Consider the following 72,089-nt stretch of genomic DNA (forward strand, 5'->3'; position numbering starts at 1 on the left):
CAGAGAACAGATGGGAAAGAGGCAATGGTAGCTAGCTGACCATAATGGACAGACAGGAGAGAAAGCTGCAGCATAACAGACCATAAAGGGCAAGAGGGACGGATCAGGGGCATTACAATGGAACAGACAAGCCAGGAGGGAGGGAATAGGGGGTCTGCACATGGAAACAGAGGGCTGGGTGCAAGGTGGCAGGGCAGGAGCAGCAAGATGACCATGGAGGTCAGGCAGGATGGGCACTAGAAACAAGATACACCATGGAGAGCAACAATGAGACTATGGTGGCATACACACAGACCATGGAGGAAAGGTGGGAGGGGGTCAGGGGCAGCTAGCTGACCACACAGGGAAGGTGGGAGGGGCCATGGCAGCACAGAAGGCCATGCATGGCAAGCGGGAGGGTTAGTTGCAGCACAATGGCTATGATGGGCAAGAAGGCGGATGAAGGGGCATGCACAAAGGACCATGGAGGATAGAAGGGAGGGTCAGGACCTGGGCACAGACAAGAGAGTTCAGGGGAAGGGGCCTCACAACAGACCGTGCAGGGCAGGCAGGAGGAGCAGTTGCAGCACAACAGATCAGGGAGGGCAGAAGGGTGTGGCAGTAAAATGGACCATGGAGGACAGGAGGAAGGGGATAGGGGCATGGCATGTGGACAGGCAGGGTGGAGGTGGCAAGGACAGGTTACAGTCATCTGACAGGTGGGAGGGGAGTGGCAGCTCAACAGAACACTCAGAGTAGATAGGAGTGGCAGGTCCATGGAACATAGTGGGCAAAAAGGATGGAGCAGGGGCATGCACAAAGACATCGGAGGGCAGGGGGAAGGAGACAAGGGGCAGCAAGCTAAGCAAAGAGGCTAAGCAGGAGGTCAATGATGGGCCATAGAATTGGGCAATGGAGGGCAGGAGGAGTGGACTGGTACATCATACTAAATTGAGGGCAGTGGCAGCACATCAGACCATGCATGGCAGGAGGGAGGAGGCTAGTCCATGGATTCAGACAACAGAGGATAGGGAGGATGTGGATGGGACAGCAAGCTAACTGTTCAGAGATGGTGGGTATTAGGAACATTATTATTTTTTAAAATGTGTGTCTGTGTGAACTACTTTAAATATGAACAAGTATGCAGCATAATGCAGCATAATCTCACTTTTATTCAGGAAGAAGAGGACGTTTGTGACTGTGACTCCGGGCTCACTGGGCAGAAACACCCCCTGACCCTCCACCCCATCGCAAAATGTAATGCCCGTGAAAAGGGTAGGTGGACGCAGTGTTATGTAGAACATATTCCTGAGAGCACGATTGAAAATGAAAACTAGATGTAGTATATGGTATAAACTATGCACCAAAAAGTGTGATATAAGATGAACCAGGGCGTGAAATATAATATGCAATACATTGTGCGCAATGACAGATTCATTGGAGAGCGCGAGATAGCACAGGCACTAGCGCGTGCTATGCGATATGCGCCTTGGAGTGTAATACGCACAGGGCAGTGTTGTGTAACCTAACTAGTCTCTAAAGTTGTAATATAAAATATGTGCTGGGGAGTGTAACATTGCACATGCACTGTGACAAAGATATGGATCCCAGATTGTAATATGTATGGCATAGCGCTGTGCGTTATAACATACACATCGAGGAAGGCACGTTAGATGGGGCAATATAACCCGAGCGAAGGCAAGTGTGGCATGACATATTCACGGGGTGGTGTTACAGTGCACATGGGCTAGAGAGTGTCATAGCATACGCACTAGCTGGTGGAATTCAACACAGAGGTGTGAGGCAATCGGTGGGCACTGGTGGGTGTAACACAGCATTGGGCTGAGCCAGGAGCACGCTGTGACTCTCAAGTGAGGTTTGTCTACTTTCCAGAGAGTAAAATAAAAAATATTACACATCCGGCGGTGGATGTGTTCTTTATAAACCGTGAGGGGGGTTTCTTGCATAATTTGGTCGAATTTTTGTCGAATCCCCTTTGAATGGCTTGGTGTACGTGTATATTAAATGTGCTCGTCAATAGCTACCCATGTTTGTATAAATAAACAACAAGGGTGTCTACTTGGAGAGTACCCACCGGGGGGGCGCCGGGATTAGGCACGGTAGGGCGTCAGACACGTCAGAGCTTCACTAGTGGTGTAAATACATTCCATGTGGATTCATTCTATGCATAGTCGCCTTTTAATGAATATCACGCAAATCGTCATGGTGATAGGTACATACGGTTTGTCCAGCATGTCCTAGGTGTTTCTATAAATATATATATTTTAAAAAAAATAAAAAACAAAGGCCGGCCCCGGGGATGGGGTCCCCGGACCCATAAGTGGCCTGAGGAGGGGGGCAACGCAGCCCCCTCCTAAAGAATTTAAGTAAAAAAAAGGCCATGACCCGGGTGTTGGGGTCCCCGGGGCCGATTAAGGCCTTGGGAGGGCCAAATTTATTTTTTTCAACAAACAAAATTAGGGTGCAGGCCCTGGGGGATGGGGTCCCCAGGGCCAGTAAATTAGAAAAAGAAGGGGGCCTCACAGCCCTCCTTCTTAAAAAAATAAAATAAATAAAAGACCGGCGTCACGCTGGAGGCCATGCCCCCTTCTTGCAGCACTCTGCAAACGCGCCCCCTGGACAGTTGAAGGTTGGGGAATTAATTCCCTTTCAATACTGAGGGTCCCTGAGGGCCAACTAGCCCAACAGGTATCTCAAATGTGCGCCAGGGAGCTGCGTTGCAGACAGGTGTTCTGAGGCCACGCCCCTTTTTACACCTCTATGCAACACAGCTCTGTGGCGCTTACTGGAGGTACCTAGTGGGCTAATTTGACCATAGGGACCCTTAGGATTCAAGGAGACTTAATCTCTCAACTTAGAATGGCCACAGGGCGCGTTTACACAGTGGTGAAGGGAGGGGATGGGGCCTGAGGTGACGTGTGCAAACACGCCCTGTGGCGCGTTTTAAGTTGGGGAAATAATTCCCTTTCAATCCTGAGGGACCCTGGGGGCCAACTAGCCCACCAGGTGCTTCCAGTAAGTGCCACTGCTCTGCGTTGCAGAGAGGTGGTGCAGGCCGTGCCCCTTTTTACGCCTCTCTGCAATGGCGCTTACTGGACGTACCTAGTGGGCTATTTTGCCCCTAGGGATCGTCAGGATTCAAGGGGACTTAATCTCCCAACTTAAAAAACGGCCACAGGGCATGTTTACACAGTGCGGAAGGAAGGGGACGGGGCCTGAGGTAACGTCTGCAAACACGCCCTATGGCGTGTGTTAAGTTGGGGAAATAATTCCCCTTCAATCCTGAGGGCCCCTGGGGGCTTACTAGCCCACCAGGTGCTTCCAGTAAGCGCCACTGAGCTCTGTTGCAGAGAGGTGGTCCAGGCCGTGCCACTCTTTACACCTCTCTGCAACGCAGCTCTGTGGCGCATACTGGAGGTACCTAGTGGGCTAGTTGGACCCTAGGGACCCTCAGGATTCAAATTAACTTAATCTCCTAACTAAAAATGGCCACAAGGCTTGTTTACACAGTGGTGAAGGGAGGGGACGGGGCCTGAGTTAACGTGTGCAAACAAGCCCTGTGGCGCGTTTTAAGTTGGGGAAATAATTCCCCTTCAATCCTGAGGGCCCCTGGGGGCTAACTAGCCCACCAGGTGCTTCCAGTAAGCGCCACTGAGCTGCGTTGCAGAGAGGTGGTCTAGGCCGTGCCCCTCTTTACATCTCTCTGCAACGCAGCTCTGTGGTGCTTACTGGAGGTACCTAGTGGTCTAGTTGGACCCCAGGGACCCTCAGGATTCAAGGGGACTTAATCTCCCAACTTAAAACGGCCACAGGGCGTGTTTACACAGTGGGGAAGTGAGGGGACGGGGCCTGAGGTGACGTGTGCAAACACGCCCTTACAGAGGAGGTCATGCTGATCACAGGGGGACCCCAACGCATAGTGTTCCCTAGCGTATGTAGGTGTGTTCACTGTATTCTGAGTGTCTTTTAACATAGCACTGGCTGTAGGACTGGTTAGTCAGACTCAGTTACCACCAGTATCCGTCTGAAAAAGTTTAGGGTACAGGATGATTTTGCAACAAGGCTTCTTTCTGCTCTTCTGTTTGTTATTTCTGCACGTTATCCTTCTTCCTGCACCTTTCTTCGTCTTTGAGGACTTCTGTTGCTTCTTTCTGCATTTCTTTTTTTTCTTTCTGTGCGTTTTTTCTTCTTTCTTCACATGTCCTATCTCTGTAGGCATAGTTAGGAATTAGCATTTAAAAAACCTAAGAAATTCACTGAAAAACCATAGGTTTCAGGGGCGTTATAGTTAGCTGGACTTTTCACTCGTACAAAACCATTGAAATTCCCCCGTAATAGTTAGTTCAGCTAACTATAACTCGCGCGCCCGCAATGCACTGCTGATGACGTCACATATTACATCACTCATGACATGGTCAGTGACATCACTCATGACATCACTGATGACATCTCAATTGACATCACTAATGACATCACTGATGACATCATCCTTGTGATAGAGTGGCAGACCTCCTCTTCCCCTAATATAACCTTTGATACACACATTCAAAAATAGAAACTACAATGTTCAAAACAATGGGCATACCAATACCAGTTACAACAACCTATTCAGTAATTCTAAGATCCACATACACATCCACTCATTCACCAACAGTCCTATACAGTCACTCATACATGTACTCACTCATCATATGTACTCACACACCTATACATCCTGTTACACAACGCCACTCATCCAGAGTTACTCACACACATAGTCACTCATGCTAATAAAGAATCAAACATCCATTTACTTGCATATTCAGTTATACACACACCACCAAACTTAATTCTACAGAAACTTACACATACTTAGTCTTTTAAACAATCACTTATAGAAACACATACTTATTCACACAGGAACTCTTTCAATATCTCACTCTCACATATACTCACTTATATACACCAATAGTCGCATATACTAGTTTAAAACATATGTAGTTACTCATAAAGACACTATTGAGACAGTCTTTCACTCACTAACACACCCATGCACACACTCATCCACCCATACAGTCCTGCACACATGCTGTCTTCAACACATACAGTGAGTCACTCATTCATGCACCTATGCACTATGTAATACCCCCTACCGAACCATACAGACACTCAGACACTCATACTGATACTCAAAAAACCAACTAATACCTATATAGACACTCATGTAGCTACTCACCAACCCATGCAGCCACTTATACACAAAGTGAGAGACTGATACAGATATTTACACATTTAAACATTACTCACTAAGCCATGTATTCACTAAGATACACTTAATCAGTCAGTTATACAATAAATGTTTCAAAAACAAATCATCCATTTAGACACTTATATACCCATTTATTCTTCCATCGACCTTGAGATATACATATATAAAACATATGTAATTTTCAGAAAAACACACATTCACTGGATGATGTCATCAGTGATGTCATTTGAGATGTCATCAGTGATGTCATGAGTGATGTCACTGACCATGTCATGAGTGATGTAATATATGACGTCATCAGCAGTGCATTGCGGGCGCGCGAGTTACAGTTAGCTGAACTAACTATAATGGGGGAATTTCAATGGTTTTGTACGAGTGAAAAGTCCAGCTAACTATAATGCCCCTGAAACCTATGGTTTTTTCAGTGAATTTCTAAGGTTTTTTAAATGCTTATTCCTAACTATAACGTGGCTGAAACCTATGGTTTTTTCAGTGAATATATATATATACATATGTATATACATATATATATATATATTATATATATTACCTACTGGCGGTCGCCAGTAGGTAGTTATAGTTAGGACCACGTTTCCATAGGAAATCCGCAACATTCTATTTTGAATAACTGTGGCGCCGGTCGACGAATCCTCGCGAATTTTTCAAAATAGGTGGGGCGCTACGCTCCGCTCCTTCCCTGAAAGTCTCGGGGGGATTCGTCAAGCGGGGGCTGAGATAAAAGGGGGGTCCCAAAACGCGTTTTTCCCATGCATTTTTCCATAGGACCTTTAGACAGGGCTACAGCCCGAACGTCTGAACAGAATTACTAGAAATTTGGCAGAGAGGTAGTCCTCAGGTCAAGGAAGTGCCTTTTGTAGGTTTGGTGTAAATCTGTTCAGTAGATTCTGAGAAAATAGCCTTTAAATCAATATATATATCTGAGCCAGCTTACGGTGCGCTTACGGTACACTTACCGTACGCGTACGGTGGCGTGCGCGAGCGCGATTCTGATTGGCTCTTAGATCTTAGTAAACATTCGAATCGGTCGAAACCAGGAAGCGGCGGCCGCCATTTCGTGTGTTTCACTCAGAAAAAAAAGAGTGATATCTTGAAAAGGGGGCAAGGAGGAGAGTTACAGACCCCCTAACATTTGTAAGGGGGTCAAAGAAGGACAGAAAAGTACAAAGAAAACATTTATTGATTTTAAAAAAAATCGCGGGGTACGCGTACGGTAAGCGTACGGTAAAAAAAAAAAAAAAAAAAGAAATGAAAATCAGATTTAAGTGTTTAGATATTAGGGGGCTCTAAAAAGAGCCGTTGTGTTTATGAAGTGATTTTTTAGTGGTACCTACAAGTAAGTACCGATGCAGAGTCTAAGGTTCAAGAGGAAGACTCTGTTCCCTTCATCATTGAAGTGCACACCATCTCCTCTATAAATGTCTTGCATGTCGTAACGCAAGTTGTTGTGGTAAATGGAACCCATACCATAGTCACGGAGGAAAGCAGAAACAGATTTGTTGACGTGCTTTCTTGCTTTGTCAATCTGCGGACAGAAATGATTGGACCAGTTCCATTTTTGCCTTTGGCATATGTTAGAAAACACAAAGGCAGTTTTAGGGAAAAGTGAAAACAGTTGTGCAAAGGTGTCCTTCATAAGCATTTCCAGACCTACCCCAGTCAAAGTGCCTAGGTCATTGCCACCACAGTGCACTATTATGAGGTCAGGGTGTTGGATGTGCATGAAGGATTTCACCAATGGCATCAATTGGTGCCACTTTAACCCTCTCTGACCAATCCATTTAATGTCTACATTTGGCAAAGCAAGGTCTCTCACCATATCTGTTTTCTCTGCATACTTTTCACTCCAGAAGACATAGCTGTGCCCTACAATCCACACTGTGAACATCTTCAAAGGAAAACTGGATGCACTCAGGAGGTGTCTTTCAGTAGAATGGCAATATGAAAAGAAAGACAGTTTGGAAATGGAGGCATACATATTTTTTTCAAAAAAAAAGAACTGACTGGCTGTTTCATACCATTCTAGAATAAAAACTAGGCTGTATGTGTAAATTAATAGAAGCATGTTTTGTATTGGTACAGAAAAATGTGTTACCAAAGAACAGTACTATGGATTTGCTGTTAGGTTTGAAAAGTCAAGCACTCTTGCTCTGTGGAATTGAAACATTGTTCGGTGAACTTCTGACCTAACTCCACACAGCAGTGTTCCATGAACTGTTGCTATGGTAGCAGGCAGAAGTCAAGTTGGGGGAAGGGTACTAGGCAGAAGTCAAGTTGGGGGAAGGGTACTTTTGGAAAAGGGTTGGTTTTCAACCAATAGAAATGTGTGATTACATTTGAAAAAAAGGGGCAAGCACTGAGATTTGAAACTAACATGTATATGTGTGGAAAAAGAGAGGGAAAGTTTGCCATTATCTGGTTCTGCTGAGCGGAGAGAGGCGTAAAGAACAGAGATCCTGGCTCTGATAATCTGCTGTTTGAGTGCCACATTTCTTTCACAACTAACTAATTTTAAAGGTGAGTTTAGAGTTTGAGAGGGGATGTATATGGTAAATTAAGAAATGAATAATAGAAATGCAATTCTTTTTGTTGAAGTTGTGTTTATTATTTTCTGTTTTGGGAGAAATTTAAATGTGAGGAACAAGTAAAATAATATGGACTATGTTTTCACAATAAATTAAGGTGTACTGGTATAATAAAAGAATAGTTTAAGGGTTTGAGGTTGGACTCAGTAATGCAAATACATTCAGCATCACTAAGGCTGGTTGCCCTTGCTGGAGTGTAGGCAGTCACCCAGGTTACAAATGGTGCTGGTCTGAAAAAGCAGTTTGGACATGTGCTTTTTAAAAAATCTGAAAAGTGGATTCATAATGTGTCAGTCTGTAAAAATGTTTATCACTTGCAAAAAAAAAGAGCAGTAAGTGTGCTTTCAAATTGGCAAAGAAATTTCGTTTTGAGACTAATGTGAAAACATGACTCTGTGTGCAAATAGGAATTACAGGCAGAGATTTATTGCGTATTGCTCTGGTGATTTCACAGTTGCATTAGATGGAAAGGGGGAGCCATTTTTTGGTGCAGAAGCAGACTCTTAGCACACACCCAGCTGCTTACCATGTGGAATCATGCACAGTATTCACAAGCGAGTGGGGTTTGAGGTTTCAGTCAGTAATGCAAATACATTCAGCATCACTAAGGCTGGTTGCCCTTGCTGGAGTGTAGGCAGTCAACCAGGTTACACATGGTGCTGGTCTGAAAAAGCAGTTTGGACATGTGCTTTTTAAAAAATCTGAAAAGTGGATTCATAATGTGTCAGTCTGTAAAAGTGTTTATCACTTGCCAAAAAAAAGAGCAGTAAGTGTGCTTTCAAATTGGCAAAGAAATTTCGTTTTGTGACTAATGTGAAAACATGACTCTGTGTGCAAATAGGAATTACAGGCAGAGATTTATTGCGTATTGCTCTGGTGATTTCACAGTTGCATTAGATGGAAAGGGGGAGCCATTTTTTGGTGCAGAAGCAGACTCTTAGCACACACCCAGCTGCTTACCATGTGGAATCATGCACAGTATTCACAAGCGAGTGGGGTTTGAGGTTTCAGTCAGTAATGCAAATACATTCAGCATCACTAAGGCTGGTTGCCCTTGCTGGAGTGTAGGCAGTCAACCAGGTTACACATGGTGCTGGTCTGAAAAAGCAGTTTGGACATGTGCTTTTTAAAAAATCTGAAAAGTGGATTCATAATGTGTCAGTCTGTAAAAGTGTTTATCACTTGCCAAAAAAAAGAGCAGTAAGTGTGCTTTCAAATTGGCAAAGAAATTTCGTTTTGTGACTAATGTGAAAACATGACTCTGTGTGCAAATAGGAATTACAGGCAGAGATTTATTGCGTATTGCTCTGGTGATTTCACAGTTGCATTAGATGGAAAGGGGGAGCCATTTTTTGGTGCAGAAGCAGACTCTTAGCACACACCCAGCTGCTTACCATGTGGAATCATGCACAGTATTCACAAGCGAGTGGGGTTTGAGGTTTCAGTCAGTAATGCAAATACATTCAGCATCACTAAGGCTGGTTGCCCTTGCTGGAGTGTAGGCAGTCACCCAGGTTACAAATGGTGCTGGTCTGAAAAAGCAGTTTGGACATGTGCTTTTTAAAAAATCTGAAAAGTGGATTCATAATGTGTCAGTCTGTAAAAATGTTTATCACTTGCAAAAAAAAAGAGCAGTAAGTGTGCTTTCAAATTGGCAAAGAAATTTCGTTTTGTGACTAATGTGAAAACAAATGTAGTAATATATTTAATTAAAATAAAGGAATTTTTTTTTAGTTTTTTTCAGGTATTGCTGAAGAGCAGTGAACAAAATTTAAGATGCCTACAAAATCCAGAGTAAAAAAAGACCACAAAAAAAACCGATATTTGAAGACAACTGGAGGACCTAAGTTAGTTGAAGATGCTCATGTTGGGAAGAAGAAAAAATCTTCTGGTAAGCAGACAAAACATTTTCTAAGGAACATATTCAAAAAAAGGAAAAATGTACAAAATGTCTGTACTGGAAAGAATGATTTCAATCGAAAAGCACAGGAAAAAATTGAGAATTTAGTTAATGCAAATATACCTTCTGCAACTAAAAAGATAAACTTAAACAGAAAAACAGCGTTTAAAGAGATACGTAGAAAAATGTTTCAGTGAAGAGTTATGTCCAATTTGATAAAGGATGTGAAGAAATATAAAGTTTTATAAGAGAAAAAAAGAAATTGAAGCCATTGCAGCAAAGGCATTAGAATTAAAAAGGAAACTATTCATTTTAATTTTGAATAGGATGCGTACATTAGACAAAATGGTTAATGTACTGAAATCACATAGCAAAAGGAAAAGAGTAGTGAACAGAACAAACTTTTGTAAAGTGTTTTTATGAAAATGGATGCATAGTTCAAGTAGTGAACCTTTTTTTAATGAAGAGAGTTATTTTCAAAGTAATAGTTTGCTGCATGCAGTTGACACCAGAGGTCGTGCTTATGAAGTGAAAAATGGTTGCATAATGGAGAAGGAGATAATGGTTCCAAGAGATGAGGTACAAGTGATGGCGGATGAGGCTATGGGGAGACGTCCTAAAGCCCCAGTGTACACTTGGAATTGTAGTAGTATTTGCACTGTGCGTCAGGAATCTATTGATAAATTTCGTGAGTTTCTAAGAGAATATAGCAAAAAAAGTGTAAAACAGAAGATTAAGGTGCTTCAAAGTTTGGATCCATGCAGAGTGAGAGAGAATACTGGTTTGCAAGGTCATTCTCTGGCTTGTCTATCTAGAAAAGTGTGTAATAGTGTTTTCCATCATTTTAGGATGCTGGCTGTTCATCATACTGAAATGAGAAAGTTTGTGAGACGGTTGTATTTTGCTAAAAGTCCAGCAATAAAGTTAGATGAATTGAATAGGGCTCTGTTCCGTGGAACGGTATCAGATGTAGAGAAGGTTGTTGATGAAATTCAGTTTTGTTACTTTGGTCCTGAACAAAACAGTGCAGAGAAGGACACAGTAAATGAGGAAGAAGTGGAAGAGAATGTAGAACCCTCTGTAAGTAAGACATTTAATGATCACATAACAAAATTTGCAATAATCTCTAATGAAAGACCAAATGTTACTTGTATTTGTTGCCGCAGAACTCATTATAGAAAACAAACCAGGTATGTTGATCTCTACAGAAAGAGTGAAAATGAAGATAATTATAAGTGGAAGGATTTTGCCACATATATATTTCTTGAAAATTGTTTTGAATTGGGTGAAGTTCAGCGTATTTGTAAATACTGTTACAACAAGTTAGCGGAAAATAGAATGCCGACCAGAGCTGTACATAATAATTTAGAATTGGATGCTATTCCTGCTGAACTTTCTGAATTAAATACATATGAGTCTATACTCATTCAATGTGTTCATCCGTTCCAGACCATAGTACGTATGGAGCCCAAAACTGGTAAATTACCTCCTTCAGATTTACTGAGAGGTTTAAAAGGTAGAGTGGTGTATTTGCCCTTGGATTTGAAAAAAAATATGGAAACTATTGATGCGGATACTTTGGAAACTGAACCATTAATTATTCTGGTTAATGGTGTACCTACAAAGAATAAGAAGATTTGGCAGGAGCTGGTAGATGTACGGAAAGTACAAAGAGCAAATTTGTATTTGAAAAGGAATAACAAATGGTATGAATCAATTGATATAGAAGAAGAAGAAGAAGAAGATTTACAAGAAGACACAGAAACACCAACTGGACAAATTGAAAAAGTGGACAAGTCAAAGGAAGAAGAAATTTATGAACATTTTAGTATACATCCTCTTCATTCAAAAGAAGTTATGGGAGACAATATTGATCTGTTTCAGATGAAGAAAGCAAAAGGAACTCCCGTGAGTGTATGGGAGGAGAGCCTGGAAGCTCGATGTTTTCCCCAGCTGTTTCCTAAAGGAAAAGGAGGACGATACGATGAACGTCCGGAACAGATTCCAGCTTCTGAGTATCGGACTACAAGACTATATGCTGAAGATCCCAGATTTCGACAAAGTATTCCTTATTTGTTCCATCTTTTATTTGAAAGCGACTTGTCTGCACTGTCTTATGCAGTAAATCACATTTTAAAAAGTGGAGTACATTTACAAAATGTGTCTGCTAAGGATTTTATGGAGAAAGTGCAGCACCGAGATGATCATTTGGAAACACAACTGATCAATCTGATGGCTTGTCAGCGTGGGACAAATGAATATTGGTACCGACGCCATGGTGAATTAAAATGCATGTTACGGAATTTAGGAACACCAACATGGTTCCTTACCCTAAGCTGTGCGGAGTACGCTTGGGATGATTTACTGGATTTTCTACGAGAGGCAAATTCAAACATTAAAAACATCGAATACAAGACAGCAGGAGAACTGTGCTCATTGGATCCGGTTAATGTTTGCAGATATTTCAATCATAGATTTGAGGCTATGATGTCCTTCATCTGCAATAAAAAAAATCCACCTCTAGGAGAAGTAGTGGATTTCTTTTGGAGAAAAGAGTACCAGGCAAGAGGTGCTCCTCATATTCATATGCTGTTGTGGATTAAGGATGCCCCAAAGTTTGGAACAGATGCTGATGAAGCAGTGTTATCTTACATTGAAGAATATGCAACATGTGCTATACCAAAAAGCACAGAAGAGAAAAAGTTAAAGGAGCAAGTTTTACGTTTCCAAAGTCATCGGTGTGGAAAATACTGTCGACGGAAATACAAGAGCAAAGATAAATACTACACTAAATGTCGATTTGGATTTCCTAGACCTGTTCTTTCAAATGGAAGAGTTAACAGTTTTATGTCATCTGTGAGATATACTATCACAAGAAAATCACCTAAGAATACCTACAACCTTAAAAGAAAAGAAGAATCAAAAAATATAAATGACTACAACCCAGTGATTTTATCCATGTGGAACGCTAACATGGATATACAGTATGTAGCTGACAATTCCATTGCTGTTGCTCGATATGTAACGTCTTACATTACGAAATCAGAAAAAACAGAATTGAAGGAAATGTGGGAAGAGATTTCTCACGAGAAAACTGTCAGTAAGAAGCTGTACAGTTTCAGTTTGAAGATGTTATCGCATCGAGAAATTGGATCCTACGAATGTTCAGATAGGTTATCTTCTGCAAGTCTCTACTCGAAATCAAGAAGAATAATTTGGGCAAGTTTAGGCCTTGCAGCAATGAGAAATCGGGTACTGAAATCTGTTGGAGAAATTTAATATTTGGCCGAGAATGACCCAGAAAGTACAGATATTTTGAAATCAAACATGTTGGACACATATTATCCCAAGAGAAGTCATCATCTGGAGAACATGTGTCTCTATGAAGTGCTGCAGAACTACATTTATTCACGGAAAGCCGCAGAAGACATCAACAATGGAAAATATAAAGTCATTGGTGAGGAAGGATGTTTGGTGAAGCAAACAAAAGGAAGTTTGATAAATCACCGGAAGCTGAGTTGTGACAATACTGACAAAAAGGAATTTTACTACTTGGCTCTTTTACAGCTGTTTAAACCATGGCGTACAGAGGATGAACTACTGGGAGAATTTCAAAGCTATGAAGATTCTTTTAATGCTTGCAAAGACAGCATACAATGCAATACATTCACAACTTATCTGCAAATGTTAAATGAAGAAATTGAACAGGAAACTACAATTGCAGCAGAAATAGCTAGAGACAGTTCTCAGGACAGCCAAAGTTCAGGAACACTCAGTCAAGATCCCCTAGGACAACCAATCGTTGAAAATGAAGCATCAATAGCCATGAATGAAGTGGAAACGGCTATGAATCAAGCTCAAGGAGAATTTATAGACTTACAAAATTTGGAAAGACAACTGAACGAAGAGCAGCAACAAATTTATGAAGAGATCAGAAAAAAAATTGATCACGGATTTCTACATGAAAAAAAAGAGTGCTCATGCACATCATTTCATCCAATCAGTATGTATGTAAGCGGACAAGCTGGAACTGGAAAAAGTTTCCTAATAAAAGTCATCAGAAGCTACCTACAGCAAAAAACGGATTCTACTTTGTCTTGTGTGGTTACTGCTCCAACTGGGTTAGCAGCATATAACATAAAAGGAATCACTTTACATCGTTTGCTAATGTTACCAGTGGAGCATGAGAACAAAATACAATACAACAAGCTAACTGGAGAAGCATGCTTGGAAGTTTCAAGAGTATTGAAGAAGATGCAAGTTCTCATTATTGATGAGGTGAGCATGGTATCAAACTTAATGCTTGCCTTTGTGCATTTAAGAATGCAGCAAATTCTGAAGACAGACTATGACGTGTTATTTGGAGGAAAACACGTCATAGTTTTTGGAGATCTTTTGCAACTTACTCCAGTTAAAGGACAACCAGTGTTTAATACTGTGACACATGAAGACACGAAGAAGTCATTGGGAAGCATCGGTAATACAAATATTTGGTCCTTCTTTGAGTACAAGGAACTTACAACTAATATGAGGCAAGCAAACGATGAAGAATATGGAAGTATTCTGAAAGATATCAGGATTGGACTACTCACAGAAGCTGGCAAAAAAGCATTACAGAGTCGGCTGCTACATAATTTATTTCCAAAGGAAGAAATAGTTGCAGAGAAGATATACAAGAACATTGCAGAAAACAAAAGTGTCATCTGCTTAATGCCAACTCTACGTGAATGCTCAATATTCAATGAGGAGCTTTTGAAATTGGAAAAGGAAGATATCAGGAAATTGGAAGCAGTGGACAAAATTGAGGATGGAAGAATTACTGTCACATTAACAGGCACACTGAAAAACAAATTGGATTCACTAGAGAAGAACATTTCCAAAACAGCTGGATTAGAAAAAAATCTATATGTTTGCATGAACTGTAGAGTATTTTTAAGGAGAAATTTGGATGTTGAAAAAGGTTTAGTTAATGGAGCTATGGGAAGAGTTGTGGGTTTTATTAATTATCAGAAAAAAGATGGAATTGAATGTTTAAAAATAAAATTTGATCCGATAGAAGAAGTTAAAGACATTTGTCGTTGTTCAGTTCGTTTCATGCTTGTGAAAGACTTATATGTAAGTAGGAAGCAGTTTCCGTTTTCGCTAGCATATGCTGTAACTATTCACAAGTCTCAAGGATTGACTGTAGATTGTGCATTTGTGAACATTGGTTCAACTGTGTTCAAAGAAGGTATGGCATATGTTGCTTTGTCACGAGTGAAAACATTATCAGGTTTATTCATGATAGACTTTGATGATTCAAAAGTTAGTGCTGATACAAATTGTGTAAAGGAGTATAATAGATTAAGAAGAAGCTATGCTCCTCATTTAGGTCAGTATCCTGTGTTGGAGAAACGTGTAGTTTCTCGTAAAAGGAGAAATGAGAATATCTGTAATGAAGATGTAGAGAGGAGGAAAAAAAAGAGGAGTGATGTAATTGCAAGCAAAAAGAATAAGGAAAATGAAGAACAGGTTGTAGGATGTTATTTTGAAAATAGCTCTGGTGTCAACTGCTACACTAATGTAGTGCTGAATGTTGCATTTTATCTGGAAAGTTTGCAAGAGCAGATAATAGTAAATCAGGGAAAAAGATTCTGTTCTGTGCTGAGTCTCCTTTTTGAAAAGCTGAGTAATGATAAAACTCAAATAGAAAGTGCTACTGAAATTAGAAAAGTTTTAGATGTATGTTCAGGACGAACACAGTTTTCTCAAAATGTACAGCAAGACGCACAGGAATTCTTGATTTATTTTCTTCAGGTACTGGAAGAAGAAGGGGTTCCCATTGAAAATATGTTTGGTCTCTCTTATAAATGGGAACATAGTTGTGAAAACTGTTATAATATATGTGGCTCTAATGTTGATTCTGAAAGGTTTATTTATTTAACATTGCCAGAGAGTAAAACAGTCACTTTTGCAAAATTAGTTAAAGATGCTAATCATAGCATGCAATGCGGTGAGTGTAAATCTGACATGTTTTCAACATTAATTTTAAAGGAATACAGACAGTATGTAATTTTAATGATGCAACGATGTAGAGCTGATGGTTCAAAATTGGATACTTTAATAAAGAAGTTTACATGACAGCAATTATCAATTTCAGGAAAAACGTTTGTAACAGTTGCAATAATTTTCCATGATGGACCTACTGTAACTTCTGGTCATTACACAGTTTATCTTAAATGTGAAAAAGGCTGGACACTGTGTAATGATTCCCAATTGATTTTTAAGCAACGTTTGCCTTTTGATTTAGCAAATTCCTATCTAATCTTCCTGAAACCTAAATTTTAGAGAGATTTGACAACCTCTGGACAAAACAATTTTACCATTTTATTGGATTACCATTTGGAATTTACAAATAAAAAGATTTAACAAATTATCATTTGGCCTAATGGAAAGGTAACCAATTGTAATGTGGAATTTTTCCATTTTTTAAGGAAACTTTGGAAAACCAAAAATTTAGAAAAAATCGGTAACATCTGCACAATTTAAATTTTGGAATGTTATTGGATTGCCATTGGAAATTTTTTCAAAAAAGATTTTTAAAATTACTATTTGGCCATGCGGAAAAGTAAACAATTCTATTGTGGACTTATTTAATTATTAATTAATCTTTCGGAAACCAAAATGTTACAGAGAATCGGTGACATCTGTACAATTTAAACTTTAGATTTTTATTGGATTACCATTGGAAATTAAACAAAAAAAGAATTTTAAAATTACTATTTGGTCTAAAGGAAATGGAACCAGATGTATTGTGGAGTTATTTGAGATATATTATTGTGATTATACTTCTGAAACAAAAATATCAGACGGTATTTTAAAGAAATAAGTATTGATATTAGATGATATTTTTTAAGAATATTATGCATTTCTAAAAATGTTATGTTTATGCAAAAAGAGATTGTTAATTTTTTTTTGCCTGCTGTTAAATGATGAATGCAATTGCTTTCACAATTTATAGTGAAATGCAATATTTTCTGAAAACAGCAAAAAAAAGGCAAAAATATTTTTTGAAAAATATGTAAATATGTGTACTGTATTATAAAATGTTTTATTAAATATTAATACTTTTTTCTTTTTTTTCAGATTGAGATAGAACATTTTCGAAAACTAGAACCATTTTTAAAGCAATTAAAAAAAAAATTAAATGAATAAATCTTTTTTTGAGTGGGTATGGTAAGTCAATAATGTCATGGTCCCTTTTTTCCACTTCTCTACAATCACATTTTCAGTTTTTAATTGTAGTCTCTCAAGCACCTTGTAAAATGATAATTGTTTTTTAGTGTTTTTTTTAAAAAAAATAAAAAAATAAAAAAAAGTTTAAAAAAATATATATAAAAAATCGATGAAAGGTAAGGTTGGCTCTTAAAAGAGCCGTTGTGTTCATGCAGGGACAGAGGAAAGAAAGATTGGGAATATTAGACGGTACGACAAGTGTGCTGATCTATTTTACTGTTCACTAGGGAAATACTGGTCTGCCTATAAGTAATTAGATCGTGACAAGTGGCGCACCGTACTTCAACCCTCGCAAACCGAGGGTTAATTTCCAGAGGACCAGAAAAAGGAGATGCTCCCCCCACAGATGAAGGGCTCACCTGACCTGCAGAAGAAGGACTCGGCCCTGCAGATGATGGTCCAGGCTGAGCTGCTGTGGATGTGCTTGGTTGACTTACTGAAGGGTTACCTTCAGTAAGTCGAGCATGTGTCCTTCTGTGTACATCCTTAAGGTGTCTCATCATGGTGTGATTCCCAAAGGAATACTTCCTGTCAGGATTACCTCTTGAAAGTACACGCTTACACAGCTTGCAAGTCACTAAGGGTGCATTTACCTTTTGCTGGCCTTCTGGAAAAGTAAAATACTCCCATACGTAAGAGGTCTTTTGTTTCCTCGCTCTCTGCCTCAAGGTAGTGCTGCTAGCCTCACTCTCAGAAGAGCTCTGCTGTTCTGCCATCGTATCACAAAGACAACCCAGCTCCTTCTCCTAAGGGATCACAAGCAGAAATGAGGGGAATGGGTGTGGTGTAGGAGAGTTCTAGAACTGAAAGTAGTTTCAACCAATCAAAAGTTGTGTTTCATGATCACATGACCTACCGTACGCTTACGGTACGCTTACGGCAAAAGTACGCATGCGCGTAAAAAAGACACGCGCTCGCGTGCATGCGCATAACAGTCACTCCCCGACACTTCCGCGTAACGTGCGCGTGTAGCGTACACGCGTACGCGCCCCACGCGGAGTACGCACGACTACGCAAATTGCGTAACTATACGCAAACAGCGTAGATAAATTACGGACATTGCGTAAAGCGTACGCTTACCGTAAGCTTACCGTACGCGCACTAAAAAAAAATTTAAAAAAAAGGAAAAAATGTATTGCTAATAAATTTTACCTGTTTATTTTATAAAAAATGTAAAAAAAAAACGTATTGTAGAATTTTAAAAATTTAACCATAGTCTTTAAAAAAGGATAGAAAATTAAAATAAAAATATGTAAAAAAAAAAAAGAAGAAAAAAAAAAAATTAGCATTTAAAAAACCTTGCAAATTCACTGAAAAAACCATGGGTTTCACACACGTTATAGTTAGGAATTAGCATTTAAAAAACCTTTGAAATTCACTGAAAAAACCATGGGTTTCACACACGTTATAGTTAGGAATTAGCATTTAAAAAACCTTAGAAATTCAATGAAAAAACCAAAGGTTTCACACATGTTATAGTTAGCTGGACATTTCACTCGTAAAAAACCAATGAAATTCCCCCGTTATAGTTAGTTCAGCTAACTATAACTCGCGCGCCCGCAATGCACTACTGATGACGTCACATATTACATCACTCATGACATGGTCAGTGACATCACTCATGACATCACTGATGACATCTCAAATGACATCACTGATGACATCATCCAGTGAATGTGTGTTTTTCTGAAAATTAAATATGTTTTTTATATGTATATCTCAAGGTCGATGGAAGAATAAATGAGTATATAAGTGTCTAAATTGATAATTTGTTTCTGAAAAATTGATTGTATAACTGACTGATTAAGTGTATCTTTTTGAATACATGGCTTAGTGAGTAATGTTTAAATGTGTAAATACCTGTATCAGTCTCTCACTTTGTATATAAGTGGCTGCATGGGTTGGTGAGTAGCTACATGAGTGTCTATATAGGTTAATAGTTGGTTTTTTGAGTATCAGTATGAGTGTCTGAGTGTCTTCATGGTGCGGTGGGGGGTATTACGTAGTGCATAGATGCATGAATGAGTGACTCACTGTTTGTATGTGTTGAAGACAGCATGTGTGCAGGACTGTATGGGTGGATGAGTGTGTGCATGGGTGTGTTAGTGAGTGAATGACTGTCTCAATAGTGTCTTCATAAGTAACTACATATGTTTTAAACTAATATATGTGAGTATTGGTGTTTATAAGTGAGTATATGTGAGAGTGAGAGATTATTAGACTTCCTGTATGAATAAGTATGTGTTTCTATAAGTGATTGTTTAAAAGACTAAGTATGTGTAAGTTTCTGTAAAAGTAAGTGTGGTGGTGTGTGTATAAATGTATATGCAAGTAAATGGATGTTTGATTCTTTATTTGCATGAGTGACTATGTGTGAGTAACTATGGATGAGTGGCATTGTGTAACAGGATGTATAGGTGTATGAGTACATATGATGTGTGAGTACATGTATGAGTGACTGTATAGGATTGTTGGTGGATGAGTGGATGTGTATGTGGATCTTAGAATTACTGAATAGGTTGTTGTAACTGTTATTGGTATGTCCATTTTTTTGAAAATTTTAGTCTCTATTTTTGAATGTTTGTATAAAAGGTTATATTAGGGTGAGAGGAGGTCTACCACTCTGTCACAAGGATAATGTCATCAGTGATGTCATTTGAGATGTCATCAGTGATGTCATGAGTGATGTCACTGACCATGTCATGAGTGATGTAATATGTGACGTCATCAGTAGTGCATTGCGGGCGCGCGAGTTATAGTTAGCTGAACTAACTATAACGGGGGAATTTCATTGGTTTTTTACGAGTGAAATGTCCAGCTAACTATAACATGTGTGAAACCTTTGGTTTTTTCATTGAATATATATATATATATAGATATATATATATATATATTCACTGAAAAAACCATAGGTTTCACACGTTATAGGTAGGAATTAGCATTTAAAAAACCTTGCAGATTCACTGAAAAAACCATAGGTTTCACACATGTTATAGTTAGCTGGACATTTCGCTCGTAAAAAACCAATGAAATTCCCCTGTTACAGTTAGGTCAGCTAACTCTAACTCGCGCGCCCGCAATCCACTGCTGATGACGTCACATATTACATAACTCATGACATGGTCAGTTACATCACTCATGATATCACTGATGACATCTCAAATGACATCACTGATGAAATCATCCATTGAGTATGTGTTTCTGAACAATTTTAATATGTTTAATATATATAGGGAAAGGCCTGTCGAAGAATGAGTGGGTGTACAAGTGTGTGAATGGATGATTTTCTAGGTGTGTAACTGACTCTATAAGTGAGTCATTAAATGTATCTTACTGCAGACTAGTGACTAAACTGTGTAAATATCTGTATGTGTCTGTGTGTTGGTGTCTAAGTGGCTGCATGGTTTTGTGAATAGCTATATGAGTGTCTATATGGGTTATTGATTGGTTGTCTGAGTATCTGTATGGGTGCCTGTGTGTTTGTGTGGGTAGGGTGTGTGTTACTATGTGCATAGATGTGTTTCAGTGGGTGATTCTATGGGTGCGTGGTTTTAAGAGGGCATCTGTGATGGACTGTGTGGTTGAGTGAGTGTATGTATGGGTGTGTTACGGATTGAATGTATATCTCAGTGTTACATTTGTGAGTAACTACATATCTGAAAGTCATTATATATGCGTGTAAGTGTATATAAGTGGGTATATGTGAGAGTGTGTGATTGTGAGATTGACTGTATGGATGCGTGTGTGCTTGTATCAATTATTGTATAAGAGCGTAAGAATGTGGTACTATTTTTAAGAGTAAGTGAACTTGAGTGTGTTTAACTGTATTGGTGAGTAAATTGGACTGTGTTTAATTACTTGCACGACTGTGTAGGTGTGTTAGTACCTCAATGGATGATTGACGGTGTGTGAGTGTCTATATAGGTGTCTAAATACATATGGTAGTCTTGTATGGAGTGACTGTAAGTATGAGTGACTGTACAGGTGAATGAGTGGAGTTGTATGTAGACCTAAGACTTAATAAGTGAGTATCTAGTTATTGCTATTTGATTACGAATGGTTTTGAGAATGTAACTCTGAAATTTTCAGTCGGTGTTTTAACCCACTGGAGGGTATGATTGATCCATTAATTAGTTGAACTGCACAATATCCACTAGAGGACATTAACGAACGGAATTAGACCACAAGTTCCAGCGTGCATTAGGAAATGAAAACTACCAAGTGAGGCACACCGGAGGCCTATTTAATGTGGCAACGCAGGGAACTATGGGAGCCAAAGACATTCTGTGCAGCCAACTTGCCTCTGAGGAAAGAGCACGATTGCTCTGAAACGCGTCAGGCAGGAGGATGTATGTAAGCGGAGTGAAAATGCCTGTCTCTGAAATAAATGGATTTGTTAATTCACCTGGCTGGAGGAGTGCGTCTCTACTGCAGGGCATCTTTGGAAGATATATATATAGATATATATATATATATATATATATATATTCACTGAAAAAACAATAGGTTTCACACACTTTATAGGTAGGAATTAGCATTTAAAAAACCTTGCAGATTCACTGAAAAAACCATAGGTTTCACACATGTTATAGATAGCTGGACATTTCGCTCGTAAAAAACCAATGAAATTCCCCCGTTACAGTTAGTTCAGCTAACTCTAACTCGCGCGCCCGCAATCCACTGCTGATGACGTCACATATTACATAACTCATGACATGGTCAGTGACATCACTCATGACATCACTGATGACATCTCAAATGACATCACTGATGACATCATCCATTGAGTATGTGGGTTTTTCTGAAAATTAAATATGTTTTATATATGTATATCTCAAGGTCGATGGAAGAATAAATGGGTATATAAGTGTCTAAATGGATGATTTGTTTTTGAAAAATTGATTGTTTAACTGACTGATTAAGTGTATCATAGTGAATACATGTTTTAGTGAGTAATGTTTAAATATGTATATATCTGTATCAGTCTCTCACTTTGTGTATAAGTGGCTGCATGGGTTGGTGAGTAGCTACATGGGTGTCTATATAGGTTATTAGTTGGTTTTTTGAGTATCAGTCTGAGTGTCTGCATGGTTCGGTGGGGGGTATTACGTAGTGCATAGGTGTATGAATGAGTGACTCACTGTTTGTATGTGTTGAACACAGCATGTGTGCAGGACTGTATGGGTGGATGAGTGTGTGCATGGATGTGTTATTGAGTGAATGACTGTCTCAATAGTGTCTTTATGAGTAACTACATATGTTTTAAACTAGTATATGTGACTATTGGTGTATATATGTGAGTATATGTGAGAGTGAGAGATTGAAAGAGTTCTTGTATGAATAAGTATGTGTTTCTATAAGTGATTGTTTAAAAGACTAAGTATGTGTAAGTTTCCGTAGAAGTAAGTGTGGTGGTGTGTGTATAACTGTATATGCAAGTAAATGTATGTTTGATTCTTTGTTAGCATGAGTGACTATGTGTGTGAGTAACTCTATGGATGAGTGGCATTGTGTAACAGGATGTATAGGTGTATGAGTACATATGATGAGTGAGTACATGTATGAGTGACTGAATTGGACTGTTGGTGAATGAGTGGATGTGTATGTGGATCTTAGAATTACTGAATAGGTTGTTTTAACTGGTATTGGTATGTCCATTGTTTTGAACATTGTAGTTTCTATTTTTGAATGTGTGTGTCAAAGGTTATATTAGGGGAAGAGGAGGTCTGCCACTCTATCACAAGGATGATGTCATCAGTGATGTCATCAGTGATGTCATTTGAGATGTCATCAGTGATGTCATGAGTGATGTCACTGACCATGTCATGAGTGATGTAATATGTGACGTCATCAGCAGTGCATTGCGGGCGCGCGAGTTATAGTTAGCTGAACTAACTATAACGGGGCAATTTCATTGGTTTTTTACGAGTAAAATGTCCAGCTAACTATAACATGTGTGAAACCTATGGTTTTTTCACTGAATTTCTAAGGTTTTTTAAATGCTAATTCCTAACTATAACGTGTGTGAAACCTATGGTTTTTTCACTGAATTTCAAAGGTTTTTTAAATGCTAATTCCTAACTATAACGTGTGTGAAACCCATGGTTTTTTCAGTGAATTTGCAAGGTTTTTTAAATGCTAATTTTTTTTTTATTCTTCAATTTTTTCAAACATATTTTTAATTTAATTTTCTTACCTTTTATAAAGACTATGCTTAAATTTTTAAAATCCTTAAATATTTTTTTTTAATATATTTTTTAAAATAAACATGTAAAATTTATTTCCAGTTCTTTTTTTTTTTTTTTATTTTTTTTTAGTACGCGTACCGTAAGCTCACGGTAAGCGTACGGTTTACGCAACGTCCGTAATCTATCTACGCTGCTTGCGTATAGTTACGCACTTTGCGTAGCCGCGCGTACTGCGCGTGGGACGCGTGCGCGCTTACGCCACACGCGCACGTTACGCGGAAGTGCCGGGGAGTGACTGTTATGCGCATGCGCGCAAGCGCGTGTCTTTTTTACGCGCACGCGTACTTTTTGCCGTAAGCGTACCGTAAGCGTACCGTAAGCGTACGGTAGGTCATGTGATCTTGAAACACAACTTTTGATTGGTTGAAACTACTTTCAGTTCTAGAACTCTCCTACACCACACCCATTCCCCTCATTTCTGCTTGTGATCCCTTGGGAGAAGGAGCTGGTTTGTCTTTGGGATACGATGGCAGAACAGCAGAGCTCTTCTGAGAGTGAGGCTAGCACTAGCAGCACTGTCTTGAGGCAGAGATCGAGGAAACAAAAGCCTTCTTATGTTTGGGATTATTTTACTTTTCCAGAAGGCCAGCAAAAGGTGAATGCACCCTTAGTTACTTGCAGGCTGTGTAAGCGTGTACTTTCTAGAGGTAATCCTGACAGGAAGTATTCCTTTGGGAATCACACCATGAAGAGACACCTCCAGGATGTACACAGAAGGACACATGGTCATCTTTTTGGAGGTAACTCTTCAGAAAGACGAGCCAGTACATCCACAGCAGCTCAGCCTGGACCATCACCTGCAGGGCTTACTCCTTCTTCTGCAGGTCAGGTGAGCCCTTCATCTGTGGGGGGAGAATCTCTTTTTGCTGGCCCTCTGGAAATGAACCCTCGATTTCGGAAGGTTGATATTCATTGCACATTTTGTAAAGATCTAATTTGCCATAGGGAGACCAGTGTTTCCCTAGTGAACAACAAAATAGATCAGCACATTTGTCGCTTTGAATAATTTTCCCATGCTTCCTTTCCTCTGTCCCTGCATGAACACAACGGTTCTTTTAAGAGCCAACCTTATCTTTCATCTTTTTTTACATATGTTTTTAAAAACTTTTTTTTATTTTTTTTTACCGTACGCGTACGGTGCGCGTACTTTTTTTTTATTTTTTAAAAAAAACACTAAAAATCATTTATCACATTACATTGTCCTTGAGAGACTACAATTATTATTATTGAATTACCATACTCACTGAAAAAATATTTATTCATTTCTTTTTTTTAAAAATAGTTTTAAAAATGTTTGTAGTTTTCGAAAATTTTCTATATCTATCTGGAAAAAAAGAAAAAAGTATTAATATTTTTTAAACATTTTATAATACAGTACACATATTTACATTTTTTACCAAAAAATCTTTTGGCCTTATTTTTGCTGTTTTCAGAATATATTGCATTTCACTATAAATTGTGAAAGCAATTGCATTCATCATTTTACAGCGGGCAAAAAAAAATACCAATCACAAAGATTGTATTAAAAAAGCCCTGATTCTTTTTTTAATTAAACTTAACATTATAGAAATGCATAATATTGTAAAAAAATATCATCTAATACCAATACTTATTTCTTTAAAATACCGTCTGATATGTTTGTTTCAGAACTATAATCACAATATTATATCTCAAATAACTCCAAAATACATCTGATTTCATTTCCTTTAGGCCAAATAGTAATTGTAATTTTTTTTTTGGAATAAATTTCCAACGGAAATCCAATAAAATTCTAAAGTTTAATTTGTCCAGATCTCACCGATTCTCTGTAACATTTTGGTTCACGAAAATTTTTTGAATAATTTATTTAGTCCACAATAGAATTGGTTACTTTTCCACATGGCCAAATAGTAATTTTTTAAATCATTTTTGAAAAAATTTCCAATGGCAGTCCAATAACATTCCAAAATTTAAAATGTGCAGAAGTTACCGATAATCTCTAAATTATTGGTTTTTCAAAATTGCATTAAAAATTAAAAAAATCCACATTACAATTGGTTATCTTTCCATTAGGCCAAATGATAATTTTAAAAATCTTTTTTTTACAAAATTGCAATGGTAATCCAGTAAAATGGTAAAATTATTTTGTCCAGATCTTGCCAAGTCTCTCTAAAATTTAGGTTTCAGGAAGATTAGATAGGAATTTGCTAAATCAAAAGGCAAACGTTGTTTGAAAATCAATTGGGAATCATTACACAGTGTCCAGCCTTTTTCACATTTTAGATAAACTGTGTAATGTCCAGAAGTAACAGTAGGTCCATCATGGAAAATTATTGCAACAGTTACAAAAGTTTTTCCTGAAATTGATAATTGCTGTCCTGTAAACTTCTTTATTAAAGTATCCAATTTTGAACCATCAGCTCTACATCGTTGCATCATTAAAATTACATACTGTCCGTATTCCTTTAAAATTAATGTTGAAAACATGTCAGAATTACACTCACCACATTTCATGCTATGATTAGCATCTTTAACTAATTTTGCAAAAGTGACTGTTTTACTCTCTGGCAATGTCAAATAAATAAACCTTTCATTATCAACAATAGAGCCACATATATTATAACAATTATCACAACTATGTTCCCATTTATAAGAGAGACCAAAAAAAATGTCAATGGGAACTCCTTCTTCTTCCACTACCTGAAGAAAATACATCAAAAATTCATGTGCATCTTGCTGTTCATTTTGAGAAAACTGTGTTCGTCCTGAACATACATCTAAAAGTTTTCTAATGTCAGTAGCACTTTCTATTTGAGTTTTATCTTTACTCAGCTTTTGAAAAAGGAGACTCAGCTCTGAACAGAATCTTTTTCCCTGATTTACTATTATCTGCTCTTGCAAACTTTCCAGATAAAATGCAACATTCAGCACTACATTTGCGTAGCAGTTGACACCAGAGCTATTTTCAAAATGACATCCTACAACCTGTTCTTCATTTTCCTTTTTCTTTTTGCTTGCAATTACATCACTCCTCTTTTTTTTCCTCTTCTCTACATCTTCACTACAGATATTCTCATTTTTTCTTTTACGAGAAACTACACGTTTCTCCAACACAGGATACTGACCTAAATGAGGAGCATAGCTTCTTCTTAATCTATTATACTCCTTTACACAATTTGTATCAGCACTAACTTTTGATTCTTCAAAGTCTATCATGAATAAACCTGATAATGTTTTGACTCGTGACAAAGCAACATATGCCATACCTTCTTTGAACACAGTTGAACCAATGTTCACAAATGCACAATCTACAGTCAATCCTTGAGACTTGTGAATAGTTACAGCATATGCTAGAGAAAACGGAAACTGCTTCCTACGTACATATAAGTCTTTCACAAGCATAAAACGAACTGTACAACGACAAATATCTTTAACTTCATCTATCTGATCAAATTTTATTTTTAAACATTCAATTCCTTCTTTTTTCTGATAATTAATAAAACCCACAACTCTTCCCATCGCTCCATTAACTAAACCTTTCTCAACATCCAAATTTCTCCTTAAAAACACTCTACAGTTCATGCAAACATATAGATTTTTTTCTAATCCAGCTGTTTTGGAGATGTTCTTCTCTAGTGAGTCCAATTTATTTTTCAGTTTGCCTGTTACTGTGACAGTAATTCTTCCATCCTCAATTTTGTCCACTGCTTCCAATTTCCTGATCTCTTCCTTTTCCAATTTCAAAAGCTCCTCATTGAATATTGAGCATTCACGTAGAGTAGGCATTAAGCAGATGACACTTTTGTTTTCTGCAATGTTCTTGTATATCTTCTCTGCAACTATTTCTTCCTTTGGATATAAATTATGTAGCAGCCGAGTCTGTAATGCTTTTTTGCCAGCTTCTGTGAGTAGTCCAATCCTGATATCTTTCAGAATACTTCCATATTCTTCATCGTTTGCTTGCCTCATATTAGTTGTAAGTTCCTTGTACTCAAAGAAGGACCAAATATTTGTATTACCGATGCTTCCCAATGACTTCTTCGTGTCTTCATGTGTCACAGTATTAAACACTGGTTGTCCTTTAACTGGAGTAAGTTGCAAAAGATCTCCAAAAACTATGACGTGTTTTCCACCAAATAACACGTCATAGTCTGTCTTCAAAATTTGCTGCATTCTTAAATGCACAAAGGCAAGCATTAAGTTTGATACCATGCTCACCTCATCAATAATGAGAACTTGCATCTTCTTCAATACTCGTGAAACTTCCAAGGATGCTTCTCCAGTTAGCTTGTTGAATTGTATTTTGTTCTCATGCTCCACTGGTAACATTAGCAAACGATGTAAGGTGATTCCTTTTATGTTATATGCTGCTAACCCAGTTGGAGCAGTAACCACACAAGACAAAGTAGAATCCGTTTTTTGCTTTAGGTAGCTTCTGATGACTTTAATTAGGAAACTTTTTCCAGTGCCAGCTTGTCCGCTTACATACATCCTGATTGGATGAAATGATGTGCATGAGCACTCTTTTTTTACATGTAGAAATCCGTGATCAATTTTGTTTTTGATCTCTTCATAAATTTGTTGCTGCTCTTGATTCAGTTGTCTTTCCAAATTTTCTAAGTCTATAAATTCTTCTTGAGCTTGATTCATAGCTGTTTCCACTTCATTCATGGCTATTGATGCTTCATTTTCAACGATTGGTTGTCCTAGGGGATCTTGACTGTGTGTTCCTGAACTTTGGCTGTCCTGAGAACTGTCTCTAGCTATTTCTGCTGCAATTGTAGTTTCCTGTTCAATTTCTTCATTTAACATTTGCAGATAAGTTGTGAATGTATTGCATTGTATGCTGTCTTTGCAAGCATTAAATGAATCCTCATAGCTTTGAAATTCTCCCAGTAGTTCATCCTCTGTACGCCATGGTTTAAACAACTGTAAAAGAGCCAAGTAGTAAAATTCTTTCTTGTCGGTAGTGTCGCAACTCAGCTTCCGGTGATTTATCAAACTTCCTTTGGTTTGCTTCACCAAACATCCTTCTTCACCAACAACTTTATATTTTCCATTATTAATGTCTTCTGCAGCTTTCCGTGAATAAATGTAGTTCTGCAACACTTCATAGAGACACATGTTCTCCAGATGATGACTTCTCTTGGGATAATATGTGTCCAACATGTTTGTTTTCAATATATCTGTACTTTCTGGGTCATTCTCGGCCAAATATTCAATTTCTCCAACAGATTTCAGTACCCGATTTCTCATTGCTGCAAGGCCTAAACTTGCCCAAATTATTCTTCTTGACTTCGAGTAGAGACTTGCAGAAGATAACCTATCTGAACATTCGTAGGATCCAATTTCTCGATGCGATAACATCTTCAAACTGAAACTGTACAGCTTCTTACTGACAGTCTTCTCGTGAGAAATCTCTTCCCACATTTCCTTCAATTCTGTTTTTTCTGATTTCGTAATGTAAGACGTTACATATCGTGCAACAGCAATGGAATTGTCAGCTACATACTGTATATCCATGTTAGCGTTCCACATGGATAAAATGACTGGGTTGTAGTCATTTATATTTTTTGATTCTTCTTTTCTTTTAAGGTTGTAGGTATTCTTAGGTGATTTTCTTGTGATAGTATGTCTCACAGCTGACATAAAACTGTTTACTCTTCCATTTGAAAGAACAGGTCTAGGAAATCCAAATCGACATTTAGTGTAGTATTTTTCTTTGCTCTTGTATTTCCGTCGACAGTATTTTCCACACCGATGACTTTGGAAACGTAAAACTTGCTCCTTTAACTTGTTCTCTTCTGTGCTTTTTGGTATACCACATGTTGCATATTCTTCAATGTAAGATAACACTGCTTCATCAGTATCTGTTCCAAACTTTGGGGCATCCTTGATCCACAACAGCATATGAATATGAGGAGCACCTCTTGCCTGGTACTCTTTTCTCCAAAAGAAATCCACTACTTCTCCAAGGGGTGGATTTTTTTTATTGCAGATGAAGGACATCATAGCCTCAAATCTATGATTGAAATATCTGCAAACATTAACTGGATCCAATGAGCACAGTTCTCCTGCTGTCTTGTATTCGATGTTTTTAATGTTTGAATTAGCCTCTCGTAGAAAATCCAGTAAATCATCCCAAGCGTACTCGGCACAGCTTAGGGTAAGGAACCATGTTGGTGTTCCTAAATTGCGTAACATGCATTTTAGTTCACCATGGCGTCGGTACCAATATTCATTTGTCCCACGCTGACAAGCCATCAGATTGATCAGTTGTGTTTCCAAATGATCATCTCGGTGCTGCACTTTCTCCATAAAATCCTTAGCAGACACATTTTGTAAATGTACTCCACTTTTTAAAATGTGATTTACTGCATAAGACAGTGCAGACAAGTCGCTTTCAAATAAAAGATGGAACAAATAAGGAATACTTTGTCGAAATCTGGGATCTTCAGCATATAGTCTTGTAGTCCAATACTCTGAAGCTGGAATCTGTTCTGGACGTTCATCGTATCGTCCTCCTTTTCCCGTAGGAAACAGCTGGGGAAAACATCGAGCTTCCAAGCTCTCCTCCCATACACTCACGGGAGTTCCTTTTGCTTTCTTCATCTGAAAGAGATCAATATTGTCTCCCATAACTTCTTTCGAATGAAGAGGATGTATGCTAAAATGTTCATAAATTTCTTCTTCCTTTGTCTTGTCCACTTTTTCAATTTGTCCAGTTGGTGTTTCTGTGTCTTCTTGAAAATCTTCGTCTTCTTCTTCTTCTTCTATATAAATTGATTCATACCATTTGTTATTTTTTTTCAAATACAAATTTGCTCTTTGTACTTTCCGCACATCTACCAGCTCCTGCCAAATCTTCTTATTCTTTGTAGGTACACCATTAACCAGAATAATTAATGGTTCAGTTTCCAAAGTATCCGCATCAATAGTTTCCATATTTTTTTTCAAATCCAAGGGCAAATACACCACTCTACCTTTTAAACCTCTCAGTAAATCTGAAGGAGGTAATTTACCAGTTTTGGGCTCCATACGTACTATGGTCTGGAACGGATGAACACATTGAATGAGTATAGACTCATATGTATTTAATTCAGAAAGTTCAGCAGGAATAGCATCCAATTCTAAATTATTATGTACAGCTCTGGTCGGCATTCTATTTTCCTCTAACTTGCTGTAACAGTATTTACAAATACGCTGATCTTCACCCAATTCAAAACAATTTTCAAGAAATATATATGTGGCAAAATCCATCCACTTATAATTATCTTCATTTTCACTCTTTCTGTAGAGATCAACATTCCTAGTTTGTTTTCTATAATGAGTTCTGCGGCAACAAATACAAGTAACATTTGGTCTTTCATTAGAGACTATTGCAAATTTTGTTATGTGATCATTAAATGTCTTACTTACAGAAGGTTCTACATTCTCTTCCACTTCTTCCTCATTTACTGTGTCCTTCTCTGCACTGTTTTGTTCAGGACCAAAGTAACAAAACTGAATTTCATCAACAACCTTCTCTACATCTGATACCGTTCCTCGGAACAGAGCCCTATTCAATTCATTTAACTTTATTGCTGGACTTTTGGCAAAATACAACCGTCTCACAAACTTTCTCATTTCAGTATGATGAACAGCCAGCATCCTAAAATGATGGAAAACACTATTGCACACTTTTCTAGATAGACAAGCCAGAGAATGACCCTGCAAACCAGTATTCTCTCTCACTCTGCATGGATCCAGACTTTGAAGCACCTTAATCTTCTGTTTTACACTTTTTTTACTATATTCTCTTAGAAACTCTCGAAATCTGTCAATAGATTCCTGACGCACAGTGCAAATACTACTACAATTCCAAGTGTACACTGGGGCTTTCGGACGTCTCCCCATTGCCTCATCTGCCATCACTTGTACCTCATCTCTTGGAACCATTATCTCCTTCTCCATTATGCAACCATTTTTTACTTCGTATGAACGACCTCTGGTGTCAACTGCATGCAGCAAACTATTACTTTGAAAATAGCTCTCTTCATTAAAAAAAGGTTCACTACTTGAACTATGCATCCACTTTCCTAAAAACACTTTACAAAAGTTTGTTCTGTTCACTACTCTTTTGCTTTTGCTTTGTGATTTCAGTACATTAACCATTTTATCTAATGTACGCATCCTATTCAAAATTAATATGAATAGTTTCCTTTTTAATTCTAATGCTTTTGCTGCAATGGCTTCAATTTCTTTTTTTCTCTTGTAATATTTTGCCTTTTGCTTATATTTCTTCACATCCTTTATCAAATTGGACATAACTCTTCTCTGAAACATTTTTCTACGTATCTCTTTAAACGCTGTTTTTCTGTTTATGTAAAACTTTTCAGTTGCAGAAGGTATATTTGCATTAACTAAATTCTCAATTTTTTGCTGTTCTCTTCGTTTTGTTACATTCTTCCCAGGACAGACATTTTGTACATTTTTCTTTGTTTTGAATATTTTTTTAAGAAATTGTTTTTTCTGCTTACCAGAAGATTTTTTCTTTTTCCCAACATGAGCATCTTCTACTAACTTTGGTCCTCCAGTTGTCTTCAAATATAGTTTTTTTTTTAGCGTTTTTTGAACTCGAGATTTTGTAGGCATCTTAAATTTTGTTCACTGTTCTTCAGCAATACCTGAAAAAAACTAAAAAAAAATCCTTTATTGTATTTAAATATATTACTACATTTCTTTTCACAATAGTCACAAAACAAAATTTCTTTGCCAATTTGAATGCACACAAACTGCTCTTTTTTTTGGGCAAGTGAAAATCTCTTTTACAAACTGTCACATTATGAAACCACTTTTCAGATTTTTTAAAAAGCCCATGTCCAGAGTGCTACACTCCAGCAAGGGCAACCAGCCTTAGTGAAGCTCAATGTATTTGCATTACAGACTGAAACCTGAAAACCCCACTCGCTTCTAAATACTGTGCATGACTATATACGGCAAGCACATGGGTGTGTGCTAAGACTCTGCTTCTTCCCCAAAAAATTCACTCCCCCTTTCCATCTAATGCAACTGTGAAATCACCAGAGCAAGACGCAATAAATCTCTGCCTATAATTCCTCTATGCACACAGAGTCATGTTTTCACATTAGTCCCAAAACGAAATTTCTTTGCCATTTTTAAAGCACACTTACTGCTCTTTTTTTTTTCGGGGCAAGTGAAAATCACTTTTACAGACTGACACATTATGAAACCTTTTTTTTTAATTTATTTAATTGCACTTGTCCAAGCTGTTTTTTTCAGACCACCACCATGTGTATTCGCGGTGACTGCCTACACTCCAGCAAGGGCAACCAGCCTTAGTGATGCTGAATGTATTTGCATTACAGACTTAAACCTGAAAACCCCACTCGCTTGTAAATACTGTGCATGACTATACATGGCAAGCACATGGGTGTGTGCTAAGACTCTGCTTCTTCCCCCAAAAATTTGCTCCCCCTTTCCATCTAATGCAACTGTGAAATCACCAGAGAAAGACGCAATAAATCTCTGCCTATAATTCCTCTATGCACACAGAGTCATTTTTTCACATTAGTCCCAAAACGAAATTTCTTTGCCATTTTGAAAGCACACTTACTGCTCTTTTTTTTTCGGGCCAAGTGAAAATCACTTTTTACAATTGGAAATCACTTTTACAGACTGACACATTATAAAACCACTTTTTTTGATTTATTTAAATGCACATGTCCAAGCTGTTTTTTCAGACCACCACCATGTGTATTCTCTGTGACTGCCTACACTCCAGCAAGGGCAACCAGCCTTAGTGATGCTGAATGTATTTGCATTACAGACTTAAACCTGAAAACCCCACTCGCTTCTAAATACTGTGCATGACTATACATGGCAAGCACATGGGTGTGTGCTAAGACTCTGCTTCTTCCCCCAAAAATTCGCTCCCCCTTTCCATCTAATGCAACTGTGAAATCACCAGAGCAAGACGCAATAAATCTCTGCCTATAATTCCTCTATGCACACAGAGTTATGTTTTCACATTAGTCCCAAAACGAAATTTCTTTGCCATTTTTAAAGCACACTTACTGCTCTTTTTTTTTCGGGCCAAGTGAAAATCACTTTTTACAATTGGAAATCACTTTTACAGACTGACACATTATGAAACCACTTTTTTTGATTTATTTAAATGCACATGTCCAAGCTGTTTTTTCAGACCACCACCATGTGTATTCTCTGTGACTGCCTACACTCCAGCAAGGGCAACCAGCCTTAGTGATGCTGAATGTATTTGCATTACAGACTTAAACCTGAAAACCCCACTCGCTTCTAAATACTGTGCATGACTATACATGGCAAGCACATGGGTGTGTGCTAAGACTCTGCTTCTTCCCCCAAAAATTCGCTCCCCCTTTCCATCTAATGCAACTGTGAAATCACCAGAGCAAGACGCAATAAATCTCTGCCTATAATTCCTCTATGCACACAGAGTCATGTTTTCACATTAGTCCCAAAACGAAATTTCTTTGCCATTTTTAAAGCACACTTACTGCTCTTTTTTTTTTCGGGGCAAGTGAAAATCACTTTTACAGACTGACACATTATGAAACCTTTTTTTTTAATTTATTTAATTGCACATGTCCAAGCTGTTTTTTCAGACCACCACCATGTGTATTCTCTGTGACTGCCTACACTCCAGCAAGGGCAACCAGCCTTAGTGATGCTGAATGTATTTGCATTACAGACTTAAACCTGAAAACCCCACTCGCTTCTAAATACTGTGCATGACTATACATGGCAAGCACATGGGTGTGTGCTAAGACTCTGCTTCTTCCCCCAAAAATTCGCCCCTCTTTCCATCTAATGCAACTGTGAAATCACCAGAGCAAGACGCAATAAATCTCTGCCTATAATTCCTCTATGCACACAGAGTCATGTTTTCACATTAGTCCCAAAACGAAATTTCTTTGCCATTTTGAAAGCACACTTACTGCTCTTTTTTTTTCGGGCCAAGTGAAAATCACTTTTTACAATTGGAAATCACTTTTACAGACTGACACATTATAAAACCACTTTTTTTGATTTATTTAAATGCACATGTCCAAGCTGTTTTTTCATACCACCACCATGTGTATTCTCTGTGACTGCCTACACTCCAGCAAGGGCAACCAGCCTTAGTGATGCTGAATGTATTTGCATTACAGACTTAAACCTGAAAACCCCACTCGCTTCTAAATACTGTGCATGACTATACATGGCAAGCACATGGGTGTGTGCTAAGACTCTGCTTCTTCCCCCAAAAATTCGCTCCCCCTTTCCATCTAATGCAACTGTGAAATCACCAGAGCAAGACGCAATAAATCTCTGCCTATAATTCTTCTATGCACACAGAGTCATGTTTTCACATTAGTCCCAAAACGAAATTTCTTTGCCAATTTGAAAGCACACTTACTGCTCTTTTTTTTTTCGGGGCAAGTGTAAATCACTTTTACAGACTGACACATTATGAAACCACCATGTGTAACTACAACAAAAACAATTCCCATTTCTATTATTCATTTCTTAAGTTACCACATACATCCCCTCTCAAACTGTAAACTCACCTTTAAAATTAGTTAGTTGTGAAAGAAATGTGACACTCAAACAGCAGATTATCAGAGCCAGGATCTCTGTTGTGTTCACCTCTCTCCTCTCAGCAGAACCAGATAATGGCAAACTTTCCCTCTATTTTTCCACACATATACATGTAAGTTTCAAATCTCAGTGCTTCCCCCTTTTTTTCAAATGTAATCACACATTTCTATTGGTTGAAAACCAACCCTTTTCCAAAAGTACCCTTCCCCCAACTTGACTTCTGCCTAGTACCCTTCCCCCAACTTGACTTCTGCCTGCTACCATAGCAACAGCTCATGGAACACTGCTGTGTAGAGTTAGGTCAGAAGTTCGACACACAATGTTTCAATTCCACAGAGCAAGAGTGCTTGACTTTTCAAACCTTACAGCAAATCCATAGTACTGTTCTTTGGTTACACATTTTTTTGTACCAATACAAAACATGCTTCTATTAATTTACACATACAGCCTAGTTTTTATTCTAGAATGGTATGAAACAGCCAATCAGTTCTTTTTGTTTTGAAAAAAATATGTATGCCTCCATTTCCAAACTGTCTTTCTTTTCATATTGCCATTCTACTGAAAGACACCTCCTGAGTGCATCCAGTTCTCCTTTGAAGATGTTCACAGTGTGGATTGTAGGGCACAGCTATGTCTTCTGGAGTGAAAAGTTTGCAGAGAAAACAGGTATGGTGAGAGACCTTGCTTTGCCAAATGTAGACATTAAATGGATTGGTCAGAGAGGGTTAAAGTGGCACCAATTGATGCCATTGGTGAAATCCTTCATTCAAATCCAACACCCTGACCTCATAATAGTGCACTGTGGTGGCAATGACCTAGGCACTTTGACTGGGGTAGGTCTGGAAATGCTTATGAAGGACACCTTTGCACAACTGTTTACACTTTTCCCTAAAACTGCCTTTGTGTTTTCCAACATATGCCAAAGGCAAAAATGGAACTGGTCCAATCATTTCTGTCCGCAGATTGACAAAGCAAGAAAGCACGTCAACAAATCTGTTTCTGCTTTCCTCCGTGACTATGGTATGGGTGCCATTTACCACAACAACTTGCGTTATGACATGCAAGACATTTATAGAGGAGATGGTGTGCACTTCAATGATGAAGGGAACAGAGTCTTCCTCTTGAACCTTAGACTCTGCATCGGTACTTACTTGTAGGTACCACTAAAAAAATGACTTCATAAACACAACAGCTCTTTTTAGAGCTCCCTAATTTCTAAACTCTTAAATCTGCTTTTCATTTATTTATTTTTATTTTTTTTACCGTACGCTTACCGTAAGCTTACCGTACGCGTACCCCGTGATTTTTTTTAAAATCAATAAATGTTTTTTTTGTACTTTTCTGTCCTTCTTTGACCCCCTTACAAATGTTAGGGGGTCTGTAACTCTCCTCATTGCCCCCTTTCCTTGTTTTCTCTGTTTTTTTTCTGAGTGAAACACACAAAATGGCGGCCGCCGCTTCCTGGTTTCGGCCGATTCGAATGTTTACTAAGATCTATGGGCCAATCAGAATCTCCTTCGCGCACGCCATGTTTCTTCCGTACGCTTACCGTAAGCTTACCGTACGCGTACCCCGTGATTTTTTTTAAAAATCAATAAATGTTTGTTTTGTACTTTACAGTCCTTCTTTGACCCCCTCACAAATGTAAGGGGGTCTGTAACTCTCCTCATTGCCCCCTTTTCTTGTTTTCACTCTTTTTTTTTCAGAGTGAAACACAGAAAATGGCGGCCGCCGCTTCCTGGTTTCGGCCGATTCGAATGTTTACTAAGATCTAAGAGCCAATCAGAATCGCGCTCGCGCACGCCACCGTACGCTTACCGTAAGCGTACGGTAAGCGTACCGTAAGCGGGCTCAGATATATATATTGATTTAAAGGCTATTTTCTCAGAATCTACTGAACAGATTTACACCAAACCTACAAAAGGCACTTCCTTGACCTAGGGACTACCTCTCTGCCAAATTTTGAGTAATTCTGTTCAGCCGTTCGGGCTGTAGCTCGTTCTAAAGGTCCTATGGAAAAATGCATGGGAAAAACGCGTTTTGGGACCCCCCTTTTATCTCAGCCCCCGCTTGACGGATCCCCCCGAGACTTTCAGGGTAGGAGCGGAGCGTAGCGCCCCACCTATTTTGAGAAATTCGCGAGGATTCGTCGACCGGCGCCAAAGTTATTCAAAATAGAATGTTGAGGTTGTCCTATGGAAACGTGGTCCTAACTATAACTACCTACTGGCGACCGCCAGTAGGTAATATATATATAGATATATATATATATATATTCACTGAAAAAACCATAGGTTTCACACACGTTATAGGTAGGAATTAGCATTTAAAAAACCTTGCAGATTCACTGAAAAAACCATAGGTTTCACACATGTTATAGTTAGCTGGACATTTCGCTCGTAAAAAACCAATGAAATTCCCCTGTTACAGTTAGGTCAGCTAACTCTAACTCGCGCGCCCGCAATCCACTGCTGATGACGTCACATATTACATAACTCATGACATGGTCAGTTACATCACTCATGATATCACTGATGACATCTCAAATGACATCACTGATGAAATCATCCATTGAGTATGTGTTTCTGAACAATTTTAATATGTTTAATATATATAGGGAAAGGCCTGTCGAAGAATGAGTGGGTGTACAAGTGTGTGAATGGATGATTTTCTAGGTGTGTAACTGACTCTATAAGTGAGTCATTAAATGTATCTTACTGCAGACTAGTGACTAAACTGTGTAAATATCTGTATGTGTCTGTGTGTTGGTGTCTAAGTGGCTGCATGGTTTTGTGAATAGCTATATGAGTGTCTATATGGGTTATTGATTGGTTGTCTGAGTATCTGTATGGGTGCCTGTGTGTTTGTGTGGGTAGGGTGTGTGTTACTATGTGCATAGATGTGTTTCAGTGGGTGATTCTATGGGTGCGTGGTTTTAAGAGGGCATCTGTGATGGACTGTGTGGTTGAGTGAGTGTATGTATGGGTGTGTTACGGATTGAATGTATATCTCAGTGTTACATTTGTGAGTAACTACATATCTGAAAGTCATTATATATGCGTGTAAGTGTATATAAGTGGGTATATGTGAGAGTGTGTGATTGTGAGATTGACTGTATGGATGCGTGTGTGCTTGTATCAATTATTGTATAAGAGCGTAAGAATGTGGTACTATTTTTAAGAGTAAGTGAACTTGAGTGTGTTTAACTGTATTGGTGAGTAAATTGGACTGTGTTTAATTACTTGCACGACTGTGTAGGTGTGTTAGTACCTCAATGGATGATTGACGGTGTGTGAGTGTCTATATAGGTGTCTAAATACATATGGTAGTCTTGTATGGAGTGACTGTAAGTATGAGTGACTGTACAGGTGAATGAGTGGAGTTGTATGTAGACCTAAGACTTAATAAGTGAGTATCTAGTTATTGCTATTTGATTACGAATGGTTTTGAGAATGTAACTCTGAAATTTTCAGTCGGTGTTTTAACCCACTGGAGGGTATGATTGATCCATTAATTAGTTGAACTGCACAATATCCACTAGAGGACATTAACGAACGGAATTAGACCACAAGTTCCAGCGTGCATTAGGAAATGAAAACTACCAAGTGAGGCACACCGGAGGCCTATTTAATGTGGCAACGCAGGGAACTATGGGAGCCAAAGACATTCTGTGCAGCCAACTTGCCTCTGAGGAAAGAGCACGATTGCTCTGAAACGCGTCAGGCAGGAGGATGTATGTAAGCGGAGTGAAAATGCCTGTCTCTGAAATAAATGGATTTGTTAATTCACCTGGCTGGAGGAGTGCGTCTCTACTGCAGGGCATCTTTGGAAGATATATATATAGATATATATATATATATATATATATATATATATATCACTGAAAAAACAATAGGTTTCACACACTTTATAAGTAGGAATTAGCATTTAAAAAACCTTGCAGATTCACTGAAAAAACCATAGGTTTCACACATGTTATAGATAGCTGGACATTTCGCTCGTAAAAAACCAATGAAATTCCCCCGTTACAGTTAGTTCAGCTAACTCTAACTCGCGCGCCCGCAATCCACTGCTGATGACGTCACCTATTACATAACTCATGACATGGTCAGTGACATCACTCATGACATCACTGATGACATCTCAAATGACATCACTGATGACATCATCCATTGAGTATGTGTTTCTGAACAATTTTAATATGTTTAATATATATAGGGAAAGGCCTGTTGAAGAATGAGTGGGTGTACAATTGTGTGAATGGATGATTTTCTAGGTGCGTAACTGACTCTATAGGTGAGTCATTAAATGTATCTTACTGCAGACTAGTGACTAAACTGTGTAAATGTCTGTATGTGTCTGTGTGTTGGTGTCTAAGTGGCTGCATGGTTTTGTGAATAGCTATATGAGTGTCTATATGGGTTATTGATTGGTTGTCTGAGTATCTGTATGGGTGCCTGTGTGTTTGTGTGGGTAGGGTGTGTGTTACTATGTGCATAGATGTGTTTCAGTGGGTGATTCTATGGGTGCATGGTTTTAAGAGGGCATCTGTGATGGACTGTATGGTTGAGTGAGTGTATGTATGGGTGTGTTACGGATTGAATGTATATCTCAGTGTTACATTTGTGAGTAACTACATATCTGAAAGTCATTATATATGCGTGTAAGTGTATATAAGTGGGTATATGTGAGAGTGTGTGATTGTGAGATTGACTGTATGGATGCGTGTGTGCTTGTATCAATTATTGTATAAGAGCGTAAGAATGTGGTACTATTTTTAAGAGTAAGTGAACTTGAGTGTGTTTAACTGTATAGGTGAGTAAATTGGACTGTGTTTAATTACTTGCACGACTGAGTAGGTGTGTTAGTACCTCAATGGATGATTGACGGTGTGTGAGTGTCTATATAGGTGTCTAAATACATATGGTAGTCTTGTATGGAGTGACTGTAAGTATGAGTGACTGTACAGGTGAATGAGTGGAGTTGTATGTAGACCTAAGACTTAATAAGTGAGTATCTAGTTATTGCTATTTGATTACAAATGGTTTTGAGAATGTAACTCATGATTGATCCTTTAATTAGTTGAACTGCACAATATCCACTAGAGGACATTAACAAACGGAATTAGACCTCAAGTTCCAGCGTGCATTAGGAAATGAAAACTACCAAGTGAGGCACACCGGAGGCCTATTTAATGTGGCAACGCAGGGAACTATGGGAGCCAAAGACATTCTGTGCAGCCAACTTGCCTCTGAGGAAAGAGCACGATTGCTCTGAAACGCGTCAGGCAGGAGGATGTATGTAAGCGGAGTGAAAATGCCTGTCTCCGAAATAAATGGATTTGTTAATTCACCTGGCTGGAGGAGTGCGTCTCTACTGCAGGGCATCTTTGGAAGATATATATATATATATATATATATATATATATATATATATATATATATATATATATATATATTCACTGAAAAAACCATAGGTTTCACACACGTTATAGGTAGGAATTAGCATTTAAAAAACCTTGCAGATAACGTGTGTGAAACCTATGTTTTTTTCTGTGAATTTGCAAGGTTTTTTAAATGCTAATTTTTGAATTTATTATTTTTTTTTAGATTTATTTTTTTAACAATATGCTACCTATGTATATAATCATAGATGTACTGTATCCTGCAATATGGAATGGCGGAATGGCTCACCTTTTTTTTTTAAAAGGTTTAGATATAGTTGAACAGCATAGTTAATATCTTCTACAAACCTTTATATATTTTTTTTAGGAATTTTTACCGTGCGCGTACGGTAAGCTTACGGTACGCGCACGGTACGCTATAAGTACGGTGCACGTACGTAATATGTATGCTCCGTGTGCGCATGCGTACGCGATTTACGTACGCATGCGTACTTCATCTGCGACGCGTACGCGCTGGCTTCCTACGCGCATGCGCGCGTTTTATTTTAGCGCATGCGCGCGTGCTCCTTAAGCGGAACTGCTGTGTGCGCCTGCGCGCGTGCATCTAATGAGCATGCGCGCACGCATCGTACGCGCGTGCTCCTTATGCGCATGCACGCATCTTACGTACGTGCATGCGTACTTTTACCGTGCGCGTATGGTAAGCGTACGGAGCGCGCACGGTAGGTCATGTGACCCAGAAACAACACTTTTCATTGGCTTAAACTTCTTTCATTTCCAGAAACTTCCTACACCACACCCATTCCCCTCATTATTGCTTGTGATTCCCTAGGAGAAGGAGCTGAAGTGTCTTTGTGATACAATGGCAGAGCAGCAGTCCTCTCCTGGGAGTGAGCAGGACAGCCTTATCAGACAGAGACAGAGGAAAAAGAAGGATTCTTTTGTCTGGGAATATTTTACATTTCCAGAGGGGCAGAAGAAAGTCAATGCTCCAAAAGTCACCTGCAAACTTTGTGGGCGTGTCTTGTCTAGAGGAGATCCAAAGAAGAAGTACTCTTTTGGAATCTTCACTATGTTCAGACACATTAGGGATGTCCATCCCAAGACTTTTGCTCGAGCTACTGCAGCAACCTCTCCAGCAGCTCAGCCAAGCACATCCGCAGCACCTCAGCCGAGTACATCTTCGGCAGCTCAGCCGAGCACTTCCTCTGCGGTGGGAGCGTCACCCTCTTCTGCTCCTCTTGACATTTACCCTCGATTTCAGAGGGTACAAATACGGTGCAATACTTCTTATGCTCTTATTGCTTTTGGGGAGCCTAGTATTCCTCTAATAGACAATAAGATAGAGCAGCACAAGTGCGGTACCTTTTAATATTCCCTTTCTTTCCTTCCTCTGTCCCTGTATTAACACAACGGCTCTTTTAAGAGCCACCTTACCTCAAATTATTATTTTTTTTTTAATCACATTTTTTTAAAAAAATTCCCCACCGTGCGCGTACGGTACACGCACGGTACGCGCACCCATTTTTTCTTTTTTTTTTAAATAAAATCTTTTTTTCACCCTTCAAGGTACTTGAGGGACCACAAGGGAAATGAGAAAAGCAGATTGAGGAGAAGTGAAAAAAAGGGAGCATGAAAGTAAATGTGTGATAAATACAGATATTTCAAACTTACCTGACCAACAAAATAACTTAATTATCAATAAAAAAAATGTTTTAATTGCTAGAAAAAAGGAATAATTTTCCTAAGTTCAGCACACAATGTTTCTAATCCAAAGAGCAAGAGTGCTTGACTTTTCAAACCTAACAGCAAATCCAAACTAATCTTCTGTGGGAACACATTTTTCTGAACCAATACAAAACATGCTTGTAAAAATCTAAACATACAGCGTAGTTTTAACTGTAAAATGGTTTGAATCAGCCAATAAGTTCTTTTAAAAAAAAAAAAAGTATATTAGCCTCCATTTTACAACTATCTTTCTTTTCATATTGCCATTCTACTGAAAGACACCTTCTGAGTGCATCCAGATCTCCTTGAAAGATGTTCACAGTGTGGATTGTAGGTCATAGCTATGTCTTCTGGAGTGAAAAGTTTGCAGAAAAAAGAGGTATTGTGAAAGACCTTGCTTTGCCAAATGTAGACATTAAATGGATTGGTCAGAGAGGGTTAAAGTGGCACCAATTAATGCCTTTGGTGAAAACCTTTCTACATCTCCCACAGCCTAACCTTATTATTGTGCATTGTGGTGGAAATGACCTAGGCACTTTATCTGGGGTAGGTCTGGAAATGCTTATTAAGGACACTTTTTCCACAAACTGCCTTTGTATTTTCTAATATATGCCAAAGGCAAAAGTGGAACTGGTCCAACCAATTTTGTCCGCAGATTGACAAAGCAAGAAAGCACGTCAATAAGTCTGTTTCTGCTTTCCTCAGAGACTATGGTATGGGTTCTATATACCACAACAACTTGCGTTACAACATGCAAGACATTTATAGAGGAGACGGTGTACATTTCAATGAGGAAGGGAACAGAGTCTTCCTCTTGAACTTTAGACTCTGCATCGGTACTTACTTGTAGGTACCAAAAAAACACTTCATAAACACAACGGCTCTTTTTAGAGCCACCTAACATCTAAACACTTAAATTTGAATTTTAATTCTATTTTTTATTAAGTTTTTTACCGCCGTACGCATACCGTACGTGCACAGTACGCGCACCCCGCAATTTTTAAAAAAAAATTAAAATGTATTTTTCACACTTCTGGGTCCTTCTTGGACCCCCTGACAAAGGCAAGGGGGTCTGCAACTGTCTACCTTGCCCCCTTTTCACGTTCTCCACCTTTGTTTTTCAGTGCGAGACACACAAAATGGTGGCCGACGCTTCCTGATTTCGACCGACTGGAATGTTTACTGTCATGTAACCACCAATCAGAATTACGCTCGCGCACGGCAGCGTGCGCGTACGGTATGCGTACCGTGCGCACACGGTGCGTGGCTATAGATATGTATGAACTTTTAACTGCAATTTTCTCAGGAACTACTGAACAGATTGACTCCAGATATGCAAAAGGCACATCCCTGAACTGAGGACTACCTCTTTTCCAAATTTCAAATAATTCTGTTCAGCCGTTTGGGCTGTACCTTGGACTAAAGGTCCCTATGGAAAAATGCATAGGAAAAACGCGTTTTGGGACCCCCCATTTTTCTCAGCCCCCGCTTGACGAATCACCCCGAGACTTTCAGGGTACGAGCGGAGCGGAGCGCCCCACCTATTTTGAAAATTTCACGAGGATTCGTCAACCGGCGCCAAAGTTATTCCAAATAGAATGTTGCGGATTTCCTATGAAAACACAGTCCTAACTATAACTATCTACTGGCGACCGCCAGTACATAATATATATATATATATATTTTTTTAAAAAAAATTTCATTGAAAAACCCATAGGTTTCAGGGGCGTTATAGTTAGCTGGACTTTTCACTCATACAAAACCATTGGAATTCCCCCGTTATATTTAGTTCGGCTAACTATAACTCGCACGCCCGCAATGCACTGCTGATGACGTCACATATTGCATCACTCATGACATGGTCAGTGACATCACTGATGACATCTCAAATGACATCACTGATGACATCACTGATGACATCATCCAGTGAATGTGTGTTTTTCTGAAAATTAAAAATGTTTTATATATGTGTATCTCAAGGTCGATGGAAGAATAAATGGGTATATAAGTGTCTAAATGGATGATTTGTTTTTGAAAAATTGATTGTATAACTGACTGATTAAGTGTATCTTAGTGAATACATGGCTTAGTGAGTAATGTTTAAATATGTAAATATCTGTATCAGTCTCTCACTTTGTGTATAAGTGGCTGCATGGGTTGGTGAGTAGCTACATGAGTGTCTTTATAGGTTATTAGTTGGTTTTTTCGAGTATCAGTATGCGTGTCTGAGTGTCTGTATGGTTTGGCGGGGGTATTACGTAGTGCATAGGTGCATGAATGAGTGACTCACTGTTTGTATGTGTTGAAGACAGCATGTGTGCAGGACTGTATGGGTGGATGAGTGTGTGTATGGGTGTGTTAGTGAGTGAATGACTGTCTCAATAGTGTCTTTATGAGTAACTACATATGTTTTAAACAAGTATATGTGACTATTGGTGTATATAAGTGAGTATATGTGAGAGTGAGAGATTGAAAGAGTTCCTGTATGAATAAGTATGTGTTTCTATAAGTGATTGTTTAAAAGACTAAGTATGTGTAAGTTTCCGTAGAAGTAAGTGTGGTGGTGAGTGTATAACTGTATATGCAAGTAAATGTATGTTTGATTCTTTATTAGCATGAGTGACTATGTGTGTGAGTAACTCTATGGATGAGTGGCATTGTGTAACAGGATGTATAGGTGTATGAGTACATATGATGAGTGAGTACATGTATGAGTGACTGTATAGGACTGTTGGTGAATGAGTGGATGTGTATGTGGATCTTAGAATTACTGAATAGGTTGTTGTAACTGGTATTGGTATGTCCATTGTTTTGAACATTGTAGTTTCTATTTTTGAATGTGTGTACCAAAGGTTATATTAGGGGAAGAGGAGGTCTGCCACTCTATCACAAGGATGATGTCATCAGTGATGTCATTAGTGATGTCATTTGAGATGTCATGAGTGATGTCATGAGTGATGTCACTGACCATGTCATGAGTGATGTAATATGTGACGTCATCAGCAGTGCATTGCGGGCGCGCGAGTTATAGTTAGCTGAACTAACTATAACGGGGGAATTTCAATGGTTTTGTACAAGTGAAAAGTCCAGCTAACTATAACACCCCTGAAACCTATGGTTTTTTCAGTGAATTTCTGAGGTTTTTTAAATGCTAATTCCTAATTATAACGTGCCTGAAACCTATGGTTTTTTCTGTGAATTTCAAAGGTTTTTTAAATGCTAATTTCTAACTATGCCTACAGAGATAGGACATGTGAAGAAAGAAGAAAAAATGCACAGAAAGAAAAAAAAGAAGTGCAGAAAGAAGCAACAGAAGTCCTCAAAGACGAAGAAAAGTGCAGGAAGAAGGATAACGTGCAGAAAGAACAAAAAGAAGAGCAGAAAGAAGCCTTGTTGCAAAATCATCCTGTACCCTCAACTTTTTCAGACGGATGCTGGTGGTAACTGAGTATGACTAACCAGTCCTAGAGCCAGTGCTATGTTAAAAGACACTTAGAATACAGTGAAAACACTTACATACACTAGGGAACATTATGCGTTGGGGTCCCCCTGTGATTAGCATGACCTCCTCTGTAAGCCCCTAGTATATAATAGGGCAGGGGGATTAAAACTACCTTTTAAAACAGGCCACAGGGCATTTTTGCACACGTTAACTCAGGCCCCGTCCCCTCCTTTCACCACGGTTTAAACACGCCCTGTGTCCGTTTTTAGTTGGGAGATTAAGTTCATTTGAATCCTGAGGGTCCCTAGGGTCCAACTAGCCCACTAGGTACCACCAGTAAGTGCCACAGAGCTGCGTTGCAGAGAGGTGTAAAAAGTGGCACGGCCTGGACCACCTCTCTGCAATGCAGCTCAGTGGCGCTTACTGCAAGCACTTGGTGGGCTAGTTAGCCCCTAGGGGCCCTCAGTATTGAAGGGAAATTATATCCCCAATTTAAAACATGCCATAATGCGTGTTTGCACACGTCACCTCAGGCCCCGTCCCCTCCCTTCACCCGTGTGTAAACGCGCCCTGTGGCTGTTCTAAGTTGAGAGATTAAGTCCCCTTGAATCCTAAGGGTCCCTAGGGTCAAACTAGACCACTAGGTACCTCCAGTAAATGCCACAGAGCTGCGTTGCAGAGAGGTGTAAAAAGGGGCTTGGCCTCAGAACACCTGTCTGCAGCGCAGCTCCCTGGCGCATACTGGAGATGACTGTTGGGCTAGTTGGCCCTCAGGGACCCTCAGTATTGAAGAGGAATTAATTCCCCAACTTACAACTCGCAAGGGGGCGCGTTTGCAGAGTGCTGGAAGGAGGGGGCGTGGCCTCCGGCACGATGCCAGTCTTTTATTTATTTTAATTTTTTAAGAAGGGGGGCTGTGTGGTTCCCCTTCTTATTCTAATTTATTGGCCCTGATGACCCCATCCCCCAGGGCCTGTCTCCTAATTATATTTTTTTGACCCCAATCCCCAGGGCCGGCCACTGTTTTTTATTATTTTTAAAAAATATATATTTATAGACACACCTAGGACATGCTGGACAAACCGTACTTACCTATCACCATGACGATTTGCGTGATCTTCATTAAAAGGCGACTATGCATACAATGAATCCACGTGGAATGTATTTACACCACTAGTGAAGCTCTGACATGTCTGATGCCCTACCGTGCCTAATCCCGGTAGACACCCTTGTCGTTTATTTATACAAACATGGGTAGTTATTGACGGGCACATTTAATACACATGCACACCAAGCCATTCAAAGGGGATTCGACAAAAATTCGACCAAAACTATGCAAGAAACCCCTCTCACGGTTAATAAAACACACATCCACTGCCGGATGTGTAATACTTTTTATTTTACTCTCTGGAAAGGGGACGAACATCACTTGAGAGTCACAGCGCGCTCCTGGCAGAGCCCAATGCTGTGTTACACCCACCATTGCCTGCTGAGTGCCACACACCTCTGTGTTGTATTCCACTAGCTAGTGCATATGCTATGACACTCTCTAGCCCATGTGCACTGTAACACCACCCCGTGAATATGTCATGCCACACTTGTCTTCGCACGGGTTATATTGCCCCATCTAACGTGCCTTCCTCGATGCCTATTTTATAACGCACAGTGCTATGCCATACATATTACAATCTGGGATCCATATCTTTGTCACAGTGCATATGCAACATTACACTCTCCAGCACATATTTTATATTACAACTTTAGAGACTAGTTAGGTTCAACAACACTGCCCTGTGCATATTACACTCCAAGGCGCATATCGCATAGCACGCGCTAGTGCCTGTGCTATCTCACGCTCTCCAATGAATCTGTCATTGCGCACAATGTATTGCATATTATATTTCACGCCCGGTTCATCTTATATCACACTTTTTGGTGCATAGTTTATACCATACACTATATCTAGTTTTCATTTTCAATCGTGCTCTCAGGACTATGTTCTATATAACACTGTGTTCACCTACCCTTTTCACGGGCATTACATTTTGCGATAGGGAGTGGAGGGTCAGGGGGTGTTTCTGCCAAGTGAGCCCGGAGTCACAGTCACAAACGTCCTCTTCTTCCTGAATAAAAGTGAGATTATGCTGCATACTTGTTCATATTTTAAGTAGTTCGCACAGACACACGTTTTAAAAACAATAACAATCCTAATACCCGCCTTCTCTGAACAGTTAGCTTGCTGCCCCACACCCCTCCTCCCAATCCTCTGTAGTGTGAATCCATGGACTAGCCTCCTCCCTCCTGCCATGCATGGTCTGATGTGCTGCCACTGCCCTCAATTTAGTATGATGTACCAGTCCACTCCTCCTGCCCTCCATTGCCCAATTCTAAGCCCCATCATTGACCTCCTGCTTAAACTCTGTGCTTAGCTTGCTGCCCCTATTCTCCTTCCCCCTGCCCTCCGATGTCTTTGTGCATGCCCCTGCTCCATCCTTTTTGCCCACCATGTTCCATGGACCTGCCACTCCTATCTACTCTGAGTGTTCTGTTGAGCTGCCACTCCCCTCCCACCTGCCTAGCATTGTCAGATGACTGTAACCTGTACCTGCCACCTCCACCCTGCCTGTCCACATGCCATGCCCCTATCCTCTTCCTCCTGTCCTACATGGTCCATTGTACTGCCACACCCTTCTGCCCTCCCTGGTCTGTTGTGCTGCAACTGCTCCTCCTGCCTGCCCCGTGCAGTCTGTTTTGAGGCCCCTTCCCCTGAACTTTCTTGTCTGTGCACAGGTCCTGACCCTCCCTTCTATCCTCCATCGTCCTTTGTGTATGCCCCTGCACCCTCCTTCTTGCCCATCATAGCCATTGTGCCACCACTAACCCTCCCACTTGCCATGCATGGTCTTCTGTGCTGCCATGGCCCCTCCCACCTTCCCTGTGTGGTCAGTTAGCTGCCCCTGACCCCCTCTCACCTTCCCTCCATGGTCTGTGTGTATGCCATCACAGTCTCACTGTTGCTCTTCATGGTGTGTCTTGCTTCTAGTGCCCATCCTGCCTGACCTCCATGGCTATCTTGCTGCTCCTGCCCTGCCCCCTTGCCCCCAGCCCTCTGTTTCCATGTGCAGACCCCTATTCCCTCCCTCCTGGCTTGTCGGTTCCATTGTAATGCCCCTGATCCGTCCCTCCAGCCCTTTATGGTCTGTTATGCTGCAGCTTTCTCTCCTGTCTGTCCATTATGGTCAGCTAGCTACCATTGCCTCTTTCCCCTCTGTTGTCTGTTGTCCATGTGAGGAAATATGAATTTTTATGATCAATTGTGTCCCCTATCTAGACCCCAACGGCTCCATGTACATGCTACAAGTACATGTATGTTCCCTCCACTTCAAGCTATGAAGACGCAAATACAATTGTGTCCAACGTTAATATGTCCTCTTTCAGATCTGCCATGAATGGGTCAGATATTCCGTTCCTAAGTATGCCTTGCCACCGTCTTTATATGGTATACTTTTCACGTTTTCCAGCTCTGGCAAGGTAGGCCCTGAATTCTGCCATCGAGCTTTTCCTGCTTCTGCCTCTGAATGCTCCAGCTTGGACCTGCATCTGTATCCATGAACTTTGTCTTACTTCCTGCGCGGCTAACGGTGCCTAGCCCGGCCTGTTGCCTGCCAAAACTGTATTCAGCCTTCAAGTTATCTGCTCCGCTCCTCGAGAAATGCATTCCTGTCTAGTAGCTTAGGTAAACATCCCTCCAGCTGCAGAGCAAAGGGCCCGGCCTTACTGTCTCCGTGCAAGTAATTCATGACTTTCGTTACCATGGTAGGCCCATGCCCCCTCGCATCTCATGTAGACACTTAGACGCTTGTACACGCGCTAGCAGTCAGTATAGAATAGGCTCTGTCTGAAAAGACCTTTCCTTCCAGATAATATAGTTCCTTAAACACAAGATATTAGATATGATTTAGGATTAAGTTGTCCTGACATCCCAGACTTTTGTCTCCTCATGTAGGGCTAAATGTCAAGTTCCCTTCACCCTCTAGTTACACGTCAATCACACGTCATGCGGCTGCGCGCGCATCTCTGCCTTATATTTCTGCTGACTTTGCAGGATTCTCTTATGGATCCACCCACTTGTGTCATCATCATAATGACGTTTCTAGTATACGCCTTTATGCACGCCTATTGTAACGCCTTTTTCATTACGTATGTATATTCTTATCAGCTGTTACGCCTCCTGCATCTGTCTTTACTGTAATGCATTTTACTATATATATTATAACCTGTCAATAATGTATTGCGGATCCCTTCCTGAACCTTCGTGGTGACGGAACTCGATTGCCTGGTTCGAACCATCATTCCTTTGTAAGGAATAAATTCCCTTTTATAACCTCAAATACCACGGATTCTGCCTCTTATTTTTTACTGAGTTATTCTTCTTGAATTTTACAGCATAAATTAAGTCTAGGTAATTTAAATTTACCACATAATTGGCGCCCGAACAGGGACACCTCTCACACCCCACGCGCCGGAGGTGCGTTGCAGACCCGGTCTCCTGCCACAGCCGGACGGACAATTACGCGTATCCGCAGGATTTCCTGTATCTCCCTCAGGCCAACGGGGGCGACTGAGGCTGCGATCAACACCCAGACGAGGCGGTGAGGAGTGCGGAGAATCCCGACCAGAGCCTAGCTGAGAGAGCAAGATCCGAGGTATACAGAGGCCCACCAGATTCCGAAGTTCCGAAGTATCTAAGTCACGAGTCGAGTCCAGTCCAGTTTGGTCTAGTCCAGTCCAGACTTCCGAGGCCTTCCGTTCCGTGCTTCCCGGTGAGTACCGTTGCTGGGGACGCATCTAGACGTGCACATTAGTTTGTGCCGGTCAAGACGGGTTTGGGTACACAGACCTGGTCTGCACTGTTTTAGCAGTGTATCTGTACTGTTTAGCAGTACATACAGTATATTTAGTATTATGCAGTTAACTAGTTTTATTCTAATTATTATTGTTCGTTCTAAAATGTTTTGATATGTTTTAAATGTCGTGGTATGAGTGATTGTTCGATCTTCATTATTGTGTTTATTGTAATTATTGTGTTCAAGACCGAGTAAGAATTAAGTAGCAAGGTTCAAGATGCCGTTATTTTCAAAATTAAGACAGATAAAAACTAGAAAAGGAATACTCGAGGAAGCTGTTCCCATCCCACCTAGGGACACCCCAGGGTACTTTATGTACCATAAACATGGCCTAGATGCCGTATTATATCTTGATCTATGGGTGGACTACACCAAGGATTTAGCAGAGAGTCAGAGATGGCCCGCTGCTGGAACATGGGATGCAGATTGCATCATGAGAGTAGAAGAAGTATTATGGAAAAAGAAAGCCAGACAGTCACAGAAAGATGCCATTGAACTATGGCGTAAAGAATCGCATAGGCGCACAGAGAAAGCGCTCAGAAAAGAAGAGAAAAGTAGGGAAGATTCAGAAAGGGCCCGAGAAAACATATTAATTGACGAAGGTATCCGAGTAAAAACAGAACAAGTAGACAGACAACGAAACACTCTTATGAATGGTATGTATCCTCTTCTGGCCGAGGGTTTGCCTAAGGCCACTTTGGAGGTACCAAAAGATCTGCCACCTCCATTACTCCCGATTAAAGTACATCCCAAGACCGCAAAGGACATTTTCCTTTCTTCCTATTTAGATGATGCAGCCCCCGAATATGCTAATGGTGCGCAGCCACGCACACCACCTGTTAACGACGCTCAACCCCAAGATCAGCTGCACCCGCCTCCGCAGCAACAAAGTCCTCCTCACGTTCCAACCGTTCCATATGTTTCTACAGTCCTTCCTGCACCCACACTCTCTACCCTACACCCAACAAATCCTTTTGGACTTGGCACCTCAGGAGGTGCGACAGGAGGTTTTTCCACGCCACCGCCAGCAACTAGATTGACTTATAGGGATTTAGCACACCAACGTACACCCCAAAGAGCTAATGACAATATATTAAATGAGCCTCTTACAGATTGTAGATATGATCCAGTGCCAGGTAAACACGACAGAATGTTGCTATCTTCAGTACGTTTACGACGAGCTGCAAACTATTTAATGACGTTACCAGGAATGGTTGAACATCTAGACAAAATATATCGCTTTGTCCAAACAGGGCAAGGTCCTGAAAGTATTGGCGAGGCCATGGAATACCAGAAAGTAGACATGCAAAAATTATTGTTACACTTTTTCATAAACTGCTTGATCAGAAACAGAGATAGGCCTGAGGTAGATTCGGAGGAAATGCAAGTACTTACCAGATGGGGTCAGAATATAACAGACGGGAAACATGATAAACAGAAGTGTATAGAAGTCATGTGCCGAAGGATCAGAAAAGAAGTAGAACGAATACATGAAAGAAGATTAGAAGCAGATAAAACTGAATCAGAGGAAGAAGAGGAGGAACAGTCAGAAATGAACACAGGACAATTAGAATTACCAGCTAGACAAACGATAGCTTATGTAGGAAAAGGAAGATCTTTTAATAAAACAATACGTCCGATACATCCAGAATGTAACAGAATTTTTCAAACAGCTATCTCAAATCCAAGGACCCCTGAACACTTATTCCAGGCTACTGATAGATTACTTCGAGAACGAAGGGGGTACCATGTGCTCGATTCTATGGATGAACAAGAATTAGCCAGGTCAGCAGTACAATGGGCGGACAGTCCTGAAAAATACAGTGATGATGCGCTAGCACACACATTTCTGAATCTCGCCCCAGATGAACAGCGTTTAGCTAGTATATACATGATACAACATCTCCTTATATTATATAAAGGCCAACACTCCGATCCTGGTCCCCTACCTGATATACTGATAGAACTACTCATGAACAAATGGAGAGGTCTAGGTACCGATCTAATTAAAGTAATTCTAGAATACCGACATAGATATAGTGCCTTTTTGTGTCCAGAACATGATCCAGCTCCTTCCATGGAGAGAAAAACGTATTACATAGACAGACAGAATCCCTTACGCGAAGTGCACCCAGTTAGAAATGATGATAATACGTTTAGACGCGTGTTCGTGTACACGCCCATAACTAAAATAGAACTATTGGAAATGAAAAAATTAGTGCCCAGCCATGACAAAGATCCAGCAGGTTTTCACCGTGAACTAAAGGACATGTTACTCATGGGTGATTATACCTATCCTGACATTATGAAAATATTGAAAGTATTATTGCCTGCCGGTATTTATGAGAAACTCAAAGAAAAAGAATGGGAGGTGGGAGAACAAAAGATTGATTGGACAGCATTAGAAAACGAAGAAAATGCCCGAACTGCAGGCGTAGGGCTTGGAGACAAAACTAAAGCATTACCAGGATTATTAGTACAAGTATTGCCACGTTTATTAACTACGAAAAAGGAAGATTGGGGAGCAATCTCAGCTTGTAAACAGAAACCCGATGAAGACACTAGTGATTTTTATTCCCGATTTGAAAAATGTTTTGGTATTAATAGCGGCCTGAAAGCAAGTAGCGAGTCATATCCACATCTTTTTGTAACAAAACTAGTCGAGAATTCGCTGCCACAGGTTAAAAACAGAGTATTGAAAGTTGAGAGCACTTGGCAAGCTAACACTCCTTCACAAATGTTACAAATGTTACAGTATCACCAGAATAGAATTAGAGAAGAACAAGAACACGAACAAAGACGTATGAAAGACACAAAAATGAAAATGCTCGTCGCTCAGTCAGTTCCAGCTGACGGTCATAAAAAGGGTGCGACACAGTCCAGTAATTCAGCGGTTCCCGTTAAAGGGACATGCAACTATTGTAAACAGCCAGGTCATTATATAAACGATTGTGCAGTTCTGAAACATAATATCTCTACGGGTAAAACCAAGGAGAGACCACGTCCGCCTAGACAGGATCAGATCCAACAACAAGCACCTCAGAATGTACAGCCTATGCAAGCTGCACAACAGACCGTAGCGGTACCACAGCCACAGCCTATTGCCGCAACACAAAACACGACACAACAGATGTACCAGTATGCACAAAATGACTATCCAGATTATCAGCGCTACACATGAAATAGCCTAGAGAGGGAAGTTGGCTTACCCTTTATTGAGGTTCCTGTAGATCAAGAGGGTCCTTATGTACAGAGTCAAGTATTAGGGAAAGACAGAAAGTTTCTACTTGATACAGGGGCAAGCAGAACAACTATAAGTCACGACGAAGTCCCAGGGGCACCCCTCTCAGGCTCACAAAATATTTCCCTTGGTTTCTCAGGAAAGCCTACTATTAACGAAGTATCGCAACCGCTTGCATTCACAGTCGGTCCATTGACACGGACTACAGATCTATTGCTTACAAAATCATGCCCAGAAAACTTGTTAGGTATTAAAACATTGAAAGCTCTAGGAGCTATAATATGTTGTTCTCCGGACGGAGTACGACTATTTTTGCGTGACTTTAAAGGTCACTACGTGTCTAGAGACATGGATCACCGGTTACAGAATCTACCTGCACATTTATGGGCAAAAGGCCCCACTGATGTAGGTTGTATGCACATTACACCATATCGAGTCACACTCAAAACAGGAGTGGTATTACCACGAATGCGACAATATAAGTTACCTCCAGATGCTGTAGTGGCTTTACTGCAAATCATTGACGAGCTCATTGCACAAGGAGTGGTTGTAGAAACCGACTCCAATGTATGTAATTCTCCGATCATTCCGATTCTTAAACGAACTGATCCAAAAGCACCCCCAGTATATCGATTAGTTATTGATCTGCGCGAATTGAACAAATGCATTGTACCACAATATCCCGTGGTCCCAGATATCTCTTCATTACTGACAGCTATTGATTCAGAGGCAACGTTCTTTACTGTAATTGACCTCAAGAACGCCTTCTTTAGCGTCCCAATCGATCCGGAAAGCCAATATTTGTTCGGATTTAGTTTAAATGGACGAAGTTTTAAATTCGCACGCGCACCTCAAGGATTTACAGAAAGCCCTAGCATCTACAGCCAAGCACTGAAAAAACAACTTGACAGTATCCACATGCCAGTCAACACTGCACTGCTTCAGTATGTCGATGATCTGCTGATCACCGCCCGAAGCGAACCCGAATGGGAAAAAGCATCACAGACGGTTTTACGTTTTCTAGCCGACAAGGGGCACAAGGTGTCCCCTTCGAAGCTGCAATTCTGTGCCCAGCAAGTTGTATACCTAGGGCACTTGCTGTCCAAATGGGGGAGACAGCTCACACCTGACCGCATCCAGTTAATTGTAAACATGCCACCACCCAAGACACAAAAGGAAGTACGGGCCTTTATAGGCCTCACTTCGTACTGCAGGCAGTGGATTCCCCAATACGCATTTTTAGCAAAACCACTCATTCAGTTGACAACCCAGGAGGCAGCGACATCGACTGTCCTCCCTTGGACTCCAGAACATACACAAGCATTTGAAGACTTAAAGAAAGCTTTATGCCAAGCACCTGTTTTAGCGACACCATGTTACAGTAAGCCTTTTACACTCTTTGTTACAGAACGTGAAGGTACTGCTTTGTCAGTACTCACTCAGGAACAAGCAGGATCACACAAGCCATGTGCTTACTTTTCTAGCACATTAGATCCCGTAGCTCAAGCTCTTCCTGCGTGTCTGAAATCAGTTGCAGCGACAGCTCTAGCGATTAGACAAAGTGATTCCATAGTATTAGGACATCAATTGACAGTACAAGTACCACACGCAGTAGAGGTTCTCTTGAACCGGACACAAACACAACACTTGACTATAGCACGACTGACAGGTTACGAACTCACATTGTTTCAGCCACACATAGAAATCAGACGTTGTAGTACATTAAATCCTGCCACACTTTTGCCATTAAGTGGAACAGACCCACTGGCACATGATTGTATTGAAGTCATTACTATTACGACGAAACCCAGACAAGACTTGACAGACGTCCCATTACCAGACCCAGACCTGACACTTTATGTGGATGGTTCATGTATGAGAACAAGTACAGGAGAGTTAGTGGCCGCTTATGCAGTCACGACAGACACCGAAGTCATTGAAACAAATTGTATTGACACATTATCAGCTCAAGCAGCAGAGCTTATTGCTCTGACACAAGCCTGTATTCAAGCCAAGAATAGAAAAGTTAACATATACACAGATTCACGTTATGCATTCGGAGTTGTACACGACTTCGGAGTCCTTTGGCGAGAGAGAGGTTATTTGACTTCTCACGGTGCCAACATTCAACACGGTCCCCTTATTCAAGCTCTATTAGATGCAATACATCTACCTACTTCGATATCTATCATGAAGTGCAAAGCCCATACAAAAGTCACAGATATTATTTCCCAGGGTAACGACCTAGCAGACCGAACAGCTAAGCAAACAGCACAGAATAGGACTCATGCAACTGACTTGACAAAGACAATAGTTCCGACACCGACACACTGCATGACAGTTAGGGATCCCGCCCTTGATGTAATTGACATACAGACACATGCTACACCAGAGGAAATAAAGAAATGGACTGAATTAGGAGGGATCCAAACAGATCAGGGATGGATGACGAAGGGAAAATCTATATGGTTTCTCCCCGACTCAATGGTTCAAGTTATCATTAACACAATACATAGTCCAGCACATCTAGGAGAAAAAGCTATGTTAGACAGTATTCAACACATTTGGTTCAACAAACACTTACGAGCTGCAGCCAAACAGAAAGTCCGAACTTGTATGATTTGTTGTCAGTTCAATCCAGGTAAAGGCGTACCTGTAGAGCAGGGTGGATTTCAACGTCCCGATCATCCTTTTGAAGTCCTCCAGATGGATTATATCCAGATGGAACGATGTCGAGGATTCAAATATGTCCTCGTAGTTGTATGCGCTCTTTCCCGTTGGACAGAGGCATATCCCGTCTCAGATTACACTGCCCCGACTACTGCCAAACAATTAGTTCGTGAATTCTTCCCACGGTATGGTTTGCCCCGTATCGTGTACTCAGATAATGGCCAGCCGTTCTCATCCGAGCTAATGAAACACATTTCACTCTTGTTAGGCTATCAATGGAAATTCCACTGTGTCCGACATCCCGAGGCAGCAGGTCTCGTGGAACGTCATAATCAGACCCTGAAAATTTGACTTTCTAAAATCTGTAGAGAGAAAGGTGTCGACTGGATAGTAGCGTTACCGGTTGCACTATTTTACATGAGAATGGTAGCACATTCTCGCACAGGGCTATCCCCGTACGAGGTGGTCTTCGGTAGGCCACCAAATATGTGGGGGACGCCTATACCTCGTAAAATCACTGATGTTGATTGTAATATGCTGACAGATTACCTTGCTTCCTTGATGTCTGCACTACAATCTTGCCGTTCACAGGTAGCTGCAGCCTTTCCCGACAACACCGAGGTAAAGCCCCATGAAGTGGTTCCTGGAGACCTAGTTTTCATCAGAAACTTCGACAGGAGGAGCCCGTTGGAGCCTCGCTGGCAAACACCAAAACTGGTACTTCTAACGACGAGGACAGCAGTGAAGGTCGAGGGTCGCAAGGGTTGGTTACACTCGAGCCATATCAAGAAATTTCATGGATTACCATCGGATTTGAACTCTCAGCCCTGCCCCCTTCCAGAGACTGATTCAAAACTCCCCCTGGTTGAAAAGACCGAACCTCAAGACTATAAACTGAAACTAAGGTCTAGCAAGTCAGACAATTCGATTGTTTAAGTCCTCTCCAAGGTGAATCGGTTGAATTAAGTCTTTGACATGTATCCTCTAGACCGAATGAGAGAGAGAAATAGACAGAAACAGCTCAAGAAACATGCATACTGTAAATCACTTCATAGTCACTGTATAGTGACATTGTTAATTATGTTTTTTCTAAGTCTTTTTATTATTGCTGCAAGTATATTGTTGCACATGTACTATCCTATTTTCAAGCGTGCTCATTCTGCTTACAATGTTACAGCCGAACATTCTTTTAGTGAACTACCTCCACATGAGTTGTCCTATAGATTTGCGCTGCGCAACAACACATTCATTAGTATGTTACATCATTCCCATCAGACCAGCAATGCTACAAATTGTTGGATATGTGGCCGACTCCCTCCCTATCAGAAATACAAAGGAGTTCTGCCTCTCTTTCCGTACCCGTTCACACACAATGGTTCCTGTGGAGCATGGTTTAGTTTGATTAACTCTTTAAATTCAAACACTGTAGTTTACCAGAGCAACTGGGTATGGGGAAACCTGAACTTAGTTTTGCTTAAAGCCTGTTATCCTAACAAGGAGGGACTTCCCAAAAGAACAGGAACTGATCTAGAAAATGAAGTATATGGATTAGGTAATTTTACACTTAACCTCATGATTCTGAATGTTGAATCCGAAGCTGCACTAGTCTTGCCTGCTATGTCCGTATTACCAGTCAAAGGTGAATTATGTGTAAGAAAGAATGGTTCAGTACACCTGGTTCATAGTAAATGTACTACTGTGATCGAATTCAGTGATAAAGGCAAGTCTACATTTAGAGCTTCCCGTCACTCCTACTTCATATGTGGTTATACCGCATATATACGTCTACCTCTAGATTGGGATGGTACCTGTTACATTGCATTCCTTCTGCCACCTGTTTTCCTAGCCCCTCCTGATTATCATAGAAATACCAATCTAGTACACCATAGACCCCAGAGAGATATCCCGATTGTAGACTACACTGAAACAGCATGGGAACAATATACAGACTTCAATAAAGGTCTCTTTCCCTACATAGGTGTTGTCTCTAATAGTAAACTGATACGCAGATTAACCAGAACCCTTGAAGCAGTAGTGAATGAAACTACTTCTGCCCTAGGCAACTTAACAGAGGAGCAGTCTGCGATGCGGATTGTTGTTCTCCAAAATCGTCTTGTCCTTGACGTCATCCTAGCCGATAGGGGCGGAGCCTGTAGGGTCATCGGATCAAGTTGCTGTGTTTTCATCCCAGAAAACGCGCCATCCGTATATAAAGCCATAACTCGTCTTCACAAGATTGCAAACCAGATACATCAGAATCCAGGCACCTGGACATGGTTGGTTCTGGAGCGTGTTGTCAGCCTGGGGATGGAAAGTCCTATCCTTCCTAGGTATTGGCCTTCTCATAGTATTCAGTTGTTGCCTATGTCTACAATGTGGACCAGCGATCTGCGGCCTGTGTGCCACATCGTGTATTCCACGTTCAAGTTTTCATTCAAGATCCCGGAAGAAGAAAGAAGAGCAAATGATGTTACATGAACAGATTGATGGATTCCTGAAGATCGATATTTCATGAAGGGTCCGTAGGGGACAAGGAGGGAATGAGGAAATATGAATTTTTATGATCAATTGTGTCCCCTATCTAGACCCCAACGGCTCCATGTACATGCTACAAGTACATGTATGTTCCCTCCACTTCAAGCTATGAAGACGCAAATACAATTGTGTCCAACGTTAATATGTCCTCTTTCAGATCTGCCATGAATGGGTCAGATATTCCGTTCCTAAGTATGCCTTGCCACCGTCTTTATATGGTATACTTTTCACGTTTTCCAGCTCTGGCAAGGTAGGCCCTGAATTCTGCCATCGAGCTTTTCCTGCTTCTGCCTCTGAATGCTCCAGCTTGGACCTGCATCTGTATCCATGAACTTTGTCTTACTTCCTGCGCGGCTAACGGTGCCTAGCCCGGCCTGTTGCCTGCCAAAACTGTATTCAGCCTTCAAGTTATCTGCTCCGCTCCTCGAGAAATGCATTCCTGTCTAGTAGCTTAGGTAAACATCCCTCCAGCTGCAGAGCAAAGGGCCCGGCCTTACTGTCTCCGTGCAAGTAATTCATGACTTTCGTTACCATGGTAGGCACATGCCCCCTCGCATCTCATGTAGACACTTAGACGCTTGTGCACGCGCTAGCAGTCAGTATAGAATAGGCTCTGTTTGAAAAGACCTTTCTTTCCAGATAATATAGTTCCTTAAACACAAGATATTAGATATGATTTGGGATTAAGTTGTCCTGACATCCCAGACTTTTGTCTCCTCATGTAGGGCTAAATGTCAAGTTCCCTTCACCCTCTAGTTACACGTCAATCACACGTCATGCGGCTGCGCGCGCATCTCTGCCTTATATTTTTGCTGACTTTGCAGGATTCTCTTATGGATCCACCCACTTGTGTCATCATCATAATGACGTTTCTAGTATACGCCTTTATGCACGCCTATTGTAACGCCTTTTTCATTACGTATGTATATTCTTATCAGCTGTTACGCCTCCTGCATCTGTCTTTACTGTAATGCATTTTACTATATATATTATAACCTGTCAATAATGTATTGCGGATCCCTTCCTGAACCTTCGTGGTGACGGAACTCGATTGCCTGGTTCGAACCATCATTCCTTTGTAAGGAATAAATTCCCTTTTATAACCTCAAATACCACGGATTCTGCCTCTTATTTTTTACTGAGTTATTCTTCTTGAATTTTACCGCATAAATTAAGTCTAGGTAATTTAAATTTACCACACATGTGCATGGTCCTGTGCCCTCCTTATTGCTTTCTATGGATTGTCGTGCTGCACTCCCGTCCCGCATGCCCTGTGTTGTGTATTGTGCTGCTGCAAACCCTGATGCCTGCCCTGTAGGGTCAGTTTGGTGCACCTCTCAATGTCCCTCCTGTCCTCTGTTATCCGAGTCCATGTCCCTATCCCAATTCCTCCTGCCTACCATGATCCAATGTACCATACTTGCGAACATTTTGAACTTGGTAAGAGGGAGATTTTGAAATAAAACTGCGGTATTGATTTTCCCCTTTGAGTTCCATTGAAAAAGAGAAGATTGTAGACAGGAAACAGATCAAGTAAAGCCCATTTGAGCTTAAAAACATTGGATGTTTCCTGGCTGAAACGGGTCTGTTGGCATGTATGGTTGTATGACCGCTGCCTCTTCCTTCTGCCCACAATGGTCTATTATATTGCCACAGCCTCTCTTGCCAGTCCTGTATTGTTGGTTTGTTGCCCCTGCCCCCCTTTCCACTGCCCTCCATAGTCTGTTGTGCTACCACTGCCCTTCCTGCCTGCCTAGTGTGGTCAAATTGTTGCCTCTGCACTCTCCTACCTGCCTTCAATTTTCAGAGTCCGTGCCCCTGACCTCTGCCTCTCAACAGTATCCCAATGAACAACTAGATTGCTAACATTCTATATTTATTACAAAAGTGTGGAACGTCTGACGTCATCTTGATGTAATCAAAACTGTAATTCCTTTAGAAATTACATATATGAGAGGGTCTTATTTGCATCAAAATTATGGTTTGTGCTCTAAAAAACTAAAATGAGGACATATTTTCTGAGTTTTCAAATAGCGACAACGAACTTTTAAATTATTTGTAATCTTAGTTTTTTTATCCAGTTGACCACTTGATTAAATGTTGCATCCAAGGGGAGAGGGTATGGTGTTACTTCCAGAGCTGCAGACTTTGCAACTGGGGAACCAGGTTGGAGTTTCTGCTTCAGCTCAAGATTCTGTGATTCTGGTCAAATCACTTAATCTCCCCATGTCTACAACCAAAATTAATTTGATCTTGTGTGATGTAACCGATGCTCATGTAAAGCACTGCAATACCTGACAAGTCTGCACTATATAAAACTGCAAATACACAAAAAATAAGTGTTTTGCACACTTCTGTCATTGGGCTACATTTGGGCTACATCTGGGTGATATTTGGGCTACATTTGGGCTACATTTGGGCTCTTTTGTCTCTGGTGGCCATTTTAGGAGATTTATTTGTTATGAAGTTTCCTAATTTCCTCATTTACTGCAGTCTCCTCAGTAGGAAATGCTTTCAGTTTTTTACTTTGATTCCATCAAGAAGGTATTCAGATATGTCACACATTTGCCATAAATTCTGAATGTTAGCACTCTAGTTGCTCATTAGATCACTGTAGTAAAGCTACTGCTCACCACGGAAGTCTGCTGCTAGTATTAGAAGTGCATGTTTCAGTCTGCATATCAGAATTTTTTAATGAAATAGAAGAGGATTTGAGAAGTCACTCAAAATGTGCCCTAATTTTTCTTTCTTCAGCACTAATCATAATTTCTATGGCAAAATGAACCCCCTCATTGTGTTCCTTTTTAAATTAAATGTTTTAAGTGTTACCAGTTTATTCCAATCAAGATGGCTTCAGGTGTGCCATACTTTTGTCATAAGTAAGACAGTAACCGCTCTAGTTGTTCTTAAGAACACTCTGGGACATTCTGTCATTGGGCTATACTTGGACTACATCTGGGTGATATTTGGGCTACATTTGGGCTCTTTTGTCTCTGGTGGCCATCTTGGGAGATTTATTTGTTATGAAGTTTCCTAATTTCCTCATTTACTACAGTCTCCTCAGTAGGAAATACTTTCAGTTTTTTACTTTGATTCCATCAAGAAGACATTCAGATGTGTCACACATTTTCCATAAATTCTGAATGTTAGCACTCTAGTTGCTCATTAGATCACTGTAGTAAAGCTACTGCTCACCAGGCAAGTCTGCTGCTGGTATTCAAAGTGCATGTTTCAGTCTGCATGTCAGAATTTTTTTATGAAATAAAAGAGGATTTCAGAAGTCAAAATGTGCCCTAGTTTTTCTTTCTGTAGCATTAATCATAATTTATATGGCAAAATAAACCCCCTCATTTTGTTCCTTTGTAAATTAAATGTTTTAAGTGTTACGACTTTATTTCAATCAAGATGGCTTCAGGTGTGCCATACTTTTGTCATAAGTAAGACTGTTAGCGCTCTAGTTGTTCTTTAGAGCACTCTGGGAAGCTGCAGTAGAACACGAAGGAATCAACTGACAGTCTCTGCCCTTGTTGGATGTACATCTTTTACTGAGAATGTCAGACTTCATTCTTACATGACTGAGAAAGATAATGTGAATTTACAGAAAATATGCTCTCAGTTTAGCTTATAGATCACCTTCCAAACCTCGGTGGGAAAAGCATGAGAAAATAGTTTTCTCTCAAACATGGTTCATGATATCACAGCAGAAGGTTTTTTCACATGGAAAATCACCTTAGAACACACCACAATTCCTAAAATGAGTATGGTACCATCAACAAATGATTTATAATGTAACTAAAGTCTTAAAACCTTCTATTAACTGCAATGCTTTTTAATGAGGTGCTATCATGTATATTGGTCCCAAGATGGCTGCCAACACTTCTTGGATGAAGTACTGACAGCCAATCAGATCTCACGATGAGATGTGTCGTTAGGCTCCGCCCAGATATGTATGTGATTTTACTTTTGATTTTCTCAGGAACTACTGAACAGATTGACACCATATATGCAAAAGGCACATCCCTGAGCTGAGGACTACCTCTCTGCCAAATTTCAAGTAATTCTGTTCAGCCATTCGGGCTGTACCTTGGACTAAAGGTCCCTATGGAAAATTGCATGGGAAAAACATGTTTTGGGACCCCCTTTTTTCTCAGTCCCCGCTTGACGAATCCCCCGAGACTTTCAGGGCAGGAGCGGAGCGGAGTGCCCCACCTATTTTGAAAATATCGCGAGGATTCGTCGACCGGCGCCAAAGTTATTCCAAATAGAATGTTGCGGATGGAAACACGGTCCTAACTATAACTATCTACTCTCGACCGCCAGTAGATAATATATATATATATATATATATATATATATATATTTATATATATATATATATATATATATATATATAGATATATTTCAATCAAACCCGACTTCCTTTGAAAAAATCGGACACCGACACTGGAAATGCTTTCAGCCATCTGGCTTAGGTATTTATTTCTTTTCGTAACGCGTTTCGGCACAACTGCCTTGCTCACACAATTTAACGCGAACAGATCAGTTTCTTTTAAACCTAAGTCACATAGTCACATGGTTAGCTCCTCTCTGAACATGGAAGACAGACTATTACTGCTGTAATGCCGATTTGTTACTCACTTGTTTGTCATCTTGACATAGTGCCAAATTCTCTCTTATCATGATTTGCTTTAATTCAAGTAAATCAAATGGATTAGATTTAAAAAAAAGTACATAATATTTCATATATTTACAATTTAATCGAAGCATCCATTTAAAGAAATTTATAGAGAGAATAGCATTATTTGAAACACATTTGAAAAAAACTCTATATCATGATTCACTAATATAAAGTATTTGTAATTCCATACTCAACATTAATTGTAAAATCATTATAGAATAATTTTTGGTGAGTGCCCCTTTCCCAATTTTCATTTTATCCATCTTTCTTTGGTCGGGCAACCCACGATGACTATTTCTTTTCAATCCACTGTTGGGTCCTTAACATCCAACGACGGAGGAGAAAAAGGAGAGGATGACATATAATAATGATATCTATATATGACACATATTTCATGATAATAAGTACTTTCAGTTCAATAATAATAAAGGGCTAGTGCTTTGCTCAATACAAACATATGTGCAAACAATGCTAAATAAAGTGCTAGTGCCTTCATTTGTGCAAGAATTGCAATATAATAGCAATAAAGTGCTAGTGCATCACAGTACTTTACCTTAAAAACAACTGTTAGTAAACTTTTTGTTTTGTGTCCTATCAATATTTAAAACTCTCCTTATAACAATGATTTTACAAATGTATATAAAGGGAGCAATCTATTCATTTGTGACTTAGTACAGATTAAAATTGAAGATAAAAAACTCTTTTTTTTTAATTTTATTTTTTTTATTTATATATATATATATATATATATATGTTTCCAAGGAATCGTTGCGAAATCACTGCTCTACCTCCTCTCGACGCCGGTGCCAGCAGCGGTCGCAACTCTGCTTTTAACGTTTTCCACAAGGATAAATCCGAGAATTCCCAGTAAATAATCCAGCGGCACACCAAAGGACAACCCAATAAGAATTTTATTGTGTTAAACAAACAGAACTACGTGTTTCGGCGAAGTCTTTGTCAAGTTGATGACCTGTGCCCAAATTCCCCTAGAAATACGGGTCATTGTTAATAGACAGTGAAGAAACATTGTATACGTGGTAAGGTTCAGACAAAGATCGTAACATCAATGATAATTTTTCTTTCTTTCACCATGACATGTGAATAGTAAATTCATAGTCAAATTTGCAAAATATGAACCAAAATATTACACTTTCAATTTCCTACTCCCAATTCATAGAAGGTAATTATTTGCTTATGTGTGGGTAATATACCCGACATGTCCTCCAAATAAAGGGCAAGTGCCTAGACAACATTAACCTAGATATTGCACATTCTGTTTCCTTCTTCCGATTCGTAGAAGGTGATTATTTACTAAATTATAGGTAATGTACTCAAAATATCGTCCATATAAAGGGCAAGTGCCCTATCATTGTATATACAATGTGCTTATATCGGTAAATAGTCAGGCACCAATCATTAACCCCTTCCCCGCTCATGACGGAGCCGCTCCGTCATGAGCCACGGTTGCCGTGTGCTCATGACGGAACAGTTCCGTCATGTCACGGCCGTTGGCGGCCGCTCCGCCTACGCGGCGCTGTTTCCCCGCCTGTGCGGGCGGACAACGCAAATGGGCGGAGTCATGACGGAACCGTTCCGTCATGAGCACAGCTCAACCGTGGCTCATGAAGGAGCGGCTCCGTCATGAGCACAGCGCCACCGCGCTGCCCCCCCGCACCCCCCAGCGCTGCGGCGGAATTCCCGCCGCAGCGAAAGGGTTAAAGGCAAATGCCTGAACCTAATCAATTCATATATTTGGACATATACCAACAATATATATGGATTTAGGATTAAGACAAGAGCAAATCCTCAACTCGTCATTGCAATTTCCCATTCAACCAGCAATGTCTATTTAAGAATCTACATCATTAGAGGGGAACATATCTAGGGGCATAGGTCAGAAACTGTTTGTGAGAAGTGAAAACAACCATCATAATCCAATAATAAATATAATAATGATCAGTGAAAAAAACACCAAGTGAGTAATAATCAGAATGTTTGAGCAGAATATCTAAATCACTACGCTAAGCCTAGCTAGTAGTGAAAAGTTCATAGGTTATAATAAACCAATTAATCAATACCCTGAAGCAGGAACAGGTCATCAATATACCTGATCCAGATCGGGATGTGCTGTATAAATCTCTCATATTCATCCACCCATACTACACATTCCTCCCAGAAAAAGATTAGCTAGGCTAGGTGCGAAAGATGTTCCCATAGCTGTTCTGAACTTTTGGCGATACAGTGTTTTGTCAAAGATAAAAATATTTTCCTCTAGACAAAAGAGCATCATCTTCTTTAACATTTGGGTACGTTCCCACAGTGATATATGTCTTTCTTTAAGGAAGTACATGCAGGCCTCAACACCTTTTTGTTGGTCTAGACACGTATAGAGGGAACAAACATCTAGTGCTATCATGTGATAGTTATTTTCCCACGTGATATCATGTATTCTACGTAAGAAATCAGTACTATCCCTGCAATATGATCTTAGTTTGGTGACAAAGGGTGCAAGAAAAAGATCTAGGAAGATCGAGGTATTTCCTAACAATCCTCCATTTGAGGATACAATTGGTCTCCCCGGTGGTCTGGTGGGGTGCTTGTGAATCTTGGGTAACAAATAAAAACAAGGGACACGTGGATTTTCATTTTTCAACAAGGAGAATTCATCTGAGGACAGCATACCACCCACCCACCAGCTTTCTAGCAGTGCGTGATACTTTGTAATTGAAGCTCTGTAAATTCCCCAATTTATCTCCTCATAACATGAGGTATCGTTCAATTGTCTTAGAGCTTCCTGATTATACTGGGAAACATCCATCACAACTATATTACCCCCCTTTTCCGAAGGTTTAATAATTATACTGGTGTCATGAGATAACGCTCTTAGTGCTTCCCTTGTTTTAGTTAGATTATCATTATATCTTCTGATCCTCTGTTCCTTTAGTTTGTTGATTTCCCAAATCATAGTTTGACTGAATGTCTCAATGTTATCATGCGGAACATTTGGATTAAATTTAGACTTAGGTCTTAGACCTGTACAGTAAGTTGCATCTGGTCGGAATCCCAAATCCATTAGTATTCTACTTTTCTCTTTGGTAGACATTTCGGTCATATCTTCCTCCATGTGATGTAAATTCAAGATAAGGTTTGCATCTTCGATATTCAAATTGAAATCATCTTCTCCTAATGGACTACCTATTCTAGATGTTTTGGATTTAGTATTCATTTTATAAATCTTCATCAACTTTAGCTTACGGATATATAGGAATAGATCAATGCGTGTATTAACAATGTCAATATCCGTGGTGGGGCAAAAAGAAAGTCCCAATTGCAATAACGATACTTCTTCTGGTGTTAAAGCTCTGGAGGATAAATTAATCACCGATTTGTTTGTCTGTTCTTCTGCAGATTTTGTCCTACCACCGCGTCTGTTCTTTAATCGGAGTCTTTTCTTATTCCTGCTCCTCTCCCTCTTTTGGCGCCTCTTCCTTTCCCTCTTCCTCTCTTGGATTGTGATCTCTCTTCCTGGTCCTTCCTCTGTTTTAAGATTTGGAACTCGTGCAGGAAGGTTAAGGGACGTACTCCTAAAGGGATACTTTGGGCCTCTGTATATATATATATATATATATATATATATATATTATCTACTGGCTGTCGCCAGTAGATAGTTATAGTTAGGACTGAGTTCCCATAGGAAATCTGAAAATTCTATTCTGAATAACTTTGGCGCCGGTTGACGAATCCTCGCAAAATTTTCAAACCTAATGGGGCACTCCGCTCAGCTCCTACCCTGAAAGTCTCGGGGTGATTCGTCAAGTGGGGGCTGAGAAAAAAGGGTGTCCCAAAACACATTTTCCCCATGTATTTTCCCATAGGACCTTTAGTCGAAGGTACAGCCCGAGCGACTGAACAGAATTACTTGAAATTTGGCAAAGAGGTAGTCCTCAGGTCAGGCATGTGCCTTTTGCATATATGGCGTCAATCTGTTCAGTAGTTCCTGAGAAAATTGCAGCTAAAAGTACATAAATAACTATGAGCGCGCACCGTGCGCGCACCATAACGTGCGCGAGCATAATTCTGATTGGTGGTTACATGTCAGTCAACATTCGAATCGGTCGAAATCAGGAAGTGTCGTCCGCCATTTTGTGTGTTTTGTGTGTGACAGTGAAAAAGAAAGGTGGAGAACGTGAAAAGGGGGCAGGGTAGAGAGTTCCTGACCCCCTAGCCTTTGTCAGGGGGTCCCAGAAGGACCCCGAAGGGTGAAAAAACATTTTTATTTTTTTTCAAAAAATAGCGGTGTGCGCGCATGGTGAAAAACTTTTAAAAAAATTAAAACATTTTAAACAAGCCATTCCATATTACAGGATACAGTCAATCTATAACTATATACATAGGTAGCTTATTGTAAAATAAATATATACAAAATATAATAATACATACATAACATAACATTTAAAAAACCTTACAAATTCACCTAAAAAACCATAGGTTTCACACATGTTATAGTTAGCTGGACATTTCACTCGTAAAAAAACATTGAAATTCCCCCGTTATAGTTAGTTCAGATAACTATAACTCGCGCGACTGCTACTCTATCACAAGAATGATGTCATCAGTGATGTCATGAGTGATGCCACTGACCATGTCATGAGTGATGTAATATGTGACGTCATGAGCAGTGGATTGCGGGCGCGCGAGTTATAGTTATCTGAACTAACTATAACGGGGGAATTTCAATGGTTTTTTACAAGTGAAATGTCCAGCTAACTATAACATGTGTGAAACCTATGGTTTTTTAAGTGAATATATATATATATATATATATATATATAATTCACTTAAAAAACCATAGGTTTCACACAAGTTATAGTTAGCTGTACATTTCACTCGTAAAAAAACAATGAAATTCCACGTTATAGTTAGATCAGGTAACTATAACTTGCGCGCCCACAATAAACTGCTGATGACGTCACATATTACATCACTTATGACATGGTCAGTGACATCACTCATGACATCAATGATGACATCTGAAATGACACATTGTGCATTGCGGTCGCGCAAGTTATAGTTACCTGATCTAACTATAACGTGGAATTTCATTGGTTTTTTACGGGTGAAATGTACAGCTAACTACAACTTGTGTGAAACCTATGGTTTTTTAAGTGAATTTGCAAGGTTTTTTAAATGCTAATTCCTAACTATAACGTGTGTGAAACCTATGGTTTTTTCAGTGAATTTGTACGGTTTTTTAAATGCTAAGTTATGTATTTATTTTTAATTTTTGCGCGCACGGTGCACTTCGCGCACCGTGCGCGCGCTGTGGGCACTCGATGCGCTTCGCGCACCGAGCGCCCACATTGCACATTTCGTACCGTGCACGCTTTGCCATTTTTTACAAAATATCAATTGTTTTTTTTTTCCCTTGGGGGTCCTTAGAATTATATATTCAATGTGATTGTTAATTCTTTTTTTTTTTTTTTTTTTTTACCGTACGCGTACGGTAAGCTTACCGTACGCGCACTCCGCGATTTTTAAAAAAAATTATTAAATTTATTTTTCATACTTTTTGGTCCTTCGTGAACCCCCTGACGAACGCTAGGGGGTCTGCAACTCTCTTCGTTGCCCCCTTTTCATGTTATCAACCTTTGTTTTTCAGTGCGAGAGACAGAAAATGGCGGCCGATACTTTCTGATTTCGACCGATTCGAATGTTTACAGTGATGTAACCACCAATCAGAATTGAGCTCGCGCACGGCACCGTACGCGTACGGTAAGCTTACCGTAAGCGCACGGAGCGCGCTTACAGATATATATATTGATTTAAATGCTATTTTCTCAGGACCTACTGAACAGATTTACACCAGACCTGCAAAAGGCACATCCCTGACCTGAGGACTACCTCTCTGCCCAATTTCAAGTAATTCTGTTCAGCCGTTCGGGCTGTAGCTCGGACTAAAGTTCCTATGGGAAAATGCATGGGGAAAACGCGTTTTGGGACCCCCCTTTTTTCTCAGCCCCCGCTTGACGAATCCCCCCGAGACTTTCAGGGTAGGAGCGGAGCGTAGCGCCCCATTAGTTTTGAAAAATTCACGAGGATTCGTCAACCAGCGCCAAAGTTATTCCAAATAGAATGTTGCGGATTTCCTATGAAAACACGGTCCTAACTATAACTATCTACTGGCAACCGCCAGTAGATTATATATATATATATATATATATATATATATATATATATATATATATATACAGCAGAGGATTACTCTGGATGTGCACCTCCCACACCACAAAGAAAACACCTCAAATGATCAAAGCCACTGGCTAAACATCACAATGGCAATAACCATAAAACCTAATACATCACCTGGTGCAAACACTACATCTGCATCTTAGCCCACTTCTGGCTGGGGGAGTTCTGACAGCCGGGGTTCAGAGCTCAGCAACCAGGGTCCACACTCCTTCATAGATGCGTCCGCCCTCGCTCAGATTACAAACTCCCAGTTTCTCAGTCTGCAACCCTCAGCCTTAAACACACTAGAAGGTTCGCGAAAGACCTCCTCTCAGCGCCAGAAGAATTTTACTAGAACTGGCCAAGTTCCAAGCAAGCATCCCCAAGGCAGTACGCCACTCTCTCGTCCCTTCGTCCTTTCTCACATTTTCCAGCCTCTATCTTAACGAAGCTCCCACAAGGTCTTCCAGAGTACATTAAACAAAAGCAATCGCTAGACAAACAGAAAGACCTGGAATGTGAATAACCCAAACAACTTGCAAGCACTGCTGTGCACATAGAGAAATAAGGCAAAGTCAGACATGAGGCCCTGTCAAAGCCAATAGTGAATTACAGAGAACAAGATGGCATGAAGCCATGTCAAAGCCAATAGTCAATGTCAGAGAACAAGATGACATGAAGCCATGTCAAAGCCAATAGTAAGCACTCATAATTAAGCAAGGCAAAGTAAGGAGACAAGAATGTCATGAGACATGTCAAAGCCAATAGTAAGAACTTATCATTAAGCAACACCGAGCACATGTGTGCACCACCGCTCACAACAGTGCACTTCGAGACCAAAGAGTACATTCCACATGTCTCTCTCTCTCTCACGCTTTCTTTTGCAGATCCCACATCTTCTATTCTTGGCAAGACTATTCTACTCTGTGACAGCTCTCACTGAAAAAAAGCAAGATTACAAGACAGAAGAGAAGCAGGTATATGCAGGACCATCTCATATATCCAGGCTAGGGTATAATAACACACTGAAGTCAGTTACAATGGTGGTAGTTGAAGGTCATCACAGGGTGTCAAACCACAAGAGTGGCTCTTTTACTACAATATGTTGGACAAACATTGAAGCCCACCACTTCCAGACCACATGCCAAACCAGCTCACGTGAAGAGCCCGGTCGCTGTGTGTCTGCTGGGTTCATTTCAGAGCACATTGGCCATTGTGGCAGGCATATCACAATATAAACTCTCTGTATTTCTACCATCCATCCTGGATGCCATCTGAAAATAACAACACAGGCTCATGAACACATACAGGTTAGGCAAGATTTTTATCAACTAGAGTAATTTAAAATGTACTGGGTGGGAGTCGCGCGCGATGTGACCTATAATGGCCGCCTGATCACGGAGCCCTGAGCCGCCTCGGACTTCACAGATGTAATTTCAGAGGTTTTAACGCCGCTTTTACCAATATGCGGGTGTTTCCTTGAATCGGATCACCTTCTCAATAAAAGGATACCTTTGCTGCACACCATGTTCCTGTATTAAGAACAGACTTTTTCAGGTGACTTTTCAGCTGCTTTAGCGGCCGCCATTTTATTTCCTGATTTTCTTCATTTCGCCTCAAATTTCAATATATTGCACTTGGAAATGCCATTTTTCAATCTTTTCTACTATCTCTGTTGCATCTTATCTCTATATCGGGAAGTCCAATTATTCATCACAATATTGAACTGGTGTGGAGTATTTTACGTCAGGTTATTTGTGCGTCAATAGACAAGCCTTTTCTTGGTTCCTGGCTGTGATATTTCAAGGGAGCAAAAATTTACTTCACTCCTCCCAACAAACCAGTATCTTGTCCTGCTTACTCTGCAACCCCCAATAATTCCTCTCAGCCTCCTGAGGAATTGGCGCACATGGCGTATTCTCGCCCTACAAATTTGATGACCATGACGTCTAAATCACAATTACCTTCGTCTTCCATCAAGAGAATTAAACAGGATCCTCCCTCTCCTCCAAAATCTGTTTCTCCTGTCTCTTTGGATACTGCTTTGGAGGAAATTCATGCTCTAAGACCATTTATTTATTCATTTATTTATAAAGTGCTACATTCATCCCATTGGGATATCACGGCGCTAACGTAGCGGGAGGGTGGTGAACTAGTTGGTCTGCTTAAGATTGGTGGCAACAGTTATAAGGAAATAGGTACGTTTTGAGTTTCTTCCTGAATTCCATATATTCCTCAGTTAGCCGTAGTTCCAGTGGAAGCTTGTTCCAGTGTAACTCTGCACAGTGCGAAAAGGTATGTCCACCTGCCCTGCTCTTACTGATTCTTTCAGTCTCAGCTAACGCTAGAGAGCATAACCTTAAGCACCTGGGTGGGATGTA

The sequence above is a fragment of the Triturus cristatus genome, chromosome 6, assembly GCF_964204655.1.
Source record: "Triturus cristatus chromosome 6, aTriCri1.1, whole genome shotgun sequence".
Classification (NCBI taxonomy): domain Eukaryota; kingdom Metazoa; phylum Chordata; class Amphibia; order Caudata; family Salamandridae; genus Triturus; species Triturus cristatus.